The 72,089-nt window shown below is 45.6% G+C and overlaps 1 long non-coding RNA gene and 1 other non-coding gene across 2 annotated transcripts; both read right to left on the bottom strand.

Moving 5' to 3' along the window:
* Window positions 1-29,475: 29,475 nt before the first annotated feature.
* On the bottom strand, window positions 29,476-49,517 carry LOC111092563. The gene is made up of 4 exons (XR_005379195.1): window positions 49,404-49,517; window positions 42,680-42,914; window positions 40,330-40,377; window positions 29,476-29,977 (listed from the first exon to the last, which is right to left on the bottom strand). It is a non-coding gene; the product is annotated as an uncharacterized LOC111092563 (long non-coding RNA).
* Window positions 43,241-43,347, bottom strand: LOC119866268. Its single transcript, XR_005379590.1, has one exon. It is a non-coding gene; the product is annotated as a U6 spliceosomal RNA (small nuclear RNA).
* Window positions 49,518-72,089: the final 22,572 nt, after the last annotated feature.

The raw sequence follows: 72,089 nt of genomic DNA, 5'->3' as shown, positions 1-72,089 counted from the left end.
GTGTTGTCCTTATTTTAGAAATTATTACATGGTCCACATCCTTCAGGAGCCAAGATACCCATCACTTGTGTTGGTTGGTGATAGTGATGGAATGCGTATGTGTTTGTGTGTGTGTGTGTGTGTGCACACACTTCTTTGTCTTGAAGTAACCAGATGTTCTGAGATACACAAAAGTAGTCTCTGAGATCCTGAGTTGAGTAGACCAGATGTCTGAACTCTGTGTACATGCATGAGTGTGTGTGTGTGTGTGTGTGTGTGTGTGACAAATAGAGAAAGAGAAGAAATAAAAAGGACCAAGCACATTAACAATTTTGTCTTTTCAGAGCAACTTTGGTAACTCTGCTCTAATAAGTTGTGATTTCCTGCCAACCTGCTTCCTTGGTGGAAACAGTAGGTTCCCATGCCAACTGGAAGAGGGAATGGGCGGCAGGGCAGCAGGGGGGTGGGCGGTGAGAGCCATTTGATGGTTTGTCAAGATATGCACTCCAGCACCTCATTCTTTTTCAAATGTTTTTAAATGAAAAAGCTTTGCCACTTAGACAAAAAGAAGAACAAATATTTTTGCAGAAAGGCAGCGAACCTCATACTGAAGACTGCAGGGTAACATTGCTAATATACGGTTATGAATCCCTAATGAATGAAAATATTATTCACATTTTCCTGTGATTTTATGCTTGGATATGAAGCATTTCAAGAGAAGGGAATGAAAGAGACGAGCACTGTGGCTGGCATTGTTACTCTGACATTACAAATAACTGTATTTATGATGGTATTATACAGTTCATATATTTCCCTCTAATAGTGCCAATAAAAAGATGGCATTTTCCCAGCATCTGCTCTCTGCTTATGTTTTATGTCTTACTTTTCTCAAGGGTCTGTGTGCTCATAAGCAAAAGAGCTAATTTTTCACAGTGTTCCAAGGAAAGGGAAGTTGGCTCTCTCGATCTTTCTACTGCTTGATTGCTATTTTCCTCTTAGTCTCCACAAAGGGAAAATGTTGTTTTCTCTTTTTTTTTAAGATTTTTTATTTGTTTATTCATGAGAGACACACAGAGAGAGGCAGAGACACAGGCAGAGGGAGAAGAAGACTCCCTGCAGGGAGCCCGATGTGGGACTTGATCCCAGGACCCCAGGATCACAACCTGAGCCAAAGGCAGATGCTCAACCACTGAGCTACCCAGACACTTCTTGTTCTCTTTCTTTAATGTGCAATGCTAAGTACATGCACAGGTGACGAAGAGCTCCCATTTTTCAGAGTTCTTACCACCTACCTGGGACCTGGATTTTGCTCATATGACTTGAATTTACTTTCGTGACAAGCTATGAAGCAGATACTCTGATTGTGCTCATTTTGGGGATCAAGAGACTGAGGTTCTCAGAGAGCAAGTGCCCCAAAGACACTTGGTATGGAACCCAGGATTCTGGTCCCTCAAAGACAATGCCCAGAAAACACTCTTGCTTTTCTGTTCTTTCTCTATCAAGAATTTCACTGCTAGTGGTGGATAAACATTCCACTGGGCCACACCATCTCCAACCTCACAGAGACTTTTACCAAGCTCTTTTCTGATGGCCAGGAAGGCCAGTCAACTTCCATCAGTAATACTCTCTCCTGGAGTCTTCTTTCATAAGGTCTAGCTCTGTGACCTTGGTATAAGTAACTTAACTCACCTGAATATAAAAGGGAAAATCCTAACTTTGTACCACCACTTAAGAAATATGATTCATGGGACACCTGGGTGGCTCAGCCGTTGGGCATGATCCCGGGGTCCTGGGATCCAGTCCCACTTCAGGGAGTCTGCTTCTACCTCTACCTATGTCTCTGCCTCTCTGTGTGTGTGTCTCTCATTAATAAATAAATAAAATCTTTAAAAATATACATATGATTCATTTAAATAGCATTTTCATTAAAATTCATTAAACAATTAGTAAATAACATTTACCAGTTCCTTTCTTAGGTGGCTGGCAAGATGTTAGGGCTCAGAGAACAGCCTTAAAAATGACAGTGTGCAATCTCATAGAGCATGTTGTCTGGTGCAAGAGACAGATCAGCATAACTGCCTATGGTTGGTTCTCTGATGTGAGCCACAGATGATAGGCTTTAGATTCTGTGCAGCATCTGAATCACTAACAGTTAAAATAATTTCAAAGTTATCTAGAAAAGATTTCACTGTAAATACACCCGTCTAACACAAAATGGAACAAATAACTTGCAGAAATCCACAGAGCTTCTGTCGGGCAATTTCAGGCATAAATCGTGAGTACAGGAATCAAACACACTTTTATAGTTTCACAGAAACGATCAAAGACGATCACATCACCGAATTACTTCTTGTGTCATTGATACCTTTTTTAAGTAAATATGTACCTGCGCATCTGGGCACCCATTAGCAAAAGTGAAATGTGGGAAGACTTGCTAGATCACATCTGGCCAGTAAAAAACAAACAAACATATTTTTAAGGACTCAGCAAGACTCTACCCTTCAAGACATCCTCAGACCCGTTCTACCTTCAGGACTCCATGACTACATTAGGTACTTAAAACAGAGTTTCTCAACCTGCTTGTTATTGGTATTCTGGGCCAGATGATTCTGTGTTGTGGGGGCTGTCCTGTGCATCATGGAATGTTTAGAAGCATCCATGACCAGTATCTACTAGACACCAGTAGCATAGCTCCTCTCTACCACATGTTATGACAACCTATATTATCTCCAGACATTGCCAAATGTCCTCAGAGAATGGAGAGCCAAATTCACCCTCAGTTAAGAAGCAGTGGTCTAAGACTAAATGAGCACCTCCATATTTTGGAGGACTTAAGATTACTTGGGATCCAGCCCAGCCTGGCCTGGTCCCTTTTAAGATATCTTTCTTCTAGTCAGGGATTAGGAAGGTACTCATCAAACATGTCCTTTTTTTTAAAATTTTTTTTTTATTTATTTATGATAGTCACACAGAGAGAGGGAGAGGCAGAGACACAGGCAGAGGGAGAACCAGGCTCCATGCACCGGGAGCCCGACATGGGACTCGATCCCGGGTCTCCAGGATCGCGCCCTGGGCCAAAGGCAGGCACCAAACCGCTGCGCCACCCAGGGATCCCAAGCATGTCCTTTATTCATTCATTTGTGCCTTCACCCACTGGCCTACCCACTCCCTCATCCATCATATGTTGACAATCATTAGTGGCAAGACTCAGGCATGCCCTGGCGCACAACCACTGAGTTCTTTAAAGACATCCAAGCAAATGCCATCCAGGACATGCTCTGAACTACCAAAGTTGACCAGACTTGAGTTCTTACCCTGACCATCCCGCTATCTCTTAAAGCAATCACTTTCCCCAGACCACGGTCTCATTGTCTGTAAAATGAACCTGATGTGTGTTTCCTAAACCTCATTTTGGCACCACCACCAACTATTTGGCATTCTCACCATCTGCATAGTCATGTACTCACTCTACTCCTTCTTAAATCAATTCTTTTTGTTTACTTAATCTCAAAAGGAAATCATATATCACTATGATATGGATAAATCCAGTGTCATGTTCATAAGTGAAAGGAAACCTTAAAAAAAGAAAAGCCAAGTGATTATAAATCCTCACTACCCACTGTTTTCCATGGGAGCTTCTAAGCATGGCACCTGTTCTCTCTATATTACAAAGTAGGAAACAGAACAGGTTAAAGACACACCAGCACCAAACTGAGACTTTCTCTGCGCCGGTGAGAATTGAAAGAGGCTTGAAAAGGGGAACCACTGTCACTGTGAGGTTTCAGAATCACTTATTTTCATGTTTCTGGGTGACCTTGAGTTAGCCACACCTACCAGTGGCATCTGTGCCCCCTTCTGGAAACTAGAAGTAGCTAAGTTAGTTCCCAGAGCCTTCTTCCATTGGCCTGCCTGTGTGGCATCCTATGAATGACTTAGATGATTTCTTAACTTCTGTGTTTTCCTTTATAGAATTGAAATAACATCCGCCAGCCCTCAAGACTGTTGTGAGGAATTAATAGCCAATGTATTTAGTGTCTCTTTGAGTTCCAAGGTCCTTCTTTAGATCTAACACCCTAGAAAAAAATAAGGCCCTCGGTAGTCTTTGTAGATGGCCTTATGAGTCACTCTTAGTGATGGCAAAACCAAACCAAATGAAAGTGTTTGGAATTGTTAAAGACTGAACATTTGTGTCTCCCCTAAAATTCATATGTTGAAACCTAATCCCCAAGGTGATGATATTATGAGGCAGAGCCTTTAGAAGTGATAAAATCATGAGGGTGGAGATTGGGATTAAATTGGGATTAGAGGGATGCCTGGGTGGCTCAGCAGTTGAGCGTCTGCCTTTGGCTCAGGGCATGATCCCAGGGTCTCGGGATTGAGTCCTGCATCAGGCTCCCTGCAGGGAGCCTACTTCTCCCTCTGCCTCTGTCTCTGCCTCTCTCTGTGTTTCTCATGAATAAATAAGTAAAATCTTGATAGATGATAGATGATAGATGATAGATGATAGATAGATAGATAGATAGATAGATAGATAGATAGATAGATAGAGATTAGAGCCCTTACAGAAGAGACCACACAGAGCTGCCTCGACCCTCTCACCACATGAGAACGCAGCATAGTACTATGTACTACGAAGCCTCACTGTTCACACCTTTATCCTGGATTTTCCAGCCTCCAGAACCATAAGAAATAAATCTCTCTTGTTTCTAAGCCCCCGTGAATAGACCAAGACAAGAATTCGGCACCTTAGAGCCAGATCCTCAATGTAGGATCACTGAGCCTCAGTTTCCTGGAATATACCATGGGAGTCAGAAAGGCTCTCCCAGTTGCCCATGTTCTAAAACTCACATGGAATGAGAGTTCTTTGCCAATGGCCAGGTGAGGAATGCACACATTGGTATTGATTTCAGAGCGACTAGGAATGAACTGCACCTTGTCATGTGTTCTGAGATGCCCGCAGGCATGCAATAGGGCAGCGAGAGACAGGACGGTTGCGGGTGCTCCCGCTAAGGTGAGCCCCTACGCAAGAACCACATTTGGAAAGAGGTGCAAATGTTCAGAACTCAGATAAAAAGTTCTGCAAAGAAGTCAGAGAGGCCAAAATGGGGAGGGGGCAGTTGGAGGGGGAGGAAGAAATGGAAGAAGGTGTCAGGAGCAAGGAAGGGGTGACTTCGCACACTTGCCCTCTGGCATCGGGGTCCTTGGCAAGCTCTGCACTTTTGAGGTTCAAGTTTGTTTATTCTTGGCAAAATGCAACCGCCTGTTTCTAAGAGAAAAGTCTTTAAAAGGCTTATAAAATCTACTCAAAAGGCTTTCTGGACATCAAATAGCTCATAAAAAGGAACATTTTGATGAGTTAAGTGTAAATGAATCAGAAACATACGGATTCCATTTGGCCTAATCTGCCCACGGATTTAGAAATGAAGGGGAAACTTCTCGATGCCAAATTCTTTAGGGGCTTTGTGCACCCCCGAAACCTTTGAACGCCATTGGCAAGGTTAGGCGAATCCCATACAGAACTCCAGTTTGTCCTCCTGAACTTCAGTCTCCCAGAGAGACCCCCGCTGCAAGACTCATTCTAAGTGATAAAGGGAAGAAATGGATAAACACAGCCCATTTACTACGTGCCAGGACCTCTGCGCTTCCCAGCTACCATTTGCTGGAATCCCTCCAGGAGGGGGACACACCGCACTTTTTGTCACCCAAGAGACAGGAGGGTACAGAAGATTGTCACACAAACGAGATGGGGTGCTAATCCTAGTTTCCCCAAGGACCAGCTGTATGAAGCTGGCCAAGTCAAAGTAATGTCCACAGGCCTCAGTTCCCCCGTCTGTAAAATGGAGCTCAAAGGGACATCTAGGTGGGGTTGTGACGAGGATTAAACTGTAAAGCTGTAAAACATCACATCCAGTGCTTAGCACATAATAAATATTTAGTCAAGACTAGCCTTTGGGATAGTACACAAACTTGGAGGGATGAGCATTCTTGTTATTCCCATTTTAAAGTCAAACAAAGTGGGGCACCTGGGTGGCTCAATGGTTGAGCATCCATCTTCAGCTCAGGTCATGATCCCGGGGTCCTGGGATCGAGTCCTACATCGGGCTCCCTTTTCCTGCTTCTCTCTCTGCCTATGTCTCTGCCTCTCTCTCTGTGTCTCTCATGAATAAATAAATAAAATCTTTTTAAAAATAAACAAAAATAAAGTCAAAGACACTGAGCCCAAGAATGATTCAGAGAGTCACCCCACGTCCCACATTCATTGGAGTAGTAGACCTATGATTTTGACTCAGAAGAAGTCTTAGGATTCCACAGCCCAGGGTCTTGCTGCTCCACTCCCATCACTTCTCCAAAGGACTCAAGAGTCCAGCAGGACTGATCACACTCCAGACACCTGGAATTCACTTTGTGGAGAGGCTGGCCCTGAGAGCCTCCTCCCTAGCCCCACACAGGTGGCTGGAGGTGGACGAACAGGGGCCCTTTCCCAGAACTCCCAAGGACTTTCTGATGCCAAGACAGAACTGGCCCCACACCCCTGATCCAAGGTGTTGAGAGATATCCCTGACTCCAAAGTTTTGTTTTCTTGCTATGACGGGTTAATGGAATTAGAGGGAAGAAGCCGGAGAAGAAAAGAGGGAGGGACATTTGGAATCACTCGACATTTTCCACTTACAGTCTCTCTGACTGATGCTGTGTAATGTGGCCGTAAAAATACACGAAGCAAAGTCTAAAGAAGAAAAAAATAATAAATTAAATATATGTAAATTGGCCAGGTGGATACTACTTGGCTTGTTGCTCATGTTTTTGCACATGGTTGTATCAAAGGGAATAATTACAGCATATGGAAAATAGTACATATTGTTTCCATATGAGAGATAGAGTGTTTAAGTGGTTAAAGAAACTTAAAGGGTGTGGAATGTTCTCATAATGAGAAGAACTGCTCATGTCCTAGAACGAGAGTATCTGTAAGCAAGAATTACGGAGGTCTTTCCAGCATTCTATGGAGGGAAGACTCAAACTTCTCTGTGAGTTTGGCCCAACTCAAAAAGTTGGTGAGAGCCACTTGGGCAGCTCCCTTCATCTCCTGACTGCTGCGTCCTGGGGAAGATCTGGGTAGGTCTCGGCATCTGGCTCCTTCACCAATGGACCCCACAACAAAACAGTTGCTGAGATCAAGAAGGCCTGGAGCCCAACAACAAAAAAAGACAAATGATCCAGTGAAAAATCGGGCAAAGGATCTGGATAGATAGTTCTCCAAAGAAGATATGCAAATGGCCAATAAGCACAGGCAAAGACACTCAACATCATTAGTCACGATGGAAATGCAAATCAAAACCACCATGAGATACCACTTCACACACCCACTGGGATGCTTATAATCGAGAATAAGAAAAAAATAACAAATATCAACAAGGATGTGGAGAAATTGAACCCTGGTATGCTGCCAGTGGGGATGCAAAGTGGCACAGTCCCTCAGGAAAACAGTTTGGCAGTTCCTCAAAAAGTTAAATAGAGAGTCGCCGTATGACCTGGCAATTCCACTTCTAGGTATGGACCCCAAAGAGTGGAAAATAGGTATCCAAATAAATATTTGTCCACAAATGCACACAACAGGAAACTTCACAGCAGCCACGGGGTGGAAATAAACCAGTGCTGATCAACAGATGAATGTATAAACTAAATGTGGGCTGTCCATGCAATGGAATATTACTAAGCCATGACAAGGAATGTAGTGCCGACACCTACTGCGACATGGGCAAGCCCCAAAAAGCATTATTCTGAGTGAAAGAAGCCAGACCCAAGAGGTCACATATGAATTTCATCTCAAGAAAAAAATTTTTTTTAAAAATTAAAGACTGTAATAGTGAAAGGGAATAGAAGGGAAGGGAGAAGAAATGGGTAGGAAATATCAGAAAGGGAGACAGAACATGAAGACTCCTAACTCTGGGAAACGAACTAGGGGTGGTGGAAGGGGAGGGGGTGGGAGGTGGGCGTGAATGGGTGACAGGCACTGAGGGGGGCACTTGACGGGATGAGCACTGGGTGTTTTTCTGTATGTTGGCAAATTGAACACCAATAAAAAATACATTTATTATTAAAAAAAATTTAAAGACTGGAACTCACTTTCCTGCCCTCCACCTGCTGGGATCAACAGTACTTGACCTTCCATTAAACATCTTGGCCTCCAGCTCCATGCCAAGAGCTGAAGTTTCCATAGAGTTGGCCCCTCATGAACTATTTTTGCCCTTGGAACTAAGCTGCATGCCCCCCCCCTTCTGGCGAATAACCAAACAGGGAGGAATTTAATATGATGTGGCTGCGCGACACTTGAATTTTTGCCACCTTTCTGTCCCAAAATCTATACCTTTGTTTTCATCTTGAAAAATAACTCGGACAGATACAGAGGGAGCGAGCTGGTCGTTCAGAGCTTTGTCAGTCTTGGTTGCTGAGCAGCCTGGCTTGATTAACAAGGAAATGAGCATCCATGAAGAACCGTGTGTCTTTCTACTTTGGAGCTCACATGCCTTGCTGCTACAGTGATAGACACAGACTCAAATCTTTCTTTGCCCCTTGCTCACTCTGAACCCCTGAGCAAGTCACTACCTCAATGACCTCATCTGTAAAATGGGGATAATTATATCTCAAGATGTTGTCATGAAGGTAACATGGGGTTCATACAGGATTTGCTCAAGTAATATTATTTCCTTGCCTTCCCCCACTATCCTGGCCTGCTCTGAGACATTTAAATGGAGTTAATGATGCCCAACAGGGAACAAGAAAGATGTAAAAAGAGCACAGAAGGTGTGGTGTTAGCTTACTGATGACACACCATCCCTATAGGTTTGGAAATGGATAGGATCTCCCCCTCACTACACACACGGGAAAACTGCAGGCCAGAGAGGGTCAGTAACTTGACGGTTGTCACACAACACGTCAGCCAGAGATCAAGAATAAGCTTGGGTGTCTGAAGCTCCTAAACCACTCTCTGTGCACTGAGGTGCAATCCCTGGCTGGGAGCTCAGCTGCCTCATTCCCAGCAGGTAGATGCCAACTCCTCAATGACCACAGGCCCCACACGCTCTGTGACATGGGCCCAAATGGGGTTGCTTACAGGATCAGAAGCAGGAAACTGGCAGAGTATAGAAAATCCTCCAGCCAAAGGTCACCAGTTTCCTGCATGTTTCTGGCAAGCGAGAAGACGAGGGCTTGGGGTTTTTGTTTGTTTGTTTGTTTTTTAGTTTTTAAAAATAATATTTTTTTTGAAAATACATAGTCCAGAATTTGTTCATTCAACAAATATTTATTGATTTCTTGTTACGTGCCAGGTTCTACGCTGGAAGCCAAGAACACAAGGTCCCTGTGCACATATAGCTTATAGTCAAGTGGAAAAGACAAAAGTTAGCAAGCTGGAGAAAAATCGGAAGAATTTCAGAGTTATAAACACTATGAAGACACTAACATGGAGAAAAGTGAGAGACTGTGTGAGGGCAAGCCAGTTTTAATTAAGAGGGGAGGAGGATCCTCTCTGAGGAAAGGATATTTGAGTCAAGACCACAATGACCAGGAGGAACCAGCAAAGACCTAGGGAAAGAGTGTGAAGGCAGTGTGAATAGCATGTGCAAAGGCCCTGGGGTGGGAACAAGTCTGATGTGTTTGAGAACAGAGATGCTGCATCTGGGGTGGAGCAGACCAGGTGAACGTTGATAGGAGAAGAAGGCAGGGGAGGCAGAGACTCGGGGCCAAATCATTCAGGGCTTCACTGACCTTGAGTGACACACGAAACAATCACCATGGGCAATGTAGGTGATGTAGATAAAGTAAAAGATCTAGAGAGATAAGAACTCATCCATACTCCCAAAATCTAGAGAAAAGTGACCTATGGTATTCTGCTGCCTGGCCTTTCAAACAGTTTATCTCATGTTCTCCCATACAAATATAAATATGAATATATATAAATATATACATATATATGCACATTCATGAGCATAAGATCATATACTCCATCCAGGATACTGGCTTTTTAATGTATTTCATCTTATTTAGTTATGTACTTATTATTTCAGATGTCATAAACATCTTTCTATGTCAACCCACTTAGATATATAGTGTCTGGGGCCCGGTAGGCTCTCAGAAAACATTGTGTAGAAGGCAGGAGAAGGGAGAGAGGGAACGAGGAGGACATAATTTTTAGCAGCTGATTAATCTTCCAGTGCATGGATACAGCTAAATATCATAACCAATCTCCTACTGTTGATATTCAGGTCGTCTCCAGTGTTCTCCTGCCAGCAACGACGCTGGGCTGACCACCTTCATCCTGGGTGCACTTCTCTGATGACATCCTCCAGATAAGCTCCCAGAGTTGAAATTTCTCAGATGGTTTATGCATTTTTAAGGAATCTGGTCTCCAGGGAGATGCATCCATTCTCCCTCTCATAAAAGCAGTGTTCAAGAGTGCTGGGTTTCCCTCATCGGCGTGAGCAAAAGAAGAAATAAATTAAACAACATCCTTTTTTAAAAAAAATAAAAAGCATAAAACAGAGGCATTCAGGCTCAGTTTATTGATCACCATTGGGTTTCGAAAAGGTCATATTACTTGGCTCAGGTCACATGAGCAACTTCTCCTGCCTGCAAGCTGGAAACTGATCCTCCCTTCTCCTGGGGCCATTTCCAAAGTGAACCATCTTAGACTCCAAGAAATGAGAGAGACCAGGTGACTGGGGAAAATCTTTTCCATTTCTGTTTTTGGTGTTATTGAAAGACCTGCCCCAGATGAGATGCTTCCTGCTTTCTGCAAAATGAAGAGGTGCAAAAAGATTCTCAGCACTGACTGCCAGGCCCTTTCATAAGCCACTGGTTTTAATATTGGTTTGGCAGCTCCAATAATGATTTCTTTTTTTTATTTTTTTTTAAGCATAGGACTTAGAGACCAATCTCAGAACATGGCCATGAACTTGGCCATGAACCTGGCCATGAACCTATGAATTCAGTCATGAACCTGGCCGTGAACCTGGTTAACAATACTTCACACATCCCTACCTTCTTTTAACCAAGACCCCTTTCCATGGCCATTAGTTTGCCTTTTCCTTTGCCTACAAGGAAAACATCAAGGTTCCCAAAATGACAGAGGAAAGAAAAACTGAAGGCGAGGCATGCCCCGTCTACAAACACCTGGGGGCTTGCTAATACTAATAAAGACATGGACTTGGTTGCTGATGTTCTTTCCAGTCTTCCCACGTAGGAGAAATTCCACCTTTCCCAGTTTAAAGATGAGGACATGGCCCGGAGGGGAGTGACTTTGGCCTCGGTCACACTGTGGTCAGCACAGGAATTGGAACTGAAGTCAAGGCTTCCAGCATCTGGTCCAGATCCTATGAACACATTTACCCACCCCCAAGCCTGGGCTTCAAATGTTCCCTTCAGCATGACCCTTTCTCCTTAGCATTGGAGAGCAGGGAAAGCAGAGTGCCAGCAAATGAATTTGCTAGTGACATGCTAGTGACATGCTAGCGACATCCTTCCTTAGGGACTTGGGTAGAGAAAATGGAAGGAAACTCTCTTCTCTCTTCTTCCTTTTGACTTTTGAGGGGAAAAAGAAAAAAAAAAAAAGAAAAATGTCAGGCGACTTCCCCATGTCTGCCACAGAGCCCGCAGACAGAAGCGTGTGACAGTGGGTCACAGCCCAATCCAGCTCCAGGAGATGCCTCCATGCTTCCAAAGCCCTGTGCTGCTCTGAGGCTCCAGCTGCATCAAGAGCCTGGCAGGCCTCAGAGATGTGGCATGGTAGACAAGCAAAGCTCCAACAGGCATCCTCGTTTCTTTGGGGAAAGGATGAGGACTTCTAAGTTTTAAGCCTGATCTGCAGGGTTCCACAGGGTGCTGGAGGGGATTTGGGGACACAGCCCCTGGATTATGAAGTACCTCCCACAGGCCAAGCAGAAATGCCAAAACACTCAGAATAAAGAAAGGCCTTCTCCTCCTTCCTGCATTAGAAAAGAAAAAAAGAAAGCCTGCTTCCTCGGACAGGTTTATAAGAGCTGCCCTTCAGACCCTATGGCCCATTAGTCTGTTAATTTCCAACAGTTGGTTGGCCTTGACTCCATTAATTGACTCATCCACCATGCATTTACCTGATGTTTGCTATGATGTATCCAAAAAACCAGGAGCAGACCAGAACTTGGGGCTTTGTTATTCAGTGTACCTGCAACTAATTGTTGGTGTTGAAGAGGCTAAGCTGCCTTTTTATCCAGCTCCTCCCTCTCCAGTCACCCCTGTCCTTGCCTCAACCTGCGTCCAGCCAGCCAGCCAACGAGCACCAGCACGCTCCAGGACACAAGCACAATGCCCTTGTGATCCATGCAATGAAGAACCAAGGGAGAAGAATCCAGGTGGGCCCTCTTACCCAGACCCAAGGAAGGGACGAGTGTATAATGAAATTATCAGAAAGTGCTGGAAGAGTCTTGGAAATGTTCCCAGTCTTCTGTTCTGTGCTGCATTTCCGATTTGGGGAGCTTCATGGCTCCAGAAAGTACAATCTGGCCAGGTGCCATGACCTCAGATTTCATCTCAGTTTATAGATGAGGAAACCAAGGTTTGGAGAAATTAAGAAACGTACCCATATTTCACTGCCAGAGCCGGAATTGCAAACTAGGCAATCCTAAACCACAGCCTGTGTTCTAGAACTACGTGATCCAATATGGTAGCCACCAGCCATGTGTGGTGACTGAACGCTTGGAATGTGGCTGGTCTGTAGTGAGATTTACTTACGTGTAAAACACACACTGGATTTGCAAGCCTTAGTACATTAAAAAAGAATGTAAAACATCTTTTCTACATCTTTTATCTTTTTTTTTTTTTTTTTGAGACACAGAGAAATGTGCAGAGACACAGGCAGAGGAGCTCCCCTGCTAGGAGCCCAATGTGGGACTCGATCCCAGAACCCCGGGATCACGACCTGAGCGGAAGGCAGACGCTCAACCACAAAGCCACCCAGGCGTGCCATATTTTACCTTTTTCATACTGGTTTTATGTTTTTATATTGAGTTAAAATGGTATTTTTGTTATCTTGGGTGAAACAAAATATGCAGAAATGGCAAGTCCCCTGTTCCTTTTTACTTTTTCAATGTGGATGCTAGAAGTTTTAAAATTGCATTGAGGGCTCACATATTTCTATTGTATTCTATTGACGTGGGCTGTTGTTGCTTAAAGACTGGTCTGCTTGGGTGACGAGCACGGAGGGGGGCACTTGATGGGATGATCACTGGGTGTTATTCTATATGTTGAATAACATATTGAACACCAATAAAAAGTAAATTTATAAAAAAAAAAAAAAAAAAAAAAAAGACTGGTCCGCAGACCAGCAGCATTAGCTCATGGGCATCATCTGTGAGCTTTTGAGAAACGCAGACTCTCAGACTCCATACTCTATGGGACACACCACAGAGCCGAAGCCCCAGTGCCATATGGTCTGGGACAAGTGTCTCGATCTAAGACTCAGTTTCAAAAAAAAAAAAAAAAAAAATAAGACTCAGTTTCCTCCTTTGCCAAAGGTACAAATTACCATTCTCTAATGACTTCACAATGTTGCTCTAAAGACTAAAAACAGGGGCACCTGGGTGGCTCAGTGGTTGAGCATCTGCCTTTGGCTCAGGTCATGATCCCAGGGTCCTGGGATCGAGTCCTGCATCGGGCTTCCAGCAGGGAGCCTGCTTCTCCCTCTGCCTATGTCTCTGCCTCTCTGTGTCTCTCGTGAATAAATAAACAAAGTATTTTTAAGATTTTTTTTATTTATTTATTCATGAGAGACGCAGAGAGAGAGCGAGGCAGAGACACAGGCAGAGGGAGAAGCAGGCTCCATGAAGGGAGCCCAACGAGGGATTCCATCCCCCGTCTCCGGGACTACACCCTGGGCTGAAGGCGGTGCTAAACCACTGAGCCACCCGGGCTGCCCACAAAATATTTTTTAAAAATAAATAAAGTAAAATAAAGACTAAAAACAATAATGATGTGAGGGGAATTCTTCAACCATAAACAGTAATAATAATAATGCGGTAAGTATTCATACTCCCTGCAAGTTTACTTCTAAGTGCTTTTCATATATAATCCATTAATCCTCACAACACCAAGAAGATACTATCATCAACCCACTTTACAGATAAGAAAAGTGATGCTCAAAGAGATTAAGCTTTTAAGCGGCAGAGTTATGGCTGAGCCCAAGCAACATAGAAGTTGGTAATAATCATAATAATGACAGCAGTTCTTATTATCCCTGAGAGAGACAGAGGTGAACTCGAGAGAGAACCCTTTTCTGCCCTACATCCTCCACCAGCAAGAAAGAATAAAAACACAGCACTGAGAAAAACAGGCACCATTATTTGGGGACAAATTTGGTGCCATGCACTGAGCCAAGGGCTCTGCATGCTTTATTTCTGTTAGTCCTCATGAGAACGCTGAGAAGTTGATTTTCTTATTGTCCCAGAGGAGGTGATGGGAGGCTCTGAGAGGTTAAGACACCTGCCCCAGGTCACACAGCTGATAGTGGGGAGCTGATATTGGAATCCAGGTGTTAAGCTGCAAAGCTCACGTTCTCATTGGTCTGATCTCCACCATCCCCTTCCCTCCTTGGAGGCAGCCCCCCTAACTGTGTCCTGTTCATGACAGCTGATTTTTATTAAGCCCTTGCTCTGTGCTGGACTCCAGTGCTAAGTATTTTGCATGTATCCCCTCTCATTTGACCCTCACAACCCATTGAGGTAGCTATTATCATCCCCATTTTCAGAATGAGGAAACCGAGTCACAGAGAGACAAGGGAACTTGGCCTGGTACATAGTTCCTAAGTGCTAAGAGCAGGACTGGGATCCAGGGAGTCTAGTGCCTGGTCATCACCCCCTTTAACCTCTGTGCTACCTTCCCCCGATGATCCCTATCAAGGTTACTGCCAAGACTTTCGTAAACCCTTGTTCTCTTAGACAAGATGGAGAAAGAGCCAGGTTCTGGTCCCAAACCCACCACTTGTCAGCCAGGCAATGTGCTGACCCTCCTGGACCATAGGTCCTCTAGCCATTAAATGAGAATCACAATGACCCGAGGGCTTTGCAACCAGCTCTTAATACTCTAGAATCCACAGAGGAAGAGGAAGGCTTCCTACTCCTTCACCCAGGGCCACCCCTGGTTGGTCTGCTTTAGAGACTGTATTACTGATCTTATTTGCTTAGAGGAAAAAAACAGTGTTTGAAAACCACTAAGCAAGAACATGTCTCCAAGTTCCCATTGCCTTCATGGTAAGTGGGAAAGAGAGGAAGAAGGTGGTGGTTTGGAGATGGTGCCAAAGGGAGGGTCAGATCTGTTGGTGGGTCAACCATTCAAGTGAGACACCCAGCAAGACTTGGCCCAGAGCAGTGAGAAGATGAGCTTGTGGCTCAACCGGGGAGGTAGGTGAAAAAGAGAGGGGCAGATGGTCCTGAGGGCAGAGCCAAAAGAGTACAAAGCAAACTTCTATATTGTGCTGTGGGTCACCTCACTGTGTCCTCAGCCCTCACTCAGCCAGTCCTCCTTCCCTGCTCACCGTCCCATTTTACAGATGACAGAACTGAGCCCCAGAGAAAGAGAAGACACATGGCTTCACAAAGTCATTCATCCTTTCATGTCTCTACTCAACATATGTTCACAGGGCACCAGCCAGGTTCTCAGATCCCACAGGAGACCCTGTGTCCCTTCTGCACTTAGAAGCTCTTGAAAAAATTCTCAGATGCAGAAAGGTCAAAACAGCAGCACGTGGGAACCCAGGGTGCAATTGAATGTTTACGTGTAACAAATTAACACATTGAATACCACCCAGAGAGCAACAAAGCAATGCCATCATGTTATTCAGGAGGTAATTAAAGGACTTACAACAAATACAAGGGTGCTCGCATGGAGCTCTTGACGGGGGATGTGTTTTAAGTACAGGACCTAAGTTCAGAGTCATGTGACAAGTGTCACCTCCTTTCACCACTGCAGGGATGTTTCTGCAGGTAGATGTGTGACCTCAGGGGTAACCTCAACCATCCACATTTGCAGGCTTTCGGGAGCAGTAGGGGGAGAAGAAATAGCTCGCCCGGCATCTGCTTTCAGTCAAGTCCTCCCAGACCTGCAGAGAGCGGGGAGCAGGGCGGGCTTCTGGGTGCCCTGAGCATCCAGTCTACGGGAGAGCCTCCCAGGTACCACAAAGCAGAGACAACTCGGCATGTCGTGATGGAAGAACCATGCTGGGTGAGCACAGAGGACAGACAGTACGATACCAGAGAAAGAGGCAACTCCCAGCCCAGAGAGCCATCCCCAAAGCCAGTATCCTGGGGAAGCACATCCCGCTCCCCTGATGGCCTGCAAGCTCTTGGCGCCCCGTGGCTGGACGCTCCCACCATCTGACACCATGACAAGTCGCAGCACCCAGGGGACAGACCCTAGCGGAGGCCAACCCTGACAGTTTTGCAGCCCAATGACTCAGCGACCATCCTGCCAAGACCCAGGCTTCCTCCCTAAGAACCGAGCCCCCCGTGCGCCCCAACACACCCCACGTCAACAGAGTCAGAACATATTAGAGCAAGGTTTTGCTCCCCAGAGCCTCTTGTTTCAGCAAAGCCAACTAATTCAGATTTAACCTCCCTCTTAATAGGCCGCGTTGCTGAGCTTTCTAATTAATGCCACATGTTTCCCTCAGCTGTCATCCTGAATAAATGTTTACAAAGCTATTAACGTACTGTATTTGTAAACCGGGACCGCTCGGCTTTGGGGAGTCATGTGGTATGCATTTTCTCCTCCAAGATGGAAAAGGCTTAGCAATAATAAATACATTGTTTTGCAGGGATGGGAGCAAGGCGTTGCCTGAAAAAAAAAATTTATTGCAAGCTTCCTGAGACAGTGTGGCTGTGTGTACGTGAGGAATCGGAGCTTTCCCGGGCTCAGAAGAGCTGCGAGGGCCGGATTTGGCCCAGGTGGGGGTTTGGAGTGGAACACTCCAGGGACAGAAAAAAAACACTGGTTTGAGATCCAGAGAACCAGGCTCTGGGTCCAGCCCCACCGGCTTTGTGGCATCAGGCAAGTCACTTTCCTGCTCAGGAGCTCAGTCTTTCCATCTGGAAAATGGGAGCTTGGGATCCCCAAGAACTATAGTCCCTGCAATTGTCTTGTGTAAACTTTTCAAAGGGGCCCCGCAGTCCTGAAGATGAAGTCCTTCTTCATCTTAGCAGGAGACTCCAGACTCGACATAACCTTCCCTCCGTATTTTTCTCATCTCCGATCATTCTTGCTGGGTGCCAGAGCCATGCTCAATCCTTGCCCCTCTCTTAAAAGGAGCCCTAGCTCATCTTGCTCTCAAGCCTCTGCCTACGTTGGCCTCCCTACCAGGAGCACCTCTTCACCTCAATTCCCTTTTTACTTGGCCGATCTGTACACCTTGTCCATGCTTCCATATACCTCACTTTTCCCTTGGAATCCTTCCTAGAACTATTGGTGCTAGACCAGGTTTCTCCCACAAATGCCCCACAGCACCCTGAGCATCTTCTGTCTTAGGGCAGTTTTGTAATTGCTCATTTAGGGGTCCAGCCACTAGAGTGTAAGCTCCAAAAGAACAGAGATGACGTCCATTTTATTCAGCTCTATATCCCCAGGGCCTCACAAGTGGAGAATACTTGGGATCAGTGTTGCCGAATGAATGTTACCTGAAAGGTGATCGAGGCAAGTCACTAGCACAAGGTATATAGGGCAGGGATCTTTGAGACACTCTTTCACTGTGGGAACTTTGGCTTGGTCCCATACCATCTTTCAGTGCTCTTGCCATTCCTATCTGATAGGAATGACTGCTCAGAGAGGTTAGATGACTTTCCCAATACCACAAATATTGGGACAAGAGCTGGGATTTGAATGCAAGATCTTTTGTCTCTAAAAGCCCAGACTTTCACTATTCAGTGCTCTAGCCGTGCCACCAATGGGGGTACCGCCACCCCAAACCCCTACCCACTCCTGGCACCCGTGCACACTCACCCACTCAGGGCTGTGGCCTGACACCTTGCTGATACAAGTGGCTTTAGCACTCCACTCCAGTTCTTTTCCGTGTGTTGGTTGTGACAGGCTGTGTTAGTCAGGGCTCTTGGGGCTAAGTGACGTAATCTCAAACTAAAATTAATCAAAGGGGTGATGGATGTAAAGTGACAGTAATTCCATCACACCACAGAAGGGGCAGGTGTGAAACTGGATGTAGGGGATGCCAGGAGTCAAGGACTGAGATCTGGCAACCCTCTGTCTCCTCGCTCTTTCAAGGCCAGATCCCACCAGGAAGCTGGAATTGTAGGGATGACTGGGTGGCTCAGCAGTTGAGCATCTGCCTTTGGCTCAGGTCGTGATCCTGGGGTCCCAGGATCGAGTCCCACATTGGGCTGCCAGCAGGGAGCCTGCTTCTCCCTCTGCCTGTGTCTCTGCCTCTCTCTGTGTGTCTCTCATGAATAAATAAATAAAATCTTAAAAAAAAAAAAAAAAAAAGGAAGCTGCTTGTTCCCTACCAGTCCCAGTCCAAAACTCCCAGGAAAGCAATGTGATTGTCCAAACGTGAGTCACGTGCTCATGCCTTGACCAATCACTGTGGCCAGGGGTGGGACACTGGGATTAGCTGCTCCCACCAGAGTCCCATATTTGGGGCTGGGCAGGGAAATGTTTCCAGATGAAGAGGTGCTGAGCAGAGCAAAACACCAGCTGTTCACGACGTAGGTCCTGGGCTGGGCTGGGGTACAGGGCCTTGTTCTGGGGTTCCTCATCTGATGGAGAAGAGGGACAAGTCGGCACACAACTAAAATCCAGTGCCTAACTGTTACCAAGAAGGGAGAGAAAAACAAATCTGAGTGAACTTGGCAGAAACGTGTTTGTGCAGAGGGCAGAAGAAGAGCGAAGGGAAGGTGGTCTGTGAAGGAACGAAAGACAGAACTGTGGTTGGCTCTGCTCACCCTTGTATCAACAGTGCCCAAGACAGTGGCTGGCACGTAACAGGTGCTCAAGAAACGTTTGTTTCAGGAATGAGTTCGTGAATGAGAGCAGTGTGTCGTGGCTAGGGAACGGACGGTGCCCTGCTTTGTTATGGGGCCCAAGAGTCAGACCAGCACGAATTCAAACCTCGACGTGAGCACCTGCAGGCTGCGTAATCTGGGAAGTCACTCTATCCACCAGAACCTCTGTAAGGGGAAATAACATATCTCCTTCGATTCAGAATGGAATTAAATAATCTCCCCAAACCCCTGGGGCGGTGCCAGGACACCATGACTGTCCCATCCATGGCACAGGATAGATGGCACCCTGGATAGAAATGTCCCCCTCCCTTCCCACTGAGCTGTAGAGCTTGAATCTCCATTAAACAACCGTTTTTCACATATTTACATGTTTCGGCTCAGGTCTTAGAGAGCAAGAGAAAAGAGACTCGAGACAAAGGTTTTGGTAAGAGCTAGTATCCGTTACAACAAAACGTGATTTTCCTATGGGATCTCCATGGTGAATTGAAAACTGGTTTCCCTCCAAGCAGCAGAAAGGATTGTTGCCGACCTCATGGCTTTTCCAAGGGAGATCTGGCCCCGCAAGGGGTAGCTTGGTGCTCTGGGCTCAGCTGACTCTATTTTAAAATGAGTGTGAAATAGCAACACCTCTAAAATTCTTGCCGATGTCCTATAACACAAAATCCAAAGAACATTCGGGGTCCCCAGATACTTTGCACTAAGCAGTCCATACCCCACGCCCAGTTTTTTGATTCACGAAGCCAGGATCCTGGGTTTTTCACGGATATTGGCAAGCACCGAAAGGTAACACGGCAACAGCCAAGCCAGAAGAGCTGTTTAAACTATTTCGAGGGTTCTATAAATCCACATGAACATTTTTTCCCTTTTTTAAACATTTTTTTTGTTGTTGAGAGTATCCACTGCTTTTCCCTCCTCCTGCCTCTTCCAGCTCATTGTGTTCCTCTAGCTCCTCGACCCCCCCTCCTCCATGACAATGAAAGGAAAATATTTATCCCCACACGTGAGTGTTTCCACACAGACCTCATTACCAAACAAACAGACAAACCTGCTACTCAGAGTTCCACTTTGGAGCACATCCCTCTTCTATGTCTCCTGGTCCCTCTAAGAAAGCGATCTCTGGAACATGTCTCCCGGCTTTACCAGGCTCAGGATTCCTGCTAGGCTAGAGGTGTAACTTGACCAGGTGTTCTTTTAATTTTTTAATGTTGTAAAATGTTTTTATTATTATTCATGAGAAACACAGAGAGAGAGGCAGAGACAGGCAGAGAGAGAAGTAGTCTCCCTATGGGGAGCCTAATGCGGGCCTCGATTCCAGGATCCCAGGATCATGACCTGAGCTGAAGGCAGATGCTCAACCATTGAGCCACCCAGGTGTCCTGATCAGGCATTCTTTTAGCTGCATGACAACCCCACCTCTCACCATCAGCCTTTTGACTCCTGGTGCCCCTCAAACGTAGGTGGTTGGCAGATGCCCAGTGTCCTTTGCTCCAGGAACCTGGGCTGAGATGGCCAATTGGTCATTTTTAAAACAGTGCTTCCCAAACCTGGACCAGGGCTGGCTTCATGGGCGTGCAATGGCCCTCCACTGAGAAGGGCACAGCGCTTGGTTTAATGCTATGCTATCACTATCTTGAAATACTAAGTGATTTTTGAAGGAGGGGACCTGCATATTGGTTTTGAGCATTTCATGTTACATTTTGCACTAGGCCCAACCGATGATGTGGCCAATCCCGCTGGAGACACTGTACGTGAGATGACTTTAGGTGCTACACAGTCGCATCTTTTCTTTATTTAAGTAGTTACATGCTCATTTCTATACGTGTAAGAACAAGCACGGGATTAAGCAACAGGCCCCTGGTTCTGTGGCTCTTACTACTTCAGAGGGGGTTCAATTTATTTATGGGAAAAAAGTGAGTCCATTTAAAGAAGAAATAGGAGTTGAATTAACTGTAGATGTTACTCAAATGCAGCAGAAGAATAAAAGAGAGGGGCACCTGGGTGGCTCAGTGGTTCAGCATCTGCCTTCAGCTCAGGTCATGATCCTGGGTCCTGGGATGAAGTCCTGCATCAGGCTCCCCGGAGGGAGCCTGCTTCTCCCTCTGCCTAAGTCTCTGCCCCTCTCTGTGTGTCTCTCATGAATAAATAAATACAGTCTTTAAAAAAAAAAAAAAAAGAATAAAAGGGAGAGAAAGAAATGAATAAATCAACTTTGAGAATTGCCAACTGAGAGAACCCCCAAAGCTTCCTCCCCTCCACCACCAAACCCCTGACCCAAAAATACTGCCCTCACCCGCCAACCACAGAGCCTGGAGTTCTTGCACTACAGCTTCTCAGAAAGTACTCTGATTCACTATATGCCTTTGGGCAAGTCTTTTCATCCATGGAGACTTGGTTTGTCCATCTATAAAATGAGCCAACTCTTTCATCCTCAGGATCTTAAATTCTCCTGGGTAAAACCCATGGTTTGCAAACACCAGTCCTCACCTTGACTCCATCTGAACCATTGAAAGAGGTGATAGAAAGCGCTTGTTCCCAGACCCCAGCCTTGGAGATTCTGATTCAGTAGGTCAACAGTAGAACCAAGGGATATGTTTTTATCAAAAATATTTCCTCAGTGATTTTGATCAGCAGCCAGTTTTGAGAGCCATTGTGTTGAAGTATTAAAAATCACTTGTAAGGGTGTCTGGGGAGCTCAGTCAGTGAAGCATCTGACTCTTGATTGCAGTTCAGGGCATGATCTCAGGGTCCTGAGATCGAGCCTGGCATTGGGCTTTCTGCTCAGTGTGCAATCTGCTTCTGTCTGTCTGTCTGTCTGTCTCTCTCTCTCTCAAGTAAATAAAAACTTTTTAAAAAATTGCTTGTTAATCATTTAACAAACACTTACCAACTATCCCCTCTGGGTATTGCACAGTGCAGAGTAACTGAGAATCATACAATCTCTGCCCTCTGGGATACTGGGATCATCTTGTTGCAGAAAGAACCTAAACTTGAGATTAACATCAACTTCCTGTATGCCAACTACAATTCAAAGAGCTATGTGTATATTAACTGTCATGTTGGATTTTCCAAAAAGCAGCCACAGCATATCACCAGTCCCATACGCCCTTCTAGAACATTGCTACTTCCCCATCAACCAGTGAAGTCTTTCAGCTCTCCTTGACACTGGCCAGAATTTTATGACTTCCTCGATGAGCAGAAAGCAGCAGAAGTGACCTTCTGTGACCTCCAGGTGAGCTCATAAAAGGCAATAAATATTTCTTCCACCTGGCTTTCTCTCTCTCCATGCCCATCCTGGGAGCCTCGCCTCCATCTTGTCAGGAAGCCAAGTAGCCACATGGAGAAAACACATGTGGTTGTCCTGGCCATCTGACCCCATTGAGACCTCACCATTCAGCCGACATGAGCAGGCAAGCCTCCAGCTGATTACAGCACACAGCCTTCCAGCTGGATGGCTCCTGCAGCTGTCCCCAAGTAGGACATACTGGTTGTCTTCATTGAGCTCTACCCAAGTTCCAGATTATGAGCAAAATAAGTGTGACTCAAAGTTTTAAGCCTCTAAGATTCAGGCTGTTTGTTTTGCAGCAATAGCCAACATGAGCCCATGGAGGCACAACGACCCAATGAAAAACACACAACGTCCTCCCATTTTACAGATGAGAAAATTGAGACTTAGCTATACCAAGACACATGTCTCACACCACATAAATAACAATCAGTACAGCAGCCAGAATTTGAACCAAAGTCTGTCCAACCTCAGAATCCACATTCTTTGTTGATGGGATGGTCAGCAGGTCAGTGTAGACGGTGTCGATGAAATTGGGAAAGAATGAGGGAACACAGTGGAAAAGACAGGCCAAGGAAGGAGCTTGGGGGAGCTGAAAGAAATAAGCAGATTTGCTATTGAAATTAAGATCATTCAAGGCCAAACTCTTTACCTGGGTCAGCTAAGGATGCTCTCTTTGCTGTACAACTTTCCTTTCCATGCTACTCCATTTCTCTCTCCCCAAAAGACAGAACCTTCAAAAAGACAGGGAGGAGAAAACCTGAGTTTTTAATATTCTGGGCAATATCACTTTCTGCTTTTCACTTTTCCCCATATCCCCTGCACCACCCTAGGGAGATGCTTTGTAAAGATAATCATGATTTATTAAATGCCAGGCACTGAGTTAAGTGCTTGACATTCATGATTACATCTGCTCCACTTCAGAATGGGCCATGGTGGAGACCCAGTGAGCTCTGGGCACATAAAGCAGCCCCACGCCACACACGCAGAGGCTAACTTTATCGACCACCTGCTGCTTTGCCAATAATAATTCATTACAATGATTACTTAGCACACAATTCCATAAGATAACACCACTTCCTTTTAAGTCCAATACATCCCTATTTTGAGATAAACTCAGACACTGACAGCATTTGCCCAAGTTCACACAACTTAACAAGTGGCAGAGCAAGGACTCAAACCCAGGACTCTGTTACCCTAGATCCCTGCTTGTAAGCAGTATCACTCCTCGCCTGTCCCCATGTGCTCCTCGTGCCGCCAGCTCCTATATGGCTTCCCCTCCCATCGTCTCCTTCCATGCAGTCATTCACTGCCCTTGCGACCCACGAAAGCCCAAGCACGGTTCAGAGCCCTTTGCACTTCTTCGACCAACAGCCTCCTAATACTATTACTGCTGATGGCTTTTCATTCCCGATGCCAAACCTGATTTGGAGTTCACAAGGCTGAGGGTTTCAATCCAGACCCTGTGGACAGCCTCCGGGAGCCCTAAGTGACTGTAGCTTACAGACAATCTAATTGTTATTGACATTTGTGTCTGATTGTTCATCAAGGAGGAGCTGTCTTATAGGCCAAATCATTCTATTACTCGGCCCCCTTTCAGCCTCCCCAGTAACGACAAAACACGTACGCACCATCAGTGGCAGGCCAATCAATCGTAATATCACTCTACATCTTTCAGAGTCGCTTTTGTGGGCTTGAGTCTGGGGGTGGAGGCAGGGGAGAAACAGGAAGATGATGGAGTGGATGAGAATTTTTGTGCATTGACTCTGAACTGGAAGCATCCACACAGAGAAGAACATTGTTTTACCCCTAGAATTAGATAGATAGATAGATAGATAGATAGATAGATAGATAGATAGATAGATAATTATATCTGTATCTATATGTCCTCCACCACTTGGAAGGGTAATTATTAATAAACATGTCACTTATCAGTTCATTCTGCTTGGTTGAAGCCCAGTGTCCAAGGATAATGCTCAATTTTATCTTGAGTGATGTGTGTCAGGTTAAGCAACCTTGATCATAACCAATCCAATAAGTTGTGAGTTACCCTGGCCCCCTACCCACCCACACAAAGCAGCTCCCACACAGGTCATCAATCTTTCCCCCATTTTATTTGATTCCATTTTTCTAGAATCTTCCAGCATGGCCTCTTTAGTGTTATCTTGAGAGAGCTGAAACCATCAGCCTCTGGCAGTATTGACTGCATCTAACTTCAAGAGCTTTCCCAATTCCTCCTTGATTCCAAGAATGTTGTAAAGATTTTACATCTGCCAGACAAAGGCCATTTCTCAAGGAGTGGCAAAAGTTTTGCACTGAACTAGCCACACTCTCTTGGACTCTAAACAATGGCATAGTCTGGCACATTGATTCGTCACTATGGGGATACAATGATGACCTGTCCTTCTCAGTAACAGGATCAAACTAACTTATGCCAGTGTGTTTCTTTGCCCATTTGTTTTTTCTTTTTGAAAAAACAAATGGGCACCTTGGAACAACAATGAGGTCTACACACCATCAGAATGACAAAGGTTACAAAGACTGATGACACCAAGTATTGGTGAGGATGTGAAGTAATTGAAATCCTCACACCCTGATGACAGGTATTACAGGCTGAGCTGTACCCCTCCCCCACACACACACACACATCAAGTGTTCAAGTTCTAACTCCCAGCAAGTCTGAATGTGACTGTACTTGGAGAGTTCTTTAAAGAGGTGGTTGAGTTGAAGTGAGGTCATTGGAGGTAGACTGTGATGACTGGTGTCCTTGTAAAAAGAAGAAATTTGGACATAGACACACACCCAAGGGAATATCACATAAAGCCACAGGGAGAAGACAGCCATTGACAAGCCATGGAGAGAAACCACAGAAGAAACCAACCCTGCCAACACCTTGATGTTGGACTTCTTATTCCCCCGAACTGTGAGACAACAAATTTCTTTATTTTTAAATCATTTTTATTTTTTAATTGTATTTAAATTCAATTAAGTAACATATGATGAATGATTGGTTTCAGAGGTAGAGGTCAGTGGTTTGTCAGTCTTATATAACACCCACTGCTCTTTACATCACATGCCCTCATCAATGCCCATCACCCAGTTACCCTGGCCCTCCACCTCCCCTCCTCTACACCCCCCCATTTGTCTCCTATGATTAAGAGTCTCCTATGGTTGAGACAAATTTCTGTTGCTTAAGCCGCCGCAGTCTGCAGTACTTTGTTATGGTGGCCCCAGCAGACTAATACCATGGGGATGCAAAATGCTATGACCACTTTAAAAACAGTTTACTATTTATTATAAAGCTAACCATATGCCAACAATGAAACCTACAAGTTCCTTTGTGAGGTCTTTACCCAAGAGAAACGAAAACATGTTCACACAAAGACCTGAAAACAAATATTTATATCATAATTATTTTTTAAGATTTTATTTATTTATTCATGAGAGACACAGAGAGAGAGGCAGAGGCAGAAGCAGATTCCCCACAGAGAGCCCAACATGGGACTCGATCCCAGGACCCCAAGATCATGACCTGAGCCAAAGGCAGACGCTCAACCACTGAGCCACCCAGATGTCCCTCATAATTCTTTACAGCAGCCCAAACTATAGAAATGATCCAAATGTCCATCAACTGATGGATGAATAAACAGACTGTGGTACATCTGTGTCATGGAATACTACACAGCAATATAAAAGGAACAGGTCATGAGCATGTACAGAAGCATGGCTGAATCTCAAGAGCATTCATTCTACAGATTCTATTCATTCATTCTGAAAGAGGCCAGACACCAAATATTATGTAATATAATTTCCATTTATATGACATCCTGGAAAAGTTAAATCTAAACAAATAGAAAACAGATCCATGGTTCCCAGGGGCTGGAGGTGAAAGAAGGGAATCTGTCTACAAAGGGACACAAGGGAACATTTTTGGGTGATGAAAATGTCCTATTTCTTGATTCCAGTGATGGATACATATCAAATTCATCAAACTATATCCTTTAAAAGATAAATTACATTATATATTAATTATATTTCAATAAACTTCACTCTAAAAGAAGTAATAATGAGCTATCCTTCTTGCCTGAGGGACACTTTTTTTAAATTAATAATCCAATATTGGTGAAAATGCAGGGAAACCACTGCTTTCATAAACTCCTGCTGGGTGTCTAAAATAGGAATGCTTTTTTGGAAAGCAAACTGGCAGTTCTCTATTAAAATGTAAAACACATATTTTGTTGACCAGCATTTCCCCCTCCAGGACTTCATCCTGTAAAACTACTTGCATATTTACAAATATGTCCACTGTGTTGTTGTTTATCATGGCCAAAAAGAAGAAGCAATCCATGGGGGAAAAACCCACCACAAAAACAGGTGCTCAAGATAAACACCCACCTGCTGGTGTTGTTACCTTCAGGACCCAGGTGAGGACAGGAATTGAATGGGAGAGCTCTGCACACCTTACTCAATATTCTTTGGTATCATGTAAATTTTGTAATACAGAGAATGAATTCATATGTTGCATAATTTTTTAACCCTGAGGCCAGAACTACCATTTCAACAAATATTAAAACGCTTCTAACTCCATCATCCTCTTGAAGTATATCCCCTTCCCTGCTCTCTCTTCTTTAACATTTGCACTTATTGTTCCAAGAAAATTAATTAGTTGAAATGGGCACAGACCATTCATTGATTTTAGCAAATTTGAAGCAAAAAAGGCAAAAAAGTTTTTCCTTTTTTTTTTTTTTTAAAGAAAAATGCTAGGTTCTGTTAGTACACAACGTTACCAAAATAATGGCAACAATATTGAAGGTCATCAAAGTCAAAGAAATTGGCTGACCTCACTTAGGTGTAGACCCAATGATCAAGAGCTTCTTCTGCCTACAGGCTTTCTCCTAGTTGGCCCGATGATAGGAACAAAATCAGAATAAGACGAGGATGGAGAAAGCATGGACCATTTACGTAGTGGAGGAGGGATCAGAAACACTTAGAGGAAGAGCAGATGGATTGATGTTAGATCCAAGTTTCCCTGACCTTAGAGGGTAAATATAAAACAAATCAACTTCAATTACAGTGAAAAACACCGAGTTCCTTTGGAACAACGCTATGATCAGGGACTTTGACTTTGCAAATACCTGGTGTGCTTGCAACACTTGTCCTCCGAGGCCACCCTAGGAGCATGTGCAGCTTGGGCTGATCAAGTGCCTGGGCTTCGCCCATGTCCCCATTCCTAGAGCTGAACAATTAGGTGTTCCCATCATTGCTGAACTCATCGACCTTGGCGAAACCAAAGATTTGTTTGAACTACCTGAGTCATTCAAAAAAGAGGATTGGGAATCAGGTGAGTTCTTGAGTGACAATCCTTCCCTGGGGCCATTTCTCCTTCCCAGTGAGAGAATTATATCTCACCCTGAGGGGGCAAGGGGAGGGGTCCCTTCAAATTTTTCCAGGTGAAGGTTCTAGGAATGATGACCTCATGGAATTATTTCTTAGTAAATTCTAAGCTGGAAGTGGAAAATGAAAGAATGAGGAGGGTCGGGGGGCAGCCTGGGTGCCTCAGCGGTTTAGCGCTGGCTTCTGCCCAGGGCATGATACTGGAGTCCCGGGATCGAGTCCCATGTCCGGCTCCCTGCATGGAGCCTGCTTCTTCCTCTGTCTGTGTCTCTGCCTCTGTGTGTGTGTGTGTGTGTGTGTGTGTGTGTGTGTGTCATGAATAAATAAATAAAATCTTAAAAAAAAAAAAAAAGAAAGGATGAGGGAAACACTACTCACTATGAAAGTCCCTAATAAAAAACAATTAGGCATTCTTAGTGTGCCAAACTCTGTCAAACCGTGTGACTGTTTCCCCATTTTATTTGGGGTTGGGGTGGAGAAGGATTCCATCAAATTAGGTACCAGCAAAATTTTCCTGTAAAGGGCCAGACAGTAAATATTTTAGGCTTTGGGGGCCCTTTGGTCTCTGTCACAGCTACTCAACTGTGCAGTTTTAATGGAAAAGCAGCCATAAACGATACATAAATGAATGGCCATGACTGTGTTCCAATAAAACTTTATTAATGACACTAAAATTTGAGTTTCATGTACATTTCATGTGTCACCAAATACTAATCTCCCTTTGCTTTGGTTTTAGTTTTTATTTTCAACCACTGAAGAAGGTAAAAAACATTCTTCATTCTGGAGCCTTACAAAAACAGGTGTTGGATTGGATTTAGCTTGCGGTAACCAGTTTGCCAACCTACGGCCTTAATATTTTTTTTTTAATTTTTATTTATTTATGATAGTCATCACAGAGAGAGAGAGAGAGAGAGAGAGAGAGGCAGAGACATAGGCAGAGGGAGAAGCAGGCTCCATGCACCGGGAGCCCGATGTGGGATTCGATCCCGGGTCTCCAGGATCGCGCCCTGGGCCAAAGGCAGGCGCTAAACCACTGCGCCACCCAGGGATCCCCAACCTACGGCCTTAAATCATCTTGTCTTTTATGCTTTTTGTTACAAACATATTTCTATTTTGAAACCTCCTTCATAGTATATACAATGTCTTGACAGGTAGACAGATGTATAGATAGATAGAAAATTGGGGATTGAGATGACAGATGGGTAAATAGGGTTTTGTTTTGTTTTAAGCAAAAGAAGTGGCTGCTGTCCATCTGGCATATTAGAATGGAAACCACTTGAGGGCTGTGCTTGGCATAATGCCTGGCACTTAGTAGAGGCTAGTAAGTTTCTCTCTCATAAGTGAACAACTAAAGGTGAAAGGGGGGGTGGTTCCTATCTCAAAGACATTAGCAATGCTCCTTTCTCCAAGCTCTGAGTGTTCTGGAAGAAAGGTAGCGGCCAGGTGTCAAAAGCTGGACGCTTGAGCAAGATTAAGAAAATAAAGGTGACCCGCAGGCGGTTTATCAGACAGAGGTGCATTGCAACATCAGCGCTCAAATGCAGCGTCAGACCAAGATGAAAGTCTGGAAAAATTATCACAAAAGGAAGGACATGTTTAGATTTGTCTTACGAAAAAAGAGAAATCCAAGTGGTGGGGAGAGAAAGGGAAATAAATCAAAAGAAATAAGATACCAACTTATTTTTTTAAGATTTTATTTATTTATTTGAGACAGTGAGCAAGAGCAAGAGAGAGCGAGAGTGAGAGCGAGCGAGCAAGAGACAGAGAGAGAAAACAAGCGAGGGGAGGGACAGAGCGACAGAAGCAGTCTTCTGCTCAGCAGGGACTCAACAGTGCTCGATCCCAGGACTCTGGGATCATGACCTGAGCCTAAGGCAGATGCTTAATCGACTGAGCCACCCAGGGGCCCCAAGATTCCAATTTATATTGGTTAGGTATTTAAAGCCCACTACACTGGCTTAAATACTTCAGACGTCACTCTTTCTCTCATAAAAGAATCCCTGAAGTGGACACTCTGGCCCAATATGGCAGTCGCACCAAGTTTTCAGGAAGGCAGAGGCAAGCCGTTTCTATCTTTCTCCTCTGGCTCTGAGTTACCTCATAGTTTAAGGCAGCTGCTGGAGCTCCAACCATTACATCAATATTCCAGACTGCAGTGCAGAAATGAGTCAGGGGAAGACAAAAAGGTATGCTTAGCAGCTGAATCAGTTTTCTTCATCAGTGTTTCCAAGGCACCATGCACATTTCCACTTGTCAGCCAATGGTCAAAATGTAGTCATATGAACATATTTAGCTGCAAGGGAAGTTCAGAAATATAGGTTTTTAATTGGTGCATTGCTATTTACATAAAATTGGGGGTCCATCTCTACAGAAACAGAAGAGAAAGGATTTTGTAAAGGCAACTAGCCACATCTGCTTTAGGAATTCATAGTAGTTTATTAATTCATTGATCTATAAACTTATTATATGATTATCAAGCTTGTCAGACAAGGTTATAGCAGAGAACAAGGCAAGTCCCCGTTTGCAACATTAAACAGAATCATGTGTAATAACATTTTCTCAAGTACAGGGTGCTACTGGAGCATATAAACTGGGGGATCCAACCCAGGGGTTGACAAACTTTGTCTTCAAAGGGCCAGATAGGGACCCCTGGGTGGCTCAGTGGTTGAGTGCCTGCCTTCAGCCCAGGGCATGATCCTGGAGTCCCGGGATTGAGTCCCACATCAGGCTCAGGGCATGGAGCCTGCTTCTCCCTCTGCCTGTGTCTCTGTCTCTCTCTCTGTGTGTCTCTCATGAATAAATAAATAAAATCTTAAAAAAAAAAAAGGGCCAGATAATCAATTTTTTAAGTTTTGTGTGGTCTTTCCATGATCTCTGTCTCAACTACTCGACTCTGCCATTATATCACAAAAACAACCATAAGGACCATATGGTGGATGGGCATAGTTGTGTTCCAATAAAACTTTATTTACAAAAGCAGAGGGTGGACAGGATTTGGCACAAAGGCTATTGTTTGGTGACCCCCTGATGTAAGCTCACGTGAGAGGTCAGTTAGTTCCTGCTCAAGGGATGCTTTATTGACATGATCCATGAAAGATGATCTCAGAAGTTCATTATGAAAAAAGGAGCAAGACTGACTTGGAGTATTCCAGGCAAGGGGTACATCATTTCATTTTTTTAAGATTTTATTAATTTATTTGAGAGACAGAACTAGAGAGAGAGAGAGAGAGAGAGCACAAGTAAGGGGAGGAGAAGCAGGAGAGGGAGAAGCAGATTCCCCATTGAGCAGGGAGCCCAGTGTGAGACTCAACCCCAGGACCCTGGGACTATGACCTGAGCCAAAGGCAGATGCTTAACCAACTGAGCCACCCAGGCACCCAGGGGTACATCATTTCAAAGATGAGTTACAAGCCAGAGCAAAGCATGCTCAAAGAATTTAAAGGAGGGATCCCTGGGTGGCGCAGCGGTTTGGCACCTGCCTTTGGCCCAGGGCGCGATCCTGGGGACCCGGGATCGAATCCCATGTCGGGCTCCCAGTGCATGGAGCCTGCTTCTCCCTCTGCCTATGTCTCTGCCTCTCTCTCTCTCTCACTGTGTGTTTATCATAAATTAAAAAAAAAAAAAAGAGAATTTAAAGGAATCTAAATAGGATGGAGTAAAGTAAGCATGAAGAAAGTTATAAAAGCTGAATTGGTAGGAGGCTGAAGTCAGGGGCTCCTTGGGGTTCTGTACTTTACCATAAAGGCAACACAGAGTGATTGGGGGCTTTTTATAAGGAAGTGACATGATTACAGGTGCATATTTTAATTTCATTCTGGCTATAGGGCAGGGTAAGGGTATCAGAGGGCTCAAGAGAAGAGGTCAGTCATTCATCTGAGTGGCTAGAATAAAAAATAAAATCCAGTAACATCAAGAGTTGGTGCACTGTGTTGACTCATATTTCCGACACCAAGTGTGGGATAGTATTTCCTCACATCAACCAATTCTCCAAATCTCTGGATGTCGACTCGGTGTTGTACCATTGATTTCAATTCTGACACTAACTACCTGGGGCTAGTGCCATACTCCACAGGTTTAAGGACTCAGCCCCTCAGGAGGACCCTCTGACCAGTCACAAGTATTAGGTCCCCAAGGTACCCACACCTCTGTCCAACTTTGCTATAAATCGGGAGCTCCCCCTCCCCATCCCCCAGGCTCACTAGTTACTAGATTCACTCAAAGAACTCCAGAAAACAGTTTAATTCTGTTTACTGGTTTATTACAAAGGACACAACTCAGGAGCAGTAAATGGGAGAGATGCCTAAGACAAGATTTGGAGTGGTGATCCAGGTACATGCCCTTTCCAGGTATGCCACCCTTCCTAGCATCCCCATATGGTCACCAATCCAGAAGCTCTTGAAATCCTATAGGTTAGGGATTTTTATAGAGATCTCATCATGAAGGCATGATTGATTAAACCACTGGCCAAGAGTGATTCATTCAATCTCCAGCCTCTTTGCCTTCCCCAGAGGTCAATGCCCAACCCTAAATCATACCTTGGTCTTTCTGGTGACCATCCCCCATTCTGAAGCTACCTAGGGACCTCTAGCCATCAGTCATCTCATTAGAAAGACAATCACTATCCCAGACATTTCAAGGGTTTTAGGAGCTGTGTGCCAGGAACCAGGGACAGGGACCAAATATTTATTTTTTATGACATCACGGTTGGCAAAAAATAAACAACCATCCAGGACATCTCATTAACTTTGGGGGGGGGCGGGGAACAAATTGGTACAACCACTTTGGAAACTGTTTGGGAGTTTCTAATGAAGCTGCATACACTCCTACCCAGAGAGCTAACACTTCTACTCCTGGGTGTGTGCCCAAGAGAAACACAAGCACATGTTCACCAAAAGACACATGCCCATCATCCATAGTTGCCCTATTTGAAATCACCAAAAATTGGAAGTAATCTAAATGTCCAGACATAGTAGGATGGGTAAACAGTGTTATACAGATATAGTGTTGTAAAATACAGCATTGAGAATGACTGGTCCACAGCCATGTGCAGTAACTTTGATGAATGTCACAAATATGAGATGGGCCAAAGGAAAGACACCAGACACCAAAGAGTGTGGTTGGTTCTCCCATGATATGACATACCCATATCCAGAGATTACTGCCCCGTGCAACGTTGCTCAGTAAGCACCACAGGGCTTATAGGGGAAATGATGTTAGAGCACAACACTCAAATATTCTTGTGGTGACATATTTTAAAAAATTAAAAACTGGGGCACCCGGGTGGCTCAGCAGTTGAGCATCTGCCTTTGGCTCAGGTCATGATCCTGGGGTCCTGGGATTGAGACCCACGTCAGGCTCCCCGCAGGGAGCGTGCTCCTACCTCTCCTTTGTCTCTGCCTCTCTCTGTCTCCATGTTTCCCGTGAATAAATAAACTCTTTAAAAAAATCTAAAACTAATAAAAATGGTAGCACATTTTTATGCACTTTAAACACTTAAGCTTATAAAAACGTGCTACTCTGGAAAAGTCTTGCAGCTTGCTCATGGAAGTGGCATGAGAAGGGTTGGAGCTTGTGAGTTCTAGTGGAGTGGCAGCAGGGGCTTGTCTGAGAATGGGAAACCAGGTGTTGGACGGGTAGGGGGCAGATGCTTGAGACATACATTTTGTGGATTCCTCGTAGTTCTTTCCAGCAGGCTGCAGTTCTCTACATTTATCTAGTGCACAGGCCAATGAGAAATTTGCCTTCTGTTCACATTATTCCCTAACACATCAATCCCAGAACAAACGTGCATTTTCAAAACCAGCATTTCGGCAGAACTGATTCTACATCTTGGAGAATTCCATTTTATAGACACTTCAGAACCGGGTAAAGCCCTGTCTGTGTGTAAGAAGCCAGGAGAGTGGTTGCCCTCAAGTGGGAGAAGGTGATGGCTGATAGGGGCAACCAGGGGGGGTCCCAGGAAGCTGGCAATGTTGTGTTTCTGGGCATTGCTTACACCCTGGTTTCATTTTGTGGAAACATCATGGAGCTATGCCCTTCACCATCATGCACTTTGCTGTGTGTATGTGTCAAACTAGAGTAAGACTTGTACTGTGAATGAATGAATGAATGATAAAAATAGAATCTAACAGAAAACAAAGCAGCAGAAAAGAATATAGGGAAGAAGTTGCCTTTGGATGTCTTCTGGATGAAAGAGAATGCTGGTCTGAACCAGGCGTCAGCAGAATGGACTGCAGAATGGCCCAGAATAGAGAATGGACAGGGAAGAAGCAGGGATGGAGAGTCCAGGGTAACTCCCAAGCTTCCATCCCAGGTGTGGGATCAGATGGTCTCGGCAAGAAGGGAGGCTCCCATTTCAGATGAACTCATCTGTGCTTTTACCCTGTTCGGTTTCCCTGCAGCTCCGGACAGAACTGGCCGACCGGGGCCCAAGTTCACTACCTTGCTAGCAAACATCCGGATACTTCTTCCTCTGGGTCTGTGGGCTCTGTCTCCTTTCTTGAAGCAGAACGGTGCTGAACCAGCGTCTTCCTACCGATGGACCATCGAGACTTCTCCAAGCAAGGAGGGCCTGAGAGCACCGGGTTTCGCTGGGACGTCGGCGTGCAGGCTGCCAGAACGTTGGAAAAGCATCATTTCCTAGCTGTGCCCAACTTCCAGGCACAAGGGCATCCATCTGTTTCTCTGCCTCCAAAAGGCCATCAGTCCCCCTTACAAAGCCCCGCAGGGGGAAATGATTTGGACGGCAACATTTTTTTAAGCCAGAGACTGACAGGGGAAGACAGGAAATCCAAACCTGCTCAGTTTCATGGTTTTGAGTTTAGAAAGAGCTCTTCTTTTTGAAATGAATTTTTAATCGCATCAGCTGCTATCGTGTTCTCTCTGAGTTGAGCAAAACTGCGAAGATGGCAAGTCAGCCTCTCACGATCGTCTTCTTTATGGGAAGGAGCAACGCGTTTTGAGTTAACGTGCCGTGAGCATCCTAACTCGCTCTCAGCTGGGGCACCGGGAGTAACCCAATCACAAAGCCCTCGGGGACCAGGGCTTATCTCCTTTATCTCTTGTAAAGGGCTGAACAGACTGCGGGTATTCAGCAAGTAATAAATAACGCTATATTATATATCAATAGCATGTGCAGTCTGGTTGGGAAAGGCCGATTCTGATAAAAATCAAGGCCCGAGCATCACCCGAGGCTTGGATTTCATCCAAATGTGACCTCGTGGGAAGATTTTTTTGAAAATCAAGAGGAGGGATGTGTGTCTGTGTGTGTGTGTGTGTGTGTGTGTGTGTGTGTGTTGCCTTGCATTTCCTCCATCCCCATCAGTGCCCTTCTGAGTAGGAAAATAAGGTTTTCTGGTCACAGTGGATAGATCTTTCATCTCTCTGCATATGGCTCACAACTCCACAGGTTTGACAATTAGTTGGTCTTCAGTTAATAGCCATTGAATGAATAATAATGAAGTAATATTAATAAAGGGATCCTTTATTTACCACATGCATCTCATTCAACCATCGTTACCAACACTGTTGGGTCAGTTCTAGTATTTGCCCTACTTTACAGATGGGAACACCGAGGTTCAGGGAGCCTTAGTCATGCGCTCAAAGCCACTCAGCTGGTGAGCAGCAGAGCAGGATTTAACCATGTGTAAATCAAATGCCCCACTGATGGAATATGTTGGCCTCTGTGCCTGAGTTGAGACCCAAAAAAGGAAGGCATTTTTCAGACTCAAGGGGGGAATAAAACCATAAACACCCCACCAAATGATTCTTAGGTGGTCAAGTCTTAGAGAACGTGGTAGATGCTGCATCTGCCTCAGTTGATTTGCCCTGGAATCAGGCATTGAAAAGAATTTCAGGAACTAATCCAACTTCTCCCCCAACAGAAAACCCCCTTTCATGAAATAGTGCAGCCTCTGCTTACATGCCTCCAGGGACAGGAGGCTCACTATCTCAAGAGCCTAGAATAGTTCTAAGGAGTGGGTTGCCCTTTCCTCATCTTTTAGAGCCAGGCAAAAAAAATGGTGCCTAGTTTTCTGGTGCTCCACAGGGAATACAGATGTGTCTGCCTAAGCAAACCCTCCTCATGCTTTGTTCTCTGGGGAGAGGAAATGATACCGAACTCATGGAGGCTCCCTGGCAAGCCAGTCTCCATGTTCTACTCCCAGCTCTGGAATCCCCGAATCTACGAGAGCATAGGATCACAGTGAGCTGCATGGCCTTCTGGGAGGCAGTGAGAACCTCCAGTATGCTGAGGAAGTACCCGGGCAGCTCTAAACCCCTCCCTCTGCCTTGGTCTCCTTTCGATGGCACAGGCACATCTTTCCATTTCTCTGAACACTCAGCTCTGCGAGGCCCTCTCCCAAGGCCACAATCTCCGGTTCCAGCCTTCACACCATCACTGCTGCTCATACCTGGCCCCCTCCTCATCCCCTCGGTCTCCAGGCGCTTGCGACAGTGAAATTGTAGTGGTGACAGGTATCGTCCTCAAAGCCAGAGAGACTCTTTGCATCCCACTTCTACGATTTCCTAGCTGTATGGCCTTGACTAGACATCCTAGCCTTTCTGAGCCTCAGTTTCTCCATGGGGAAAAAGGCCATATTCCTCAGAGGAATACAGCCCATAGAAAGGAATGTGTGTCTAGCCCCCAGCGTGTAATACTAGCTGCTTGCTATTGAAACACAAAACTGCCTTTCCGCCGTGGCAAGGAACTTCTGAGGTGTGAACCAGCCCCAAGAGAGCTCAGTGCTCTGTTCAACAGGACTCAACTGAAAAACAAGCCCTCCTCCCTTCCAGGCCTTCCTGTTCCAGCCTGTCCCCCTACCCACCTCGAGTCCAATTCTTGGATCACTTCGCCCCAAGATCACACGACCGGGAAGGGCTGAGCCAGGGCTGCGACTCCAGCGAGTGTGGTGCCAGACCCTGTGCCTTCCCACAGTGGCCCCCTGATTGAATCCAGGACAGAAACAGAGAGGTCTGTGCCTCCCCGGAAACACACAAGCACCACCCTTGTAGACAAAGGCACAGAGTGGGTCTCACCAGTTTATTCTCCTCGGCCATCTGGAGCCAGGCAATGTTCTCAAGACCCCAGTTCTGAAGGGTACAGCCTTCCAACCAGCAAACCATGAAGGCAACTTTCCAAAAGGGCATTTAATCCCAGACCCCTCTCTGCCTGGCAAAGATGTGCCCTTTGCAAAGGGGTTAAGCCACTCCCGGTACCTGCCCAGGTCGCCTGAACTCCAGCTGAGGGACTGGGCCAACAATTCCTCATCCTTACCAAGTTCTCTGAACACACCACAGCCAGTTACAAGCTCTGAAAAAAACACGTATTTTTTTATTGCTGTTTACTTGTCTAGAACATGCCTCTCCTCATTCAGAGGTGAGGTCCCGGCTGTCTGGAGCCTTGTCTCTGAAACTGCCATAGCCCGAAGCTTGGGACAGCACCCAGCACTCAGGTGCCAAACGGATCTTTGAGTGAGCGGATGAATGGACAAGCAAACCTCCGAGTAGTCATCTGCAAAACTAAGATTCTGGTCTCCGCTATGCGGTTGCCTTAGAGCTTAAATAGAAAAGCCTGTGTGTGCTAAAGCGTTTAGTATGGGGTCTGGTATATTATTCGCATTTGGTAAATGGGTGCTATTTAAAACGGACACACATTCATCAACAGATGAATGGATAAAGAAAATGTGGTATATACATACAATGGAATATTGCTCAGCAATTAAAAGCAGGAAATCTGTCTTTTGCAACGACACAGATGAACGTTGAGGGCATTATGCTAAGCAAAGTAAGTCAGGCAGAGAAAGACAAATAATGCATGTTCTCACTTAGAAGGGGAATCTAAAAAAAGCCAGACTCGCAGAAAGAAGAGAATGGAGGTTGCCTGCTGCTAATGGGTGGAGGCAACGGGGAGAGGTTAGTGGAAGACCACAAACTCCCAGCTACAACAGAAATCAGTTCTGAGGATCAGATCAGCAACTTGGTGACGAATTAGCAATACTGCATGGTAAACTTGAAAGCTGGTAAGAGAGGGGCACTGGGTGGCTCAGTGGTTGGGCGTCTGCCTTCAGCTCAGGTCGTGACCCCAAGGTCTTGGGATCGAGTTCCGTGTTGGGCTCCCTGCAGGGTACCTGCTTCTCCCTCTGCCTGTGTCTCTGCCTCTAGGTGTGTGTGTGTGTGTCTCTCATGAATAAATAAATAAAATCTTAAAAAAAAAAAAAGAAAGAAAGTCAGTAAGAGAGCAGGTCTTAAATGTGACCACCTTACAGCAGAAAAGGTCATCATGCAAGGGGATGACGGTGTGAACTAGCCTTATTGTGGTCACTGTTGTGCCATATAGACATGAATTGAATCATCACATCGTACCCCCTAAACGTATCTATGTTACATGTCAATAATATCACAATAACACTGAGAAATAATGACAAAGTGCAATACATTTCAACAGCTGACACACAGCACACAGAGTGACAAGACACAGACCATCAGACAGACACAGACATTTCTACAGACACATGTGCGGACCCACACACACAGAGACCCACACAAAAGATAGTGGCTATGCTCCCTTCCTTAGACGTGGCCCACTGCCTCCCCCTTGACCCCCACCCCCCAACTCCTATGTGCAAAAAAACTGAGCCTGCCTGGCAGTGGGATTGGCCGAGCACCCCCCACCCCCCGCCGGTGGTTTTCTTTTTCCGAGTGCGGTTTTGAGGCAACATGGGAAGTAATAAGAGGAAATAATTCTGCTCATTGTTGAACAACCAGAGGACACCGTGGCAATGTGTATAACAGATGTGTGTGCACGGAGAGGATGTCTACACATGATCGTGTGCTCCGGTCTGTCTCCAAAGATGGGGGATTCTAATCGGCATTTGTATTCCCCCCACCCCAAGGGAAAGAAGCAGAGGGGGGGCTCGAAGCCACTCCAGGGGTGTGTTAGGGGGACAGCCCCGGAGCATGTGGTAACCTTGCCCGCAGCCCGATGTCTCCCGACAAGAAGCATCATGGGATGCAGGCTGCTGTTAATTTCTCAAATTCACGTAATATCCCAAAGTAGGGTTTTATCTCTCCTTACCCCCCAAAAGAATTTTAAAATAACTCTGGACAAAAAGAAAATCAGTTCATGGAGTCGTGCAGATATAACTAGGACTCTGGCTACCTCTGATTCACGAATGCGATATGAGAACTGTCCTGGCTTCCTATAATATCCCACCTGCATTTCCCTTTAAGGAGAAAGTCCACTGTCACCCACCCCTGCTCTTTGGCTGCTAAACATCATCCCCTTCCTGTGCTTTCTTCCAACTCTTGTATTTTAGGTCAAGGATGCTTTGTCTTATGTCTGCTGTCTCAGCTGAGGCCTCACTACAGAAGTCTCTGCCAGGAGCCAAGGTCATGTTCTGTCTTCCTGAAAAAGCCAAAAGCCTCCTCTGGTCAGCAGGCACAAGCTCAACCAAAGATCACAACCGGCTAGCTACATGGGAGTTGGATCCAGCCCCAAGACCTGTTTTGCTTGGCTCACAAAGTGTTGGCTCAAATGATGTATTTTTGAAAATTTGAAACCATTTGCCAGCATTTAAAAATCAGAAGCTTTCACATAAAAATTCTAATTTTTCAGCTTTTCTTGAAAACTTAAAAGTCTTGGCGCCGCTGCCTACATTCCTACACGGTCATAATCTGCTAGAGCTGCATGGCAGATGGTCCCTTGAGACAAGACTCTGTGTTTGCCACAGTCCCCACCACTCCCTATTGTCTCCCTGTATGTGTCTCAAGGTCAGTTGCCCTCTATCATTGACATCTCACTATTGTTTTATTCACAGAAGAATTAAAGGGACAGTAGAATAGTCTTGCACTCATGGCTGTTTTTCATCTTTTTTTTTCTCCCCCATGGCTGTTAAACAAAGGATCATGATGGTGTAAAAATGAAATGAAAGCTAACACTTGGGATATTCGAAGTGTATTACATGGATTAATTCATTTAATCCTCACAACAGCTCTTGACAGTTGGTAAGTGGGTGACATTTTATTATAATTATTTTTGTTGTTGTCATGCCCGTTTTAGAGAATGGGAAAATAAGATGCAGAGAAATTAAGGTCAACCAAGAGGGCCATCCTGTCCAGGGAACATAGGATATATTTCCCCATGGAAATGAAGCCTGGCCTATGTACCACCTTAGACATTGTCTATGTGTCCCTGCAGACCCACCCTCCCCTCTTCCCCACCCTACTCTCTGCCCATGAGACTGATCCTTATGGAACTGTATGGATGCCTTCTTCGGCATCATGTTGGTTGGTCAACAGGACACAGGGAGCAAATGTGAGTGGAAGTGAATCCAGGGTATACATTCCCCAGCCCCCTCCCTATAGGGTCACTGGGTCCTTGCAGGCTGGCTGAGTCCCTCCACCCAAGGTCAGCATTCCTATCCAACCCCTCTCCAGAGCCCTGCTGTCTTCAGCTACGTGTCTTCCAACCTAAGAGAGATGAGTGCTCCTACATGTTACTAGCGTCAGATGCCACACTATTCCTCTTGGCTTCCGTCTTCCCACCCCAGTTTCCCTACATCTTCTCAGACATCTGCAAACTGCCCCTAGAGCAAAAGGCCTAGTTGGAGAGTATCATCTGTTTCCTGCCAGGACACCCCCACCTACCTGTTACATCCTTGATCAGCTTCCTTCATTTCTGCTCCCCATCCAGCCCTAGAAGAGAATGAGTGGGGTCAGCAATCTCTGCACTAAACTTACATTTTAGAGAGGGCACAAGAGGAGTCCAGTAAGCTTATCAGAGGCTCTCAGAAAGCTTTGTTTCTCACCATTAGAAGTGGCAAGACCATCTCTGACTCAAAAAAAAAAAAAAAAAGAGCAATGTCTAGAATAACACCTTTGGGTCAAGAGACTTCATGGGGTAAAGAAAAGAGCACTGGAACGGGAGTCAGGAGTTCTGGATTCCAGGCAGAATGCCCTCCTTCCAGGGGCGCCTGTGGGGGGCTCAGTTGGTTAAGGTCTGACTCGGTTTCAGCTCAGGTCATGATCTCACGGTCATGGGATGGAGCACCATGGCAGGCTCTGCGCTCAGTGCAAAATCTGCTTCAGATTCTCTCTCCCTCTCTCTCCTGCTCTCTCTCTCTCTCTCTCTCTCAAATAAATAAATAAAAACTTTTTTAAAAAAAAGAGTGCCCTCCTTTCAGAAACAATCTCTCTGTAGAAACAGAGACAAAGCCAGGCAGCCTGCTAGGGTTTCACCAAATGCAACTATGCAAAGTATTGTTGACATAGACAGGGTCTTCCCAAACCCTGCCGGGACGAAAGCAGCATGCCAATTTTTGTCTTTCTATTCTGCTTCCCTATATGACACCCATCCTCACCTCCTCTTAAGTCTCAGATAAATCCTTTTTCCCCTCCAAAAAAATTTGCAGTTGTGTATCTATCTATAGCGTAAATGTTTGTTTTCAACAAAACCTAATTTAAAACACTCTCTATGTGGGAAAGGAACCTTGGCACTTCTATAGAAACATGGTTCTGAAAAAAAAAAAAAAAAAACATGGTTCTGGATAATCCCAGCACCTCCCGGCCAGCATCCCAACCCCCAGTTTCTTAGAGTTAATCATATCATCAAGCCAAGGATAAGACCAGAAATGTCCAAGAGCCTCTTAAAAACTAAATCCTTCCCTGGCCAGAAGAAAGAGTGAGAATATGATGCCACTCACTCTTAGGCATGTGTCTGCCTAAGGCAAGGGTCTTCTGGGTGCCAAGCCCTGACCTGGGTCCTAGAGCTGCCAAGGGGACATGAGAGTCTCCCAGTTCACAGGGAGCCCATCTTCCAGTTGGTGCCTACATGCTCAAGACCTTGTTTTTTTTTTTTAAGATTTTTATTTATTTATTTATGAGAGACACCGAGAGAGAGGCAGAGACACAGGCAGAGGGAAAAGCAGGCTCCCTGCAGGGAGCCTGATACAGAACTCAACCCAGGACCCCAGGATCATGACCTGAGCCAAAGGCAGATGCTCAATCACTGAGCCACCCAAGTGTCCCAAGACCCTGTTTTGATGGAATTTTCAAAGCAAAGGGAATCACAAACATAATGACTTGCCACAGTGATATGTTGCCCTAGCTCTGGTATGGGAGCTAAGCAGACACAGGAGACTGGCTGCCCAGGCAGTGGGAAGAACAAGTACAGATGTACAGAGATGGGCAAAGTGTGCCCAACAACTACAACAGGTTCCATATCACTGATGGACCAGCTCTCCAGAGCCAATGTCCATTTATGCACCCATATTATGAGACTGCAAATTCCCTGAGGGTAAGGTTCCTCTTGTTTTGTTGGTGACTATAAGGTCTGACACATAGTAGTGACTCAATAAATATTTGTTAACTGAACGTATCCACATATCTCCTGAGAACTTCCAGATCAGATGTTCAGCACAGGAATTAAACACTGAAGAGAACACGGGCCCAGCTCTCCAGGGGCTCACAGACGGGAAGGGGTTACAGGTAAGAAAATGGATAATTGGGATGCATTGTGATAAATACCAAGTTATAGGAACTGCTAAGGTAGATATCCTGGTGAGTCAAGTAACAACCTAGAGAGCATGACATCTCAGCTAAGACCCAAAGGGCCTACAAGTAGAGTTAACCAAGGGGCAGGCGGAAGGGCGGGAAGGGACATTCAAGGTGATGGGAACAGAACATTCAGAGGCTCAGAGGTAAGAAGAAGCATAATAGGATGAGCTCGCTAGAGATGAACAGCCAATGGTGTGTTACATAGAAAGGCCACCCAACAAGCTAGAACACAGGAAATAAAACAATAATCCCCCCCTTATCCATAGGGGAAACATTCCAAGATTGCCAGTGGATGCCTCAACCTGTGGGGAATACCAAATCCTATAGACACTATTTTTCCCTATGCATACAAATCTAGGATAAATTTTCATTTATAAATTAGGCACAGTGAAAGATTAGCAACTACTACTAATAATAAAATAGAACAATGATAACAACATACTATAATAACAGGTGAATGTGGTCTCTCTCTCTCTCAATACATCTTCTTGTACTGCACTCATCCTTCTGGTGATGACGTCAGATGATAAAATGCCTACATGATGAGAGGAAGCGAGGTGGGTGATGTAGATATGTGATGTAGCATCAGGCTGCTATTAACCTTCTGAAGATAGTCAGGAGGGTCATCTACTTCCAGACCATGGTTGACTGCAGGTACTGAATTGTAGAAAGTAAAACTGTGGATTGAAGTGGCAGGGGGAGGCCTGGTATAAATAGATGATAAATAGATAGATAGATAGATAGATAGATAGATAGATAGATAGATAGATAGATAGAGATATGACAGTCCAAGATTTTTTTTATGCTTAGTTTTGTTCTGTTTTATTTTTCAGACATTATTTTCTAAGCTAATGCCCAAGGTCTATCATTTTATACTCCCACTAAAGTATGAGAATGTGGTTTCCCCACATCCTTCCTAGCATTTGGCATTTTCACCATTTTTTATTTTATCTTTGCTGATAGGTATGTATGGGCATCTCGCTGTGGCTTTAAATAAAAAAATAAAAATATGGAACGCTTCACGAATTTCCATGTCATCCTTGCACAGGGGCCATGCTAATCTTCTCTGCATCATTCCAATATTAGTATCTGTGCTGCCAAAGCAAGCACCCAAGATTTTTTTTAAGATTTTATTTATTCATTTGAAAGAGAGAGAGTGTGTGCATGAGTCGGGTGGAGGGGCAGAGGAAGAGGGAGAAGCAGACTCCCCGCTGAGTGGAGAGCCTCAATGTGGAGCTGAATCCCAGAACCCTGGGATCATGACCTGAGTCAAAGGCAGACACTTAACTGACTGAGCCACCCAGACACCCCTGACAAACAGTCCAAGGTTGACAGTACAAGTTCAATTACCAGTGAGCAGCCAACCCCAATCACCAAATTTAGAGCCCCTAAGGTGTTCTCCTTTAATAAAGACACATCACCTTTATCAATTACTTATATGCCAGCCACTGTGCTTTGAAGGTGTTTAGTTTTCAGCCCTCAGACCACTTTTATCTCCATTGTACAGATGAGACACCCAAGGCTTTAAAATGCAAGGTGACTCCCTGAACAGAGTCCCTAGGACTTAGTCCTGCGGATAACTGAGGGTGAACCCAGGCCCACAGGAGCAATGGAGGCATCATGTAGCCAGAGAGGACAGGTAGAGAAAGAAAATGAAGCCGCTGAGGAACATGTCTTCCTGGCTCGTCAAAGCAAACAGAAGCCTGAGGTGGAACCATCCCGAATGGGCACAGGTAATTAAGGTGGAGGAAGGTGGGGAGGATGGAACAATGGGGTGCATTCTCCACCACAGGGGGCCAGGGGCATGGTGGTTGCCATGGAGACCAATCAAAGGCCTGGGACCAGAGATCAAAGGCCTCTCATGATTTGGAGTTGGAGATCAACTGTTGCAGTGCCTGGAGGACCAGGGAACACAGCCAGCTGTCCCAGTGGGAGGAGAAACAGTCCTCAGCATTTGCTTCTGCAGCTGAGACATGAGACCTGCTGGACGGAAAGTACTTGTGTCCTTTAATAATTGTTTTTATTGCCTTTAATTTTCTTTACACCAAGCTTGTTGTCAGAAACTCAAGCAACAGATACAAACCAGGGACCCATCCAAAGGAAAGTTCTGTCCAACCTAATTGAAGCCTCTGATAATTGACTCTTTCTATAGAGGCAGGCAAGAAATTGAAAGCCTTGGTTGCTCCCCAGGAGAAAAAGTAGATGCCTCTGGACTGGGGAAGGAGGGAGTCTTCACTGTATATGCTTTTATACTTTCTGATAAAAAAAAACATAAGTAGGGGCACCTGGGTGGCTCAGTAGGTTAAGTGTCTGCCTTCAACTCAGGTCATGATCCCAGGGTCTTGGGATAGAGCCCCACATCAGGCTCTTTGCTCAGTGGGGAGCCTGCTTCTTCCTCTCCCTCTGCTGCTCCCCCACTGCTCATGCTCTCTCTGTCAAATAAATAAATAAAATCTTAAAAAAAAAAAAACCATAAACTTGAAATAAGAATAATAAAGCTTTAAGCTAAAATGATAGGCACAAAATTTAATTATCTCTTAAATATGTGGCTATGTCCTTTGTAGACTTTTCCTCTTTGTATTCAGAAATACAGAGCTATAATATCTATAATTGTTTAACAGTGATGAAATCATTAGAGGATTTGTAAAGGTCTATCTTGTCCTTTGTAAAAGTGTCCAGGAACTAATTCCGTATGAGCTTGGTCTATGGAATCTGTTCATGGACATAATCTATTTAGTAATGCATTGTCTTTCTTTATTCTTTTTTAAAGATTGATTGATTGATTGATTCATGATAGACACACAGAGAGAGAGAGAGGCAGAGACACAGGAGGAGGGAGAAGCAGGCTCCATGCCGGGAGCCCGACACGGGACTCGATCCCGGGACTCCAGGATCACGCCCCGGACCAAAGGCAGGTGCCAAACTGCTGAGCCACCCAGGGATCCCCACATTGTCTTTCTTTAAAGAAGAGGATCGAAACATTCTGTTCCAGCTTCATGCTCCCACCCATGTCATCCCAAAGTGAAAGTGGGTAGGGCAGCTCCCTGGGGACTTGCACATGAAACCAACTCAAAATGTGAACATTTGAACAATTGAGTCAGACAGGCCTATGACCTGGCAGGCAAGTGCAAGAACTCTTTCCTCAGGTTCCCTGGGCCCAAATCCAGCTCTACACTTCACCAGAATGGAGTCTCAGGCTAAATCTCAATATCCTTATCTCCCTAAAGAGCTTTGTAGTATCTCCCTCACAGAATATTCCATGAGTAGTAAATGAAAAATCTCACATACACTAGCCTGCTGCCTGGCATAGAGTCCCTCAGCACCCAGAAAATAGTCAATACGAATGTCATTATCACATTATTGCTTCCTCGCTAAGCCCCTTTTCTAGCCACTCACTCAACATATGTTAACTGAGTGCCTACTATGTGCCCAGTGGAAATCCTCCCTGAACAAAGAGGAAGGCACACATCAAAGAAAAACTTTAGCCAGCTTTGGCTCCAGAGCTCAGGACTTTACTTTAAATCTCTGATCTGACTCTGCCCCTAATCAGCATGGTCCTTCAAAATAGAAAAGAAAAAAAAATTACCTAGAGTTCAAAGTCATTGATGTGGCTCCCAAATATTAGGCCATAATGCTTGTTCCCAAGGCTCTGAGAGATGCGCCCAACAGGGATGTATCAAGAGAAACTTTAAGGTGGGGCCAGGGAGGACTTCTGGAAGGCATTTTGTTCACACTCCTTTACAAACCAGTGGAACACCATGGGAAAATCAGTGTGGGTTCAAGCTTAGGTTAAATTATTATAACAGTAGTAGCACAAGTGATAATGATATTAGCTACTATTTATTAAAGACTCTGGGACGCCTGGGCGGCTCAGCAGTCGAGCGTCTGCCTTTGGCTCAGGGCGTAATCCCGGTCCGGGGAACAAGTCCTACATTGGGGTCCCTGTGGGGAGCCTGCTTCTCCCTCCGTCTATGTCTCTGCTTCTCTCTGTGTCTCTCAGGAATAAATAAATACTATCTAAAAAAAAAAAAAGACTCTATGATAAGAGTTTTGCATGCATTGTCTCCTTTCAACTTCATGATAATCGAAGAGATATGAAAGATTAAAATCTACAACATCCAGATGAGCCATCAGAGGCTCAGAAAGATCAAGGGGCTTGCCCAAGGTCACACAGCCTAGTAAATGAGCAGGCCAGGGTTCTGATTTTAAAGCTCATGTTCCAGAGTTCTCCGCCACCCATGAGCAAAAAGTAAAGGTTCTTCAAATGAGGGGAGTATTTGGGCTTCCCCAAGAAAGACTCAAGCCTGGGATCCCTTCTCTGTGCCCCCACAAAGAACATCTGCAGAAACAGCAGAAGACCCAAAGCCAACAGAGATAGCTTAGTGGTCAACTCCCTTCTGGGTATGCTCCAGGGCCATGCACAAGGCGATGGAAGGTGGGGGTTAGAAACCTGACTCATTTAGCCCACAAGACAATGAATGACATTGTAGGCTGGGGCAGCTGAGCCTGAGAACCCTGGGGACCCAGTCCCATCTCTCTAATCGGATCTGGAAACCACATTCTTTCAGTTCCTTCAGGTTGCTGTGAATTCCTCCGGGTTATGAAGCAGGTACGACCCATCTTTTTGATATAAAAACAATGGGCTGTGTGCCGGGCCGGGCAGAGACCTAGCAGAAAATAAAAAGTCAGCAGAGCGAAGCCTAGCACCTCTAACACACATCTGGAAAGCATTTTCCATTGATATGAAAATGGATGTGTGGATAAGGCCTATGTGAATTTATGAATCTGGTGTATTCATCACAAAGGCCACAGTGAGAAAGGGTCACTCTTACCCCCAGGCCAGCCCCCATCATGTGCTTTCAGATGACTTTGGGGTTGACTTCTCCCAAGACAGGTTTCGTGGAAAACTGCAATCTGTTAAGAGAACTGGTTGGTTGGCGTGGCTTCATCAAGACAGGAATTAGCATGAGGAGACAGTGACAGGAGAAAGGGGAGGGACTCAGAAGTTGCAGGTCCAATAAAATCATGGTGGTGAGTCTCCTACAAGTTCCCTTGATACAGGATTGGGGGAAATAGTAGTTATCTGAGGTTTGCAGGGTCTGGTCTCCCAGGCCACCACTCTGTTTAAACAGTATTATGTTCCATTTGTTGAACAACCAGAGCTTTAGCTGAAAAATGTGAGGTGTCTGGGATAGTCTTAAAATACTAAGTGATGCCTGAGAAATTCTGTTAGGTACATGCAGGATGTCCTTTGGAACTGCTTTAAGCATCGAAATTCCGGGGGGCGAGGGGGCGCCTGGGTGGCTCAGTCGGTGAAGCATCTACACAGGTAGTGATCCCAAGGTCCTGGGATTGAGCCCCATATGGGGCTCCCTGCTCAGCGGGAAGTCTGCTTCTCCCTCTCCCTCTGCCCCTCCCCCTGCTCATGTACACACTTTCTCTTTCTCTCTCAGATAAATAAATAAAACCTTGAGGCGGGGGTGGGGGGGGGTGCGGGGTGACAAATTCAAGGGAGCTCCTCGGCATATGCAAGTAGCAGGCTCCAGGGTTGGAAGCAAGAGGATTAATGTGACCTTCATGAAGACACCTGAAATTGACTTTGGGAAGGTGGTAGGAACAAAAGGATAGGCAGCCATTCAGAGTAATAAAACCGATCTACATTGAGAGGCCATGTAACTGACCACACATGTTAAGATACCATGATCAAAGCAAACTCATACTCACAAAGACAGAATGTGGCTTTTTTTTCTCCCAAGTTAATTGGTGTGTTCTAGTGTGAATAGCAGGAAGGAGCTGATCATCTGAGGAAGGTTGGTTACTGCATCAGTCAGGATGGGCCAGATTATGCTGCAGTAACAAACAACCCCAAATCCCTGAGGATTGAATCATCGATGGTTTCTTTCCTACGTTATCTGTGTTTTCTCTGGGAATCAGCTGGGAGCTCTGCTTGGTATCATGGTATCACTCTCAGGGACCCAGGCTGAGATGAAAAGTAAGAAAGAAGTCACTACCAAATACATCGCAGGTCACCATGGCAAAGGGGAACGGAGAAAGTCATCATGCTTGCTAGCTCTCAAATCTTCCATCCGCAAGTGACACAAATCACATTGACTTGCTTTTCAAAGGCCAACACAAGATCTGTGACCACTTTAAGAGACTGGGAATCCATCCCATGTGACCAACAAGGGACAGAATGAGAAATAATTAGTGGACAACACTAATTTTAAAAATTTAATTTCTGGGGTGCCCGGGTGGCTCAGTGGTTGAGCATCTGCCTTTGACTCAGGATGTGATCCCAGGGTCCTGGGATCAAGTCCCATGCCAGGCCCACCACAGGGAGCCTACTTCTCCTTATGCCTATGTCTCTGCCTCTCTCTGTGTGTCTCTCATGAATAAATAAATAGAATCTTTTAAAAAAATTATTTTCCAAGGAGATAAACTGGCAAGACCATAGTAAGGATAGTACTTAGCTCTTACAGAATATTTTATGGTTTACAGAACACTTTCACTGATATCTCATTTTAAACCTCAAAGCAATGTTTCAGCATGGCATTTTGTTCATTTAAAGGAAAGGCACAAAAATTCACTCAACTAGCTCAATTAAAATAACTTTAATTTATCTATTCAAGAAATATGTTTTAAACATCTATTGTGTGTCCATGATTCTCCTATAGCTGGGGCTATAGTTACAAACAAGACCAAGTAAGGTTCTGTATCCTTAGAGGCTATGGTTTGGTGAGGGAGATGGATGATAAGCTAACCAATAAAGAAATATAGAATACAATTGTGATGGAGAGACTCTACAGTACCCCTTCCATGATTCTGGCCTCCTGGCATTCCCAGATTTGTGTAATCTATGCCCCACTTTAGTATGAGTGGGACTTATGACTTGTTTCTAACCAATACAGTATGACAGCAGTGGTGGGATGTCATTTTTGTGACCATATGTAAGATTCCCTCTTGCTGGCCAACTCTTTCTAAAGACCCTCTTTGCTGGACTTATGAACTTAGCAGCCATGTTGTGCTCTAAGCAGCCTCTAAGAATCTCTAGGAGCTGAGAGTGGCCCCCAGTTGACATTGACCAAGGAGCCAAGGTCCTCACTCCCATGACTACAAGGCCATGGATTATTCCAATGACATTGGTGAGCCTGGAAATGGATCCTTACCCAGTCAAGCCACCAGGTGAGAGCACATCCCAGCCAGCATCTTGATTGCAGCCCTTTAGACCCCAAACAGAGGACTCAGCTAAGTGGTGCCCAGACTCATGACTCACAGATGCTATGAGACAATAAACATGTATTATTTTAAGTCACTAAGTTAGTGATAATATTTTACACAATAATAGAAAAATAATGGAGTAACTCTAGATAGTAATAGATGCTATGAAGAAAATTAGAGAAAGGAAGGTGGGTGGAAGGTTATTTTATGGAGGTGTCCAGAGATGACCTCTTTGGGGAGGTGACATCTGAGCAGAGACCATCAAGAAGCCACATGCAAATCCTGAAGGAACCATGTTAGGAAGAAAGAGAAGGGCAAGTACATGGTTTCAATAAGTAAGAGAGGATTCTGGCATCTTTGAGAAACAGTAAGGAGACAAGTGGCTGAAACCAGTGGTCAAGGAAAGAGTGGAAGGAGCCAAGGAGTCAATGGTCAGATTATCCAACTCTGTGAGGTTCACGGTGAGGACTTTGGATTTTATGTTAAGTATATTGGGAAGCAACTGGAAGGATAGGATTGGACCTGTTTTTAAAGAGGCTTCTCTGGCCACTGTGTGGAGAAAGGAAGGTAGAGGAGGAAAGATGGAAGGGCAAGAAGACCAGAGGGGAGGTTGTGGTCACTGTCTTTGTGAAATGCCAGTGGCTTGGACTAGAGTCAGAGTTCAAGATGGAAATGGAGAGGAACAGCCAGATGCAAGATTTTTCTAAAGGATTTCATGCAAAGCACAGCCTAAAGCGAAGGGTATTTCTAGGACATCTCATGGAAACCGTGGGAAGGACATTAAAGCAGGGCCTCAGGGAATACTGGAAAATCAGTGTCCAGTGTGTGACTAGTAGTAAAGCTGCTGTGAACACCCGTGTACAAATCTTTGTTTGCACATATGCCTTCATCTCTCATGCATAAAGACTGGAGCAGAATGACTGGATCATAATATAAATGCATGTTTCTCTTTGAGAAACTGCCAGCTTGTTTTGCAAAGAAGCTGTACCACTTTACCTTCCCTACAGCAGCGTACGAGCGTTCTGGCTTCTCCATGTCTTCACCAACACCTGGCATACCCAGCATTTTTACTCATTCCAATTTAAAGAGTCACAATACAGCTGATGGAGTATGGGGGGCTTGGGGAGGGGGGGGGCACTCGAACCGCCATTCCAGAGGCCCAGAGTCTCAGAGAGCAAGAGGGTTAAGTAGCTGTTGAATTTAATGACACCTAACTTGGTGCATCAGAGCAACACTAGCTGTTTATGTAACAAAGTCAAAAACCTTAGTGACTAAACACAATGGAAATTTATTTTTTCTGTGCACTGGATATTCCTCCCCCTGATGACTCAGAGACCAGGACACATTACACCCTGGAGGTCTACCTCCATTCCCCTGGGGACCTCAGAGTCCTCTGCAGCCAATCACCACACAGGGAAGGAGAACATGGTGAAGTCCCACTGCTTTTTAAAAAGTCTTTGGCCCAGGAGTGATGCACATCTGCTCATACTATATGGGCAGAACCAGTCACATGGCCCCAGAGGGGCCAGGAACAAGTGTCTCTACCTGTGTGGTCACCTCCAAGAGACAAATCCTCACTAAGGGAACAGTGAGAGGTCACAAATTTTTGTTGGAGACCTGGCCATCTCGGGCTTGTGTAACAGTTGCAAGCACAGAGGTTAACCCCAGCCCCCAAAGGGTCAAGGAACCATTCTCCTGGACATCTTGACCCCTCAGGAGCTGAGTTCACCCAGGTTCAGCTGGATGCTGCAAATTGCTGGTGTATCTTTCCCATTGCTACATTCTGAGGTCTGCCCAGCCTCTCCCCACTGGTTCCCCCAAAGACCTTTCAGTCCTCCCAAACAATTCTAGGGGCTCAACCACAACAAATTTACTACTCTCAACAGAACCAGCTCTCAGGGCCAAAACGCTGTATTAGCATTTTCTGTTCACAGGAAAGTGGGTAGTTTACATCAAGTCCCTACAAGGCCAGGAGTGAATACATGTTTTGGTAAGAGCATATGAGGGGGAAGGCCTTCTAGAAGCAGGGACTCCCGCATCACCAAATGTACAAAGTTGACTAATAACAAAAATATGGCCTCGAGCTGTGCTAAGCAATCAATGTGCATCTTTGATAGTTCTCATGATGACATTGCATTATTAACCCAATTTCATAGAGAGGAAAAACTGGCAAAGCCCAATACACTGACCTTTCCAACTGTTACTTGGCCATTAGCAGAGCCAGGATTTGACCCAAAGCCACCCCTTGCTTATCTATATTAGGATTCTTTCTCTAAGTAACCAAGCATCGGGGCATTTTCTCCTTCTGCTCTGAGGACAGGATCAAATTTTCTGTTTGCCAACAAACTTGCCAGGACCCTTGGGAAACTATGCTTCAATCTCTTAAGTGAATATTTTACCTGTAAGGTGGAAAATAAAATTGTGAACGGCGACAGCACAAGCAGCCGAAGTAGGTATGGCATAGACAGGGATAGGAATGAACTGAAACTCTCTTGGGTGATAACCCAAATGGGTTTCAGGCATGAAGAATCCTGGATCCTAAAAGAGCCACTAGTGCATCCTGGATGAAAGAAGCTTGGGACACATGTGGCCACAGTCCCTGTGAATGTCTCTCCCCCAGGACGTGCCATAGACTCTTTAGAAGCAAGCTCCAGGAGTCAGAGGAAAACACTCAAACACCTCTTCATCATTCGCAAAGTCCATTCAATGGTAAGAACTAGGCATTTCAAGAACTGCACCTGTTTTGTGATCCCCATCACCTGACATGTTTCCTCCAACAAAGTAGGAGCTTAACAACTGTTGATTAAGAGGGGTTAAAAATGTTCCTTGCATGAGCAGAACTCAGCAGCCAGCCAGGGACTCACAGCCCCTGTGTAGAAAGTAAGAAAAACAGCTACTGGTTTTAAGGACCTACTGTGTTTCAGACACTATGTTTTATGCTTTTCATTCATTCATTCATTCATTCATTCATTCAAAACTCCAACAGCATTGTGAATTAAGTACTGTCATTGAACCTACTTTACAATGGAAGAAACTGATGTTCTAGCAGCTAAAGGGACAGGCTCAAGGTCACACAGCTAGTAAATAACAGAATTTACTAGGATATGAACTGAAAGCTATCTATATAGCCCAAACTTCTGTTTCTTGGGTTTGCTTCCGTCCAGTAGCTGGAAGCTTATTTAAATCTCTATATTCCTTCTAGTACCAGAAAAGCGATTTGTAACGAGTAGGGACTCTATGGTTATCCTCAGCAAAGGATTCTTAACAGGCATCATATCCAGAGCCAGCAGGTGGCACGGGTACTGCCACTCTCCCTTTCATGCACATGGCAGACAGTGCTCATCTATCAGCATGTGCTGCTCAGAGGAGCTCAACCTCAGCCTGGTACCTTTTGCAGTGCATCACTGAGAATCCCCACTAACAATTGATCAGGGTCGGCTTTTGTGTCCTTGAAAAAATCAGCCATGAGCCTCATCGCTATCACTTTCGAGGTACTGTGGCTTTTATTTCCTGACTGCCTTTAAGATAAAGGCAAAGGGGTTTCGCTCTGGTGTACCTAATGTGGCTTCTTGTATTTCATAAGCTCTGGCTTCAGAGCTTCTCAAAGGAGCTTTATGTCCTTCTCAGCTTTGGAAAATACAGTATTCCTTCAAATGTTGCTTCTGCCCCATTCTGTCTCTTTTCTGATATTCCAATTGTACGTATCTTAGATCTATTCACTGTGTCACTATGTGTCTTACACTCTCTTCTGTTATTCATCAGTCTCCCTCTCTGCTCCCAGCCTGCATATTTGTTTTCCACTGAGCTTTTGCTCTAATTCACTAATCTTCTCTCCTGCTGCATCTAATCAGCTATAAGAACCATCTCTGCAATTATTATTTCAGAGATTTATTTTTCAGGTCTGTAATTTCCCTCTGATTCTTTTTTAATACATTTCTCTTTAACTCCAGCATACTTCAGTATGTTACTAAATATACTAACTAATGAAGTCTCTGCTGCACAATTTCCCCATGTTAGGTATATGCATTTGTTTGCCATTCTGACCACTGCATTATCTCAACTCTCTGTATGTTTGTATGTGTGGAGAGGCTGGGTTTTATTCCTCTTGATTTTGGTCATTTGGTCATTATTTAGGATACTTCTTAATTTGGGGTTATATGTCAGACACTGTGTGTGAAATATGGTTGAGGCTCTGACTGGTGTTAGCTTCCTTCAGAGAATGTTGAAGGCAGATAGACCAGAGGTGTAAGACCCTGGTTCTTTTGAGAGCTGGGTTCGGGCTTTGTCAGGCCTGTCTAATGCAGCCTTGCTCTTACCCTGAATATGTAGTACTTACTCCTACTTCATGAAGGTCTCTTTCAATGGCAGACACTGAACTCCAGCCTCTGCCTCCCCAAAATACAATGCTTACTGCTCCCCTAAGCTCAGATCTTCAGCCTCTTACATGCTCCCACCTCCTGAGTTTCTGGAAGTCTTGCTCCATGTATCCACAGCTTGGGAGTCAGCAAGTACCTCAAAGAGGAACTGCACATGTATCTTTGGGCTCACATCTCTGTGGTTCCCTCCTTTCCACAACATGTCTCTCAAGTCCCAGCCACTTTGGAAGCCCCAGAGTCCAACCCCTTGTATCCCCAGCCCTGCCAGACAGATGGCCACTTTGTGCTCACTTTCTATTCCCTGGCACCATGGATCAGCCTAAGTCTTTAGAGAAATGGCTGCAAGAAAGGTGAAGATCTCAGGGTGCTTCCCTTCCTCCTTGTATCATATGCCTTCACATTCTGTGTGGATGCACTCTGATTCCAATAAATAGCTGTTGCGTGGTTTTCTGTTCAGCTTTTATCACTGTTTTTGGAGGAAGGGTTATTTCTTTTTTTGTTAAGATTTTATTTATTTACTCGAGAGAGAGTGAGAGAGAACAAGCAGGGGAAATGGCAGGCAGGGAGAGAGGGAGAAGCAATCTCCCCATTGAGCAGGGAGCCCAATGAAGGGTTCCATCCCAGGACCCTGGGATCATGACCTGAGCCAATGGCAGCCACAAGATGCCCCTTGGAAGGGTTATTTCAATACAAATGACACTAGATTTTTCCTTTGCATTGAATTCTCCTCCCATGCCTGGTTCAAGCCAACCCATCCACTCTAGTGGTCATAAGCCCAGACTCTGGAGCCAGACTGCCTAGATTCTGAAACTCCTGACCCTTAGAGCCACCTCTGGGACTCAGACCAGTCATCTAATGTCTCTGTATTCAATTTCCTTACCTATAAAATTGGAAGAAAAGTAATTCCTGCCTCACAGAACGGTGAAGTTCAAATAAGATGATATAGTTAGAGCTCATAGAACAGCATCTGATACCCAGTATTTATGTATGCTGTTGTCCTTATTTTTATCCAACATACAGGGATAACCAAGACCTAACTTGATACATGGCAAGTAAGTAGAAGAACCTAAAACTCAAGTCTTCCAACTTTCAGTGCAAGGCCTATAGAGCAGTACTGGCAGGGAGCCAATTCACTGGTAAGAATGTTAATTCCTTGCAGCGCACCTCAATATCATTAATGTAAAGTAGTTATCCTCTTTGCTGGCCTTTCTCCAAGTGAGTAGATCACTGACAGCATGGGAGATCAGATAAGTAAGTTTTTAAAAATATTTTATTCATTTATTCATGAGAGACACAGGGAGAGATGGAGACATAGGCAGAAGGAGAAGCAGGCTCCCCAAGGAGCAGGACTTGATCCCAGGACCCTGGGATCACCACCCAGCCAAAGGCAGATGCTTGACCACTGAACCACCCAGGAGCCTCTAGATAGGTAAATGTTGCTGGAGAAGGACGAGAGGAACAGCCTGGAGCAGAGGAGTGAGGACTATGGCAGGACTCTGATTAGCCAGGCACAACAAAAGCCAGTCCTTTAGCTACTTTCTATTTTGCCATGGCCTGCATTGGGAATGAGCTCATGTCCATGGGTTTTTTTAGTACATCGAAGCCTCAGCTAAGACCTGAAACATCAGGATGAAAGAGAGTCCGGGGAGGTTCCCACTTTTTTGCAGCTTTCAAGCACCCTGCTCCCAAAGTCCTCTGAAAATGGCAGAAAGCCATCAACCAAGATGGCGGCACCATCACTTCCCGTCTGCTTCCATCCCCTGCACATCAGCAGGGAAAGAGGAGGCCTCCCGGCCAGAAACTCAGAGCATGCCAACGCAATTCTGGCAGCACTTGTGGCTCCCTCCACGGGCCTGGGAAAATGACGGAACTTCTCAGCACACTCCTTTCCCTACTGCCAGAGCAGAGACCATAAAATCCACTTCCCAGAGAGCCAGGGGAATTAATTACTTGAGCGTTTATTAAGTGCTTTGAAGATGAAATGTGTGAAGTGTTCACTTTTTCCCTCCCTTGCCCTCAGGTTTTCCTAAGCAGGACAAGAAGTCCCCCAGAGCCAAGTCCACAGCTTGCATGGAAAGTTCAGGACATTTCCTAAGGGCACGGGCAGCATATTAACTCTTATGGGAGTTCCAGCCAGGGCAACCCTAGGGATGAAATGAGTTTGCACAAACTCTCACAGCTGTGCTGAATTCCCCTCCAAGAGCAGGTCGGAAACTCTCACAGAGCTGCTTCCATACTTCCTGTGTCTATTCAACAAATATGTAACCAACATCTTCTATGTGCCAGGGATTCTTTAGAGCACTGAGAATGTGCCAATAAACAAAACAGCAAAAATCCAGTTGTGGGGGTGGTATACACAATAAACAAGAAAGACAGGTAACATATATATAGAATGTGAGAGAGTGAAAAGTGCCAAAGAAGAAAATAAGTGACAGTGGTAAACAACAGTTGCCATTTGATGAACATGGACAGAGAACATGACATGTGAGTAAAAACTTAGAGGGAGAGAGCCAAGTGGATATGTAACTGTTTCAAGGAGAAGGAACATCATGCATAAAGGTCCTGAGGCAGGAGTTTACCTAGAGCAGAGCATGGAGGCCAGTGCGGCTGGAGTAGAGAAAACTAAGAGAGGAGGAGATAGGTGGGTAATGGGGAGGGTGGGTGGGTGGTACAAGTCATGGAGACCTGGTAGGTCATGAATAATTTGGCTTTGCCCTTTTTTTGTATATATTTTTTATTGGAGTTCAATTTGCCAATATATAGCATAACACCCAGGGCTCATCCCGTCAAGTGCCCCCCTCAGTAATTTGGCTTTTAATCTGAGTGTAGTAGAAATCCACAGGAGATGGATGAATGTTTGGATGGATGGGTGGATGGGATGGATGGATGGGTGGATGGTTCAATGGGTACAATGGATGGATGGATGGATGGATGGATGGATGGGATGGGACAGATGGGTGAATGAATAGATGATAAATGGATGGGTGGGTGGATGGGATGAATAGTTATGGATGGATGTTGGAATGAGTGGATGGTTGGCTAGATGGATGGATGTGTTTATCAGAGCAGTCAAGATTCTTGGTTGCAAACAACTGATCCTAACTGAAGCAGAAAATAAATGGGATACCAGATAACTCAGAGACTCTACGAGAAAGAATTGAACAGAGGAGTGACATGATCCTCCTCACACTGACCTGGGAGTCTTCCATTTGGCCCTTCAGATCCACTCTGGACCCTTCTCCATCCTGCTCTGTGACTGGAAGGCTAACCTATATAAGCTAACTCAATATTTTCTCTTGCACTGGTAGGAGATCAGAGAGAGGAAGGAGTGTGCTGACAAGGTATTTATCCTCCTGCCGCCCCCCCAACCAGTCAACCCAGTTGACCATGTCCCTCTACCTAAGCCCACAGTTGCTATCAAGAGGACTCCCCACACAGTCTCCAGATTCTAAAAATTGCTTCCTCCCCTCATCCCCTAAGCCTAGTGGTGGTAATAGTTCCAGTCCTGGGACACTGTACCATTCCTTTTCCTCAACACTGACTATATTCTTATTTGTTGTTCCTTTGTGAAACTCCCCTCAGATTCCCAGATTTGAATATGGCATTGGTTTTGCTATTTCCTGCTGTTTTGCATATGCCTAGTGCCTAATTTGGTGTTAATGTTAGAGGGATGGAAGGGTAAGTGATGGATGGATAGACGTTCTAAATGGATGGATGGATGGATATGTGGATGGATACATGGGTTTGACAGAGCGGTCAGTATTCTTGGTTCCAAACAACTAACTTCCAACGGAAGCAGAAAATACTTGTTTGGGAATGCCAGATCGCTCATAGAATCTGCAAGGACACTGAGTAAGATGTGAGGGAGTCTGGGAGGTTAAAATCCCAAGCAGTGCTTCAATAGAGCAAGAGCTGAGTCAAAATGTCACAGCACCACTGCCCCTGCCCTCTGGAATAAGTACTAGATAGTGTCAGTGTTGTTCCAAAATGCCTGTCCTGGGCAGGAATGTCTAATGAGCACGGCAGTAATCACTTGGCCAAATCCTAGCTTCTAGGGAATGGGGAGAAAAGAATCCACACCCCTCCCCTTGACTTGTGTAGATGGTGATGGGGACTGAGTCTCTCCTACTTTGGAATTTTTTCCAAATAAGAAAGATATTTAGATGTGGAGTAGCAAAAAAATAATAAATAAATAAAAACAAAACAAGAAATGTACAATGCAGTGAAAAAATAACTAGTCCTGAGCATAGCCCACCAAAAGCACTCCTTAATAAGTGGCTTTATGAACAAAGAGCCCTGGAAGAAAACACAACAGGATTATAAGGCTGGTCTCTGCTCTCAGCAGAGTTTCTTCCTGGTGGATGAGGAAGGGTAAAAACACAAGAAATAGGCACTAGAGATCTAAACAATCCTGGGAAGACAGAGTTTCTGGAAATGGACATCCATTTAACTAGCACCTCCTGATACTCTGTGAAGGAGGAAAATCCTGTATCATCAACTTTGTATTCTTGACATCTCCCTTTGCAGAGATTCATATTAAACATTAATACATCAAGGCTCTGAAAAGGTCTACAGGCAAAGAACAAACAAACAAACAAAAACCTGTGTTGGATTTTCTTTGATTCCAAATTTGATCACCATGGAAGCATTTTTCACATAACAGCCCCCATTCTTAGGGGTTTGTGAAGGGGAAGTTGTTATCAAATGTGAGAGAATATGGGAATAACATGGACAGGGTTCCATATTGGAACACCGTCTCTTATTTTTATCCCAAAAGGATTTGGGTTGATAAGAACACTCATATTTGAGATTCGAGAGAGAAACCAAGAGATTCTGGAATGGGGATATATGAAGTAACCTCACCTTCCTTCTTGGCCCTAGATGTTCAACCCATATACCTAGTGCCTAGTTCAGTCTTGTGTTAGAGAAATGGATGGGTAAGTGATGGATGCCTAGATGTATTAAATGGATGCATGGATATGTGGATGGTTGGCAGTGAATTCTTGGGGTTTGGGGAGAGACAGAGCCTCAAGGCCAGTCTGTTCCCTGTGGGAAACTCAGGCAAAAGAAAACCAACAGGAGCTTAGACCAACTGCTCGTGGGACCTCAGCTTGTTCAAACTGAAGGAACATTCTAGACACAACCAAAGCCTGAGCTCTGTAGGATTTCAGAGTTCTGTCATCACTGAGCTCTGTCTGTCTCACTGCTAGGGAAACAGTGACTTAAACAAAATTAAACAAGGTTGCTTGGCTACAGGGTTTCTGGGAGCCTCTAATACACTGATGCTCTTTGACAATCTTCAGTAGGAAAACACGGGATGCACTGTGTCCCCCACATAGACCAACAACCCTTTTCCTTTCTTTCTAATGGAATAGCTATCAGAATAACCATTCCCCAGAATACACTTTGGAGAATGAGTGATGGCCTGTTATATATAGATGGAAAAACTGAGACCCAGGGAGGGGATCTGAATCTGCTTGCATCCAGCAGAGGTGAAGCCAGAATTCAGGAATCCCATCTCTTCCCAGCACATGGTGAGAAGGCGGCCATTGTCCCACAGCCTTGGAGCTCAGCTCCCAAAAACGGTAGATAAAAAAGAAATCTTACTTTTCACTCAGTGCTAATGGATGAAGTACCTGACAAGAACACACACACACACACACACACACACACACACACAAGATCTTTTTTTGAAAGGCAATGGAATTTGGAAAAATCACCAACCATCGTTTGTAATCCCATATAGAAGGGGGAAAGAGATGGTTGTGAGCAAGTGGCTCCTGAGATCAGAGCTCTCGAGATCACACTAGCGTGGGTCCCCACTTACATGGAATGATGAGGGTTATACAAAGGTAGGAGACACCTACTGAGTTCCAGAAGAGATCCACCCCTGTCCACCAACCTCCTTCCCAAATCCAGTGCCTTGGACCCAGAGCCTCAGCACCTCTCTCCGGGGCCACTGCCAGGAGCCCCAAGGACCCACACCACTCCAGCCCACGAGGTGTTGCTCAAGTTCAAATGTGGCAATGCCATTTCATGTCACCTCCAAAGCACACTCCAAGCTCCCCACTGAAGAACCTGGGCCTTACAGAGATTTCGAACCACATCTCCTAGTGCTTGTTCCCTCCTGCCCAATGCTGGGACCTTCTCACATCTGCTAAACTCCACCCACTTTTGGATCTTCCTTCATGTCTCTGGGGATGCTGTATGCTGTGCCCAGGATGCAGGCTTCTGGCTGAGAACTCCTCATCCTTCCAACCCTGTGTCTCAGATGCCTTCTGCTCCTTCGAGGCTCCCCATGGGCAACAGCACAGTCCATAGTAAGGTGTGTATTGCATTTATTCCTTCATGAATCCAGGAGCTCTTTAAATGCCTGCAGTGTGCTGGTCACACTCGCAGATGTCAGAAATACAGAGGTGAATAAGACAAACGGAGTCCCCAGTCCCATAGAATTTTAATTCTACCAAGGAAAGAAGATGAATCAACAGGTAAGCAATTAAGTAAGCTATTTCAATCTCTAAAAACAAAAACAAGGGCTCCTGGGTGGCTCAGTGGATTAAGCGTCTGCTTTTGGCTCAGGTCATGATCTCGAGGTCCTGGGATCAAGCCCCACATCAGGCTCAGCGGGGAGTCTGCTTCTCCCTCTCCCTCTCCCTCTGCTGCTCCCCCCCTCTAGTACTCCATCTCTCTCTCTCTCAGATAAATAAATCTTTAAAAATAAATAAATAAAAACAAACCAAAACCAAAACCCTCAGCAATCATGCTTATGTATAAAATCCTGTATGTACAAAAGCAGAGGCAGCCGCCCCCTCTCCACCTCCCAGGAGGGGTACCTACAAAATGGACCAGCAGCCTGGGCATCAGAAGGAGCTGATCCAGGGGCTAGACTTTGGGTCTGCCTTGTGTCCCCCAACCCGTCTGGTGCCATCGTCTGTCCCCTAGGATGGAAAATATCAAGGTTAATAATGAGGCCACTAAACGTGGGGCTGAGGTGGAGCCTGGGGCAGAGATCAAGGTGAGTAAGCTCTGGCTGATGCTGGGATGAAAGGTAGTCTATAAAAGAAGGAGCGCTATTAGGGTGCAGGTGGGTCAGGTCCCGCGGCCTTAGCCGGTGGCCGGAGGAGGCCTGGGGATCCCTCTCCATGAAAGTAGGGCTGCAAAGCCAAGCTGTGATTCATTGGCACTATCATTAGTCTCGGATTGCCGGCTCGCTGGGCCTTCATCGGGGGGAGTGCTCAGAAGAGCACCTCGCACGGCACTCTGAAGGAAACCTCATGGTCCTCAGGCCTGAAGGCCCCGGCTCCCGGCCGGCATCCAGCCTCCTCTGCGCCAGCAGGACTTGTGTACCTCCTATGCGAGCACTTCCCCGGGGAGGTAGCTACCCTACTGTCGCAGGAACGTCCCTGAAGGTTCCGTGCTCTTGTCCCGGTCTCGACCCACGGGCAAAACACAGAGGCCCAGAGTGGTTAGGTGATGGCGGGATGCACCAGAGCCAGAATCCAGATGTTGGGTCTGGAGCTCCTTCTGGCACATTCCACCGCTTCCGAGGTTTTCCTCACCGTCTTCCCGACCAGTGAAGATTCCTAGGCAGGCAGCAGACATCCAGAAAGAGAAGAACCATCACCCCTCAGAAGTCTGTCCTTCTGTCCCTTCCTCCACTCCTGCTGTCTCTACTGGATTAGCCTCCTTTGTTTCTCTGAGAAGCTCCGGTTTCCAGCCACAGTGGAGACCCGGCACATCTTTCCCAAGGACACGGGGTGGAGAGGCTCTTACCAGTCCTCAGGGAGACAGCATGTCAGCGGGAGGGTGAAAAGAAGGCGTGTCTTTGTGTAAATTCAGGCAATACTGGGCCTTCCTTCCAGCTCTGACCGCCCTCTGCTACCAACCTGCCCCCCCTCCCCGTCAACTGGTCCCCAGGCTGTGCCACATCTACCGGGGGCATTCTATGTCAAGAGTTGAGCCACCTCAGATCTTGCATGAAACCGCCCATCTGTTGGGAACCATAACTCAGTTTTCCCACCTGGAGGATGGGCACAGCTAACTTCCTAAAGATTAAGAGTCTGAGAAAGTGCTTCTTTCTCTTTCTCTCGTAATTTCCAGTGTTTAAATTGCATCAAGCTGGCATACCTGGGTGACTCTGGTTGAGCACCTGCCTTTGGCTCAGGTCATGACCCCGGGGTCCTGGGATCAAGTCCCACATCAGGCTCCCCATGGGGAGTCTGATTCTCCCTCTGTGTCTCTGCCTCTCTGTGTGTCTCATGAAAAAATAAATATCTTTTTTTTTTAATTACATCAAACTAGAGATACGTTGCCATGGCTTTTGAGATCCATTCTTTCAATCATTCGGTATTTTCAGAGTGCCTAGAATGTGCCCCGTGCTGCTTTTAGGCCCCAGAGACAAAGTCAAGAGCAAGACATTATCTGGTTGCAGAGGATCCCGGCTTCCTGCAGATGCTCTGAGACGTCCGTGGAACAGAACCCTGCAGGGCTCTGATACCACGAGGTGGAAAAAGGCTTCTACATCTCAAAGTATGTTCTAAGAATAATGTTTTTGTTGTTGTTTATATCTGATTGAACGCAGCTAAACATTCCTATGCCCTACCCCCCTCAGCGGTGTATTTAGACGTGGCCACATAAATTCCTTTTGACACACAGGCATATGGGTCCCTGAGCCACCTTCCTCCTGCCTCTATTTCTCCATCTATAAAATGGGATAATGATCCCCACCCCCACCCCCAGCAAGGATAGCATCAGATTAATGAGATGAAGCAATCAAGGGGCTCTGAGCTTCCTGTGAAAGGGTGAGGCCGGGAGCTGTGGGGCTGGGATGTGCCTGCTGCCCGTGACAATGTGGCTTTCCTTCCTGCTCCCTGGCACCCAGGAACCCTGAAAGGATACTCGGGCCCCCTGGGGTAAAGCCTGAAGGGGCATTGGAAAGGGTCAGGGTCCCAGGGTTCCAGACCGAAGGGGGAGAAAGGGTGATGCACATGCATTTCCCTCCGGGTCACTGGTTCCAATGGAGCCTGGCAGCTCTCAACTGAAACTTACTGCCATCTGCTCCATGACCTCAGTGCACCTGCTACTGTGCACACCGCCACTGGCAGCCCCAGCGGGCAAGCTGGCAGTGACAGAGGCTGAAAATGGGTCACTCCCAAGAGCCTCAAGAGGCACGAGGCAAACAGGGAGGGGCCCAGAACTTTCCTTCTAAAGTATGAGCTGTGAGAGTAGTGTGGGTGGTGAACATTTTGTCCACCAGGAAGCTTTGCAGACTCTCCACCACTCTTTGCTTCTTTCTCTTTCTCAGCTCTGGGTCCCAGCAAGCCATGCTATGTAGCATCCCCATTCCCAGGACCTGGGTGTCAGATAAATCAGAGCAGACCATAAAAGGGCACACGGTCAGTTTCCCATGATAATAAAAGCTGCTTATTAAGAGCCTGCAGTGTGCTCATTATGTGTGTCACTTTATGCAATCCCCAGCCCAAATCCAGGAGCTGTGTATGTTTATTTTCTTTACTTTTTTGTTGTTATTGTTAAAGATTTTATTTATTTATTCATGAGAGACAGAGTAAAGCAAAGACATAGGCCAAGGGAGACGTAGGTTCCTGCAGGGAGCCCGATGCAGGACTCAATCCCAGGACCCCAGGATCATGACCTGAGCCAAAGGCAGAGGCTCAACCATTGAGCCACACAGGTGCCCCTGTGTACATCAATTTACAGACAAAGAAACTGAAGCTTAGAGAGGCGTAGATAGTACCCAAAGGCACACAGCAATAGGTGATGGACCAGGATTTGAACGCAAGCAGTTGTTCAATGAGTACAGAGTTTCAGCTCTGGAGATGGAAGGCTGTGCAACAATCTGAACGTACTTAATGCCACTGAACCATACTGTATCCTTAAAATGTAGTTAAGGTGGTAACTTTTGTTATGTACATTTTACCAGAATACACTTAATAATGAAAGATATAATTTTCTAAGGAAAAAAGATATAAAGTGTACAGTCCCTGGGGGACCCACCAAATCCACTTACAGAGGTGATAATGAGCAAGTAGAAACAATATCCAGGTCCAACCAGAAGAGAAGGACCACATGGAGTGCGTTCATGCAGTGGAACACTATAGAGCACAGGTCTGCATCACTAACACAGAAAAGTCTCTTAGGAATATTATTAAGCAAAATTAAAAAAAATTAGCTTCAGACTTCTGCAGGCAGTATGCATCTACTTATTATGCAAGAATACTAAGGCATATACCAGAGAAGTATCATTTTTTTAAAGTATCTTTTTTTTTCTTTTGGTTTGTGTATGTGTGTGGAGTCAGTTTTGTTTGTTTTGAAAACGTAAATTTGTTCCAATGTGATTGATATATTTGGGAACAATCTGAGCATAACCAAATTTTGTGTTTGCTCATGCATGATTTCATCCACAAAAAACACTGGGTCATTGCAGAAAATTGCACCCAGCTGAACTGCCCACACAGGAATACACCAAACAAACACCCCTCCAACACGTACCAGCTGCATCAGGGTGTGCTGCGAGCAAAGCCGCACCCCTCCACACCTGCTTTACAATTGTCTGATTTCAGACAAATCTCTTTCAACCGCTTCATAAGACTCCACAAGCTGCAACCCTTCTGATGCGACTTCCACAAAAGAAGTTCAAGACTTTTCCAAAGTCAGGTGCCCTATTTATGGTGCCGTCTACATATTTCTTAACCATGTACTGTATAAAATGTTCTATTATTCTTTTTAGGTTCCTGCTTTTTATGTGTCACTGAGGTTTTTGAATATTGCCCTTAGCCCTATTTTTCTCAGAAGTCTTGTTTTTATTGTGCTATTTTGCATGGCCCAGTGATTTTAAGAATGCAGATGTCACATTTGAGCAGAATTGACCATACACATGTAATTTTTTTCTAAAGACATATATGCACCCATGCACATATATATATGCATGGATGTGTACATAGATAGATGGAGTCAAAATTGATAAAGTGATTGCAGTTACTTTGGAGCCGTTATGGTTGAAGAAGGTAGCTGACAGGACTTCAGTCTTATCTCTGTAGATTGAACTTTCTACGAGAAAGGGTCATTACATTTCACAATACATACAAATATTGAAGTATGATTTTGGGCACCCAAAACGAATCTAATGTTGTATGTCAATTACACCTCAACAAAAATGCATTTCATCAATTCATTTAAAAAGAAGTGTTGTGGGATCCCTGGGTGGCGCAGCGGTTTAGCGCCTGCCTTTGGCCCAGGGCGCGATCCTGGAGACCCGGGATCGAATCCCACGTCGGGTTCCTGGTGCGTGGAGCCTGCTTCTCCCTCTGCCTATGTCTCTGCCTCTCTCTCTCTGTGTGTGTGTGTGACTATCATAAGTAAATAAAAATTAAAAAAAAAGAAGTGTTGTTAATTTTATTAATTATGTAGCTAAATTTTTTCATTTTTTTTTTATTTTTTCATTTTAAAAAAAGGATCCACTATTTCCATACCCAATGTATGCAGCCATGTTATCCACAACAGCCAAGAGGTGGAAAGAGCCCAAAAATCTGTCAAAATGTAATATATCCATACACTAGACTAGTATTCAGCCTTTAAAAAGAGGGAAATCCGGGCAGCCCCAGTGGCCCAGCAGTTTAGCACCGCCTTCGGCCCGGGGTGTAATACTGGAGACCCAGGACCGAGTCCCAGAGTCCCACGTCAGGCTCCCTGCATGGAGCCTGCTTCTCCCTCTGCCACCCCCCTCTCTCTCTCACTCTCTCTCTGTGTCTCTCTCTCTTCTCTCTCTGTCATGAATACATAAGTAAAATCTTTTTTTAAGTAAAATCTTAAAAAAAAAAAAAAAAGGAAATCCTATCACATACTACAATGTGGACTACTTGAGGATATCATGCTCAATCAAATCAGCCAGCTACAAAAACTAAAAATATTGTCTGATTCCACTTCTGCAAGGTCCCTGGAATAGCCAGATTCATAGGGGACAGAAGGAAGAGTGGTGCTTGCCAGCGGCTGAGAGGAAGGAAGGATCAGGGGGTCTTTGTTATTTAAGAGGTACAATTTTAATTTTGCAAGTTTGGGAGATCTGTTGCACAAATCCACCATATGACAAGACCAATATCCTTAACGCTTAGGTGGACTGAACCATCCACCTAAAAATGGTACATTTTAAGTTGTATGTTTTTTACCGAAATTTAAATTTTTTTAAAAAGAGTTCCACAGCAACAAATACACCACATGAAAAGTCCCTTTAATAAAGCGACACAAACAGAGGCTACATGAAAAAATACAGAACAGCCCATTTCCCACAGCTTCTACAACAATCCCTTGGCCCTCTCCGTAAGAGAACATAAAACTAGCTGGTTAACCCTGGTTCATCAGCCCGTAGGGTTGGTTGGTTGATTGATTGGTCAAGGCCCAGTGCCCCACTCAGAGGCTTAATATGAGACCAGAGTCAGGAGGGCGCCATAAATAACATGTTAACCACACGACTCTGTAGGGCCAGGCATCCAGCTAAGCACGTCGTGGCTTTCGTCCTTCCAAATTCTCTGCGAAACCAGAGCCAGCCCGTCCTGTCCTAAGAAAGTGCCCCCCAAAAATTGACGACCCAGACGCACAAGCAGGAGAAGCATGGGACCCAAGGCCTGCAGGTCAGCCAGGGCCCGCAGACCCCACTCACCACCCGCAGATCCCCTGGTGACCGTGCCAGCTGCTCAGGGTGACATCGCATGCCTGCGTGCGTGTGTGCCTGCTGCATAGTGTGAGGACGGTTTTGGCAGGCCTGTGTGGGAAGCTTGCAGAACACCTGCCTCTGGGGTGTGTGGGGGCAGACCCTCTGCAGGGGCCCCGCTTCCCCAGGGGGCCCCCAAGTAATCCTCAGACGTGCCCTGGGCCCCAGCCACCACTTTCAGCGGCAATCAGAGTAATGGCCCGCATCTGCCACACTGATGAGCGGGTGGGCTGAAGAGATACCATTTCCAAGCACTTGTGCTTCCAGGGGAAGGAAAGGCAGCTCCCGCCAGCTCCATCCCTGCCAAGGGGATTGGGAAGCACTGTTCCTCACTCAGCCCTTCCCACCTCTTGGCCTGCCTGGCTCTCACTAGATTCGGCTGGCACCTCCTCCAGGAAGCCTCCCTGACCCAGGCTCCTACCCTCTGCTCCCAAAAGAAGTGCTTCTATTTGTATGTTCAGGCCCAGCACACTGCCTGGCATAGGGTAGGCTGGTTGAAACCAGCTAAACAAGACAGGAAGGAAGATGAAGCCTTGTTGGTATAAAGCCACTGAGCTGGGGGTCAGAAGGGCTCATTGCGTCTGAGGCTGCTTACCCTTCTTGGAGAATCTGATTTAAAACAACGAAAACAGGGGCACCTGGGTGGTTCAGTGGCTGAGTGTCTGCCTTCAGCTCAGATCGTGATCCCAAGGTCCTGGGATCAAGTCCCGCATCGGGCTCCCCACAAGGAGCCTGCTTCTCCCTCTGCCTGTGTCTCTGCCTCTCTTTCTGGGTCTCTCGTGAATAAATAAACAAATTTTTAAGAAAATAAAGTAAAACAACAAAAATAAGTCAGACCCATCTCCTTACTTGTACATGCTCAAATACATACAGGAACATTTCAGGCCCTGCCCTCACCACAGGACCCGGCAATTCCACTCCTGGCTACATACCCAAGAGAAATGAAAATGTGTCCCCAGAGAAACTTGCACATGAATGTTCACAGCCCCATTGATCCTAAGAACCAAAAAGTGGGAACAGCCACTTCTCAGATGTGTGGATAAACAAAACATGGTCTATCCATACAACAGAATACTATTCAGCCATAAAAAGAAACAAAGTACTGAAATAACATGGATGAGCTTCAAAGCATGATGTTAAGTGGAAAACATGTATAGAAAATGCCACATAGTGCACAATCTCATTTGTAAGAAATGTCTGGAACAGGCAAATCCATGGAGATACAAATCGGTGGCCACCAGGGGATCGAATCCCACATCAGGCTCCTTGCACAGAGCTTGCTTCTCTCTCTGCCTCTCTCTCTGTCTCTCATAAATAAATAAATAAATAAATAAATAAATAAATAAATAAATAAACAAACAATTCTTTTTAAGTTTTCCATCTTAAAGCCTCAGTTTTTCCATATGAAGAATTGGAGTTTGGGGCAAGACATGATACTACCATATGATATAATTTACGATGGCACCTAGATGAGCCTTAATCAATTTTTATTCCAATAGTTGTTATCTTAGCATGTAGTAGAAAAAAAAAAAAAACAACTGGCAAATCAAACTGTAAGTGATACAGACTCAAGGATGTATATGCAAATGCTTTCCTTTTTAAAAATGCTTCATGAATGCTTGTCTTCCTCTATAAAAAACAAAAATCAAAACAAATTCTTGCATTTGCCGCACAAAAGCTAGAGGGCTTGAATTCATCTGTATCCTTTATTGGTGAGGAAACTCAGGCGTGCCAACCTTAAAATAGATGTTTATTTTTTTTCAAGTGAGTCAGTTCAGAGGAAAATATTAAGAGAATAATCCTACAGGTGGTGTAATCATGGGAAAAAAGGCCAAGAAAGAACATGACTAACCAGGGGAGTTCAAGACTCGCTGAGCAGCAGCTGTGACATGCGACCCTATGACAAAGTCTGGGCTTCCCCTGCTCGTAGCATGGTTATTTAGGGTTCCAGCCTAAAACACACCAGTCGAGATTGGCAACAAGACAGGTGGGTCCCCTCTCTCTGGGAAACACACAGACTTTTGTCTGCAAACGGCCCCACATCCCACACCCCACACTATGGTTGCTCATTGGCCTTGGAGGCCACCACTGGCCTCTCCACCTCCCTGCTGACCACCCATCTCCCAGCCCCCCCCACCCCTCCCACCCCCCCACCCCCCCACCCCCGTCTCCCAGAATACCTATACCATGAAGCCATGGGACAAAGCCAAATCCTGGCTGGCTGCCCCTCCGAGAGGGGCAGGGAGAGTCTAAGTGGAGGGTGGAGATGTATCCTCTCCGGGGGGAAGTGTCTCCCCTTAAACTGTGCCGAAAAAAGTCTTTAATTGAAGCCCAGGGGCATACCTCTCTGATGGTGGAATTTGAGGCCGTGTGACAGGTGGCAGGGGGAGACATTTGTGAGCCCTGGGGGACTTGCCAACATCTTCCAAGCACACCCCCGAGGCAGCTGCTGGCTTGTCCCACATTTGGGAAAGCACGTGGTTCTTTTCCTAAGCAAGTTCATTTCAGGGGGTGGACAAGTTCAGCCTGGCTGAGAGGGCTGGCAGCTTCCAACACTGCCAAACCACCAACACCACCCTCTGTCCCAGCTCAGCAAAGCTACCTTGCCACATGTGCCACATGCCCTGTCCCTCTCAAGTTGATCTAAAAAAAAAAAAAAAAAAAAGAAGAAGAAGATTTTTGGAGCCAGCCAGACTTGAGTCTGAGTTGAGGCTCCTCCACTCACCAGCTCTGTGGCCCTTCACCTTTCAGAGCCGCGGGCAACTCGCCTCCAAGCCGGCGTGAGTACCTCCAGCCTTTCAGGGTTACGGTTGGGAATGGCCATGACCTGAGCCCAGCACAGCTGGCACACAGTAGGTGCTCAGCAAGTAGTCATTATTCTTTTAAGGAAACGTGATTATTCTTTTGGACAGACTCCCATCGATCCGTGGCTTGGGAACCAAACACAGACAGAACCCCACAAAATATAATCGTGTGTGTGTATGTGTGTGTGTGTGTATGCACACGCACGTGTTTGGAGGTGGTAAGAGACAGAAAAACGAACGGATCAAGAAAAAGAAGCAAATATATCACCAAAAACGTTTTTTGTACTTCGGGTTATTGAACCAGGCAACTGTACGACTTATCCCCGAAACTGATTTACAAACTACACGCGACAGGGGAGAGGAGCCTGATGCCCACTTCATTCTCCCCTGCACATCGCCACCCCCACCCCTGCCCAGAAACCAGGGCACTCCTTTGTACCTCCTCTTGATTTCGTTTGTCAAAAGCCCCAGTGAGAAGCGAGAATGAGGACAACCTTCAAACTGGCTGTTAGATTTAGCGAAGCAACTGGTCGCCCCATCGCTAATTAAGTTAATCCAGTGGGTTTGTCTTTGCTTTCCTTGCCTGATTTCCTCTTGCGGAATCAGCAGGGACACCAGAGAGAAAAGTGCATCCTACCCTGGCCAAGCAGGCCTTTCCTTCAGCTGACAAAATGCATTAACGCCATGGAGGAGGGAAGCTTTCCTCTCCGTGCAACCCAAGTCGTAGAAAACCTATTTTGCTTTCAGCTGACCGTACGGAGCATGTGCCAGGGTAAACAGATCTACTTTCTGTGGCTTTGCCCCCACTCCCTTTCCTATGGTCACCCCCCCCCACCGCCCCCCGCTTCCCATGTTTGGGCAGTTTTGATATGTCATAACATCGTGTCTGTTTATCTGAAATATTTCCACTCAAAATGCTTGTTTCTTCAACCCCGCTGACATGTTGATGCAGCTCCTGACAGCTGAGTGACTGAGATTGAAATAAAATGTAAAGTAAACAGATTTGCATACAGTTTATACACAGCCTGGGTCTGAGGAAGCAGAGGAAATTAGGAGATGGAAATCTGGATTTCTTATCTCCCATCACCACCACCAGCCTCCCCCCCCCCCCCACCCCTTGCAGGGGCCCTGCCTTTGGGTTTTCCAGCTCTCTGCTCCTGGAATGCCTCAGGAGTTCAAGAAACTTCCTTCATGGTCTCTGCTTGATCTTCTCCCTTCCTGGGCTGGTGCCCTTGAAGGCCTGCCTACTTCTCCCGCAAATGTCTTCTCCCATGTGTTTTTGAGATAGGAGAGCTTTAGCCCGCGCCAGTCTGAACAAATGAGTTGTGTGAGTGTGTGTCGATGGAGCCCGTCCCTTTGTGAGGCCGTTTCTCTGGGATGGGGGGTTCCAGTAAAACAGGTCTCTCCTGGAGGACTCTCCTGAACTGGATTTTCCACACTGACTTTCTCACATATTCCTGAGCACTGCTCTGAGTAGTTAAGATGGCCTGTCACACTGAGCTGTTCTCAACTCCTCTACGTCCTCAGAAGATGCAGCTCCATCTATCTCACGTTCCTTCCATTTTTCATGAAGGAGCCATAAAGCAGCACTCAGAGATCTGGCCGGTGCCTCCATCCCGTGCCCATGGCAGACGTGACTAATTGATCATGGCACTTTTTCTCACTAAGCCTCACACAGCCTCAGGAGCCTACTCAACGCTGCCTTCCAAGTAGCTACAAATTGATTCGTGTTGGCTCTCAAGATGCCGTGTTTGCAATCTCTCATTTAACCTGGCAGTTCTCAAAGTGGGGCCCCTGGAGCAGTAGCCTGGGCATCGCCTGGGGACTTGGGAGAAATATACATCCTCAGGTCTCACCCCAGACCCACCTAGTAAATCAAAACCCCGCAGATGTGGCCAGTGGAGCCAGCTTGCACTGGATCACCAGAGCCACAGTGAGAATATTTACACCACGGACACTGGCTACAGGTCAGGTCTTCTCCCCCAACCCCACCCCACCCACCCCATGCCCACCCCAGAGACTCTGTGGTTAACAACATTTACCAGACTACCGCTGGGTGGGGCCCAACTGTTTGTGTTTTAAGATGCTTTCCAAGGACTCTGAAACCTCTGAAGCATGCAAAGATTTAAGAACCAGAGCTCTAAGTAAAATCAGTAATTCTCAATCAGGATTATCTGGGGAGTTTTGGGAGCACGTTGATGTTAGGGCCACATTTCAGACCAATGAAGTCAGAATCTCCGAGGTGGGAACTGTGAGTATTTTTCAGAGGTCCTTGGGGATTTCTAATGAACAGTGACGTTTGATATCCACCAGCCAAACCAGTGCCTCTGGAGCTTTAACATGTGCCCACAACTTCTTCATCTTGTTAAAATGCAGATTTAGATTCCCAGGTGGCCAGTGCTGCTGGTCTGAGGACCACATTTTGAGTAGCCAGGCTACTATAAATGTCACTTACACTGTCCCTTCCCCAAATGCAGTCATCCTCGTGGATGCCCACTGGCAGACCCACCTTTATCCTTTGCCCTCAACAAAAAATTGGTCCTGACTCATCTGCCCACCACATGGGTACATCTCAAAAGTGTATTTGCATAGGCTATGAAGAAAGGAGGATCAAGGCACAGCATTTGCCTATAGAAACCCAAAGGCGGCAAAAGGGCCGAAAGATGTACCTAGTCAAATATGTTTGCATACAGTTGGCAGGCCTTTGCCAGGACCCAAACTGCCCCCCAC

Source organism: Canis lupus, chromosome 26 (assembly GCF_011100685.1).
Source record: "Canis lupus familiaris isolate Mischka breed German Shepherd chromosome 26, alternate assembly UU_Cfam_GSD_1.0, whole genome shotgun sequence".
In the NCBI taxonomy this organism is placed as follows: domain Eukaryota; kingdom Metazoa; phylum Chordata; class Mammalia; order Carnivora; family Canidae; genus Canis; species Canis lupus.
This window is presented reverse-complemented; position numbering and strand designations above follow the sequence as displayed.